A 61,658-nucleotide genomic window follows, 5' to 3' on the forward strand; every position below is an offset into this window, starting at 1 on the left:
TTTTTTTTTTTTTGTTTTTTTTTTTTTTTTTTTTATTATTTCCTTTCGTGGCGCGAATAAGAGCTTGCCATGACTAAATCATGACTAATCAAAAGGAGTGATGAGTCAGCAATGAATAATATACCTGAGTAAGAGATGACTAAGCGAAACTATATATGAAAACGGAAGCAAGAGAAAGAAAGACGGGAAGAAAGAAAGGAGAAGAAGAAGAAGCAAAAAGGGGGCGAAAGCAGGGAGGTCAGTTGATAGTCGCTGCTCATGGCTTGAGGAGGTGTGTGCGGTGCAGGAAGTGCTTTCTGGCTTCATCTATTATTGGCTGATGCTACAGCAATGAGACGGAGTAACCCCTGGCCCTATAGATTGGTGAGGTAGGGGGCGTTTTGTCTCTTGGGCACATACTATGGGCTACGACTATGATTGATAATGGAGAAGACGAAGCATAAGGTCTATACACGGTGATGCCGACTACTAAATACATCTCTCCCCAGACGTCTCAACACCCCAGGCTCCAGTAAATGCAGTTCCAGGTCCGCTGCCACTGACATCATGGCAGGAGGTACACCGAGGATGATAGAGTATTATCAAAATAATTAACTAAGGTCAAAGCCGGCGCCCGAGTTCACTGCATACATCAGCTTTTCTCGGAGTGTATTTGCATTGGTATACCGGGGTAGTTTCAGCAGATTGGCACAGGTACTCGCACTGGGCAGTCGTTCTTCATCAGAACTCGAGTCCCGAATGCTGAACCGGGGGTTCAAATGGCTGAAGCCCAATAGCGGAGCCCGCGGCGTTGAGGTCACGAACTTGAGCACCTTCTGTCTGTCTTTGTTTGGCATTGCTTCGAGGACTTCCCAGAAGAGCTTGATTGTTGGGTGGTCCTGTTGGTCATCGCCCAGGACATAGATGCCGCTGTACACCGTGTTGCGGCGGAGATCGTTGACGTCAATCTCGATTGCGTCTCCGCCGACAAGGCGCTGTAGCTCGCCTTGGTTGAACATAGATAGCCATGACGGCTGGATGATTTGACCTAGACCCTGGAGGAAGGCATTCGTTTGCAGGTAGGGTTGCAGTTGGAGTCGATGGCGTGCAATGTACGATATGTATACCAGTCTGTTCTGGTTGGTGACGGGGATGTTGGAACCCCCGGGTTTTAGTTCGCGAGTAATGGTTTGCGTCTTCTCTTTGCCTTTCTCATCTGGCACTGACACTGTGTCCGTTACTGTGAAATTCAGAGCAAAGTCTTCCACGTTCCCAGGATAGTTCTTGAGTTGTAGCTATTGCAAGGTTAGCTAATAGGCCATCACGATAAAGGATGAAACTCACCAATCCTTGATACAAGCTCTTATCGAGGTCCTGGACATCGTTTAGATTTGCTCGATAGGCAGACTCCCTCGATGCTGAGCCAGTACCTCCAGTAAGAGCCCATTTCAGCAGAAAGAAGTTGGCGAAACTGACATCCACAAGGATGCCCTCGTAAAGGCATTTCCCTATAATACGCCCCAAGAATTCATACCGCTTCAACAATTCTCGGATATGCTCGTTCCACTCCGGACTCCGTTCAATAATCCCGGCTTCACGCAGCTGTGCCTTTTGTTGTTCAACAGAGGTTGGGTTTGGATAGAGGAGATGCTCATCGTTCTCTGTAAACATGCTCAGCGTTCCAGAAGGATTGAACGCATCGTTTATAATGCTTGTAAGAAACTCCTTGGTGACACCACCTCCATCGATGCCAGCTTCCACAGTATCAAACTGGTCAATAAACGTAATCTGGATAGGCTCCTTGAATGCCTCCCCGAGTGGGTAAAATTGTTCAAAGGCATCTTCAAAAAGGTTTTCCCTCCGTATGTCCGCATGGTGTTTACTTAGGATATCTCGTGCCATGGCAATTCCTTCTTCTGTAATACCCGAGGCACCCTGAGCAATAGATAGTCTCCACGCGTCTGGGTCCACATACCCTTTCCTTCTTCGCACTTGATCTCGGTATATGAACTCTCGGAATATCTGCACCCTGGTGGTAAATGGTATGGAAAAGGGCATGTTCCGAAGGATCTCTAAGCGAGGTGCCACAGCTTCAAGCTCCTTCCGCCGAGAGGTCTGTTGCTGCCGTCTTCTTAGTATTTCCATTCGACGGATGTTCTGCTCCCTACTGGTTCCCACAAGCCCAAGTGACGAGTGGAGAGCCTCTTCAATATCTTCACCTTCCGGCTCGCTCTCGTCGTCTTCATCTTGAAGCTGGTGTCTTTTCTCCTCCTCTGCAACCACAGTAGGGATAAAACCGGTCATGTCAAACCGGTCAGTCATGAGCCAATGGCCATCGGGGAGGAATCTTCGTCTCGAGCTAGAAGCTCGTTAGCGTATGGCCGTTATTAACCTAATAATGGAGAGGGTAGGCTTACTCTCGCTCGTGTATCATTCGTAATAGCCCTGTTACCAACCCCTTAAAATAATGTAGAGGTATCCCAGTCGCACCGCCGAGGTTTTTACTCTGAAGCTTTCGAGCAACTGTTTGATTCGGCTCATGGGGCCCAGATACGCTGAAGTATTCACGCATTTCAAAGGCCTTTTCGGTGGTCTCGGCAGCACTCAATTCAGATGAATTCCAGTAAAGCGTAAACGCAAGGTTTGTCAGGAAAACTGTCAGCTCTTTAACGTCACCCAGAGCAAGAGAGCTCTCCTTAGTCCAGGAGGTATATTTGTTGTTATTGGCTTCAGAAAAGAATTCGTCATCATCTAAAACCTTGAGAAGGAAGGTGTAAAGCTCCAGAAAGATGAGTATAACGGTCCACTGCTGCTCTTGATCGCTCCATTGTCGCTGGGAGTCTTCATCCTCCCTTATAGTAGGTAGTAGAAGCATCTCTAGGATACCATTGGGGTTATGTGATACATTATGATAAACCCTCGTAGCCCTTGAAGCTTGCCAAAAGAATTTAATGGCAGGTAGTTTGGATGTGCTTGACTGTGAATTCGCATGATCTGATGCTGAGCCAAGATAAAGCCACATACGAATTTCATCCCCCCGTTTAGGAAATATTCTCAGCAGAGTCAAGGCATATGTTGCAAGACTTTTGGCATCATCTTCGCTAGTCTGGTGGACATCATTTTCTGCTGCCTGTTCCTTTCCAGCTATCGATAAGAGGTGTGTAATGCTGTTCTGGTTAACCAACGTCAAAACCTCATTCTTTACAAATGGCGGTAATGGTTTCAGCTCTTGGGAGGACTGGGTATCTCCAAACTCATCCGGATCAAGCCTCTGTGAGATGTATGTTGCTGCAGAGCCTAGAAGCATGGAGACAACCTTGACAAAGAGAACCTCTGGTGTCTGGTTCAAAGCCTGCTCTCCTAGTGCATGTCTGTGAAAGTAGATAAAATATGCCAGAAGCCAGTTTCGGGGCTCAACTTGCTCTGCATGGAGGAAGGACTGAGACGACAGAAGATTGGTACTTATGACCGATGCCAGAAGCTTATAGTTCACCTGAGCTGCTATATCACTGATGGTCCCGAGGTAATCCTGAAGATGTGGAAGTGTAAGGTATGTCCGGGCAAACCACTCGTATACAACCAGTGTTTCTGAGGTGATTGGCTGTAACAAAGCAAGAACGGCTTCCGCTATGTTGTCTCTAGTCAAGCCCACGGCAATTTGGCCTGAAGACGGCTTTAGACGTGTAGTGAGCTTTGCCATGACATCATAGTATTTGCGCGCCTGACGCGCCATCTGCTTCGGTATCAATCTCGTGAGAAACACCAGAAGCTGTAGTAGGTCATCTATTGAGAAGGATATCGAGCTAATACGACTGGAAGCTTTGAGGATATCCAGAGTTGTCACCATCAGACGAGAGAGCATGGTCGTCCATTCTCCCTCTGTTGACAGTGACGTACTCTCAACCGTTCGTTGAAAACATTTGGAAAAGTACACCAACCTCACAGCATCCTCCTGACTTGTAGTCTGGGCAAACTGCAGGAGAAGCTGTAGCTGCTTAGCGCACTCCAAGCTGCTTGAATATGCACTGCCTTGCTGTTCGGCAGCTGTGTGGTATCCGACTCCCCTAGCTTTCTCATGGTTATCCCAATCTTTGCGCCATACACTCCAAGTTGTTTTTCTGCTCTTATAGCCCCGCCATGTCCTCTGAATAGTCCGGCTCGAGGTTAGACGCTCCCGTTCTAGCTGGCGCTGTGCTCTCTCCTGCTGTGCAATGGCGAGTGTTGCCTGGGCCCCGTGGACGGATGGGGGCTGACGCTTCACAGGAGTGCCGGAAAAGGGGTTTGTAGAGCGGGTTGAGAGGTTGACCTGCCGGGGCCGACGAGTATTGCCTGTAAACGAAGGAAACATAGCGGAGAGCGCTTGGTAGATGGCAGTCGAGTATGTTATTGTTCGCCTGTTTACTCCGGTCAGGGAGGAAGCATCATGTGGTGGGACGCCAGCAGTGATGAGCTGCCCAAAGAAACTAGCGTAGCTAGACGACGAGCAAAGTCTCCGAGGTTGGTCGCAAATGTCTGTATAGCGCACGTATCAGTCAAGCCATGGTGACTCCGCACACTCTCTCCCTATCTTCCTTTTTGTCTCCTCGAAGACCCGTGGAGTTGTGCCTGGAAGAGGTAGCTTCCATGGATGTGGATGAATCGGCCTCGCTGATGTTCCGGTTGAAGCGTTGGGGGTCCCGCAAGTTGCCACACCAAGGGACATCTTTGATTATTAACCGCGAGAAGCTGCTTTCGCATATAGTTATCTAGATGATTCCACATGGTAAAAGTGTTCAAAGTATTTTCCAGTAGAAACGACAGAGTTATGTTATAGGGTTGTCATATCAGAATTCTGTCTATATAACCGCACCCACGGCTTTGATCATACAAGCAACAAAAACGCCATGAAAACAGGAAAATCCATAAACTCCAAGTACAGTGCTCCGTCTCTATCCAGCAAGGAGTTATTTGCCGGAAGATATATGTAGTGTACAATCCCCAGGTTTTGCGTAGCTGTGTCGGTCATCCGTGTTCTTAAGGACCAGAGGTCGGAATAGAGTCCTGCGCAAACAAATAGGGCCAGTCGATAATATGTTGAAAAATTATTGTTTCTCGTCCTTGGTCGTTTCTGTTTCGACGGATTGCTGTTCTGCATCTATTTCCTCCTGGCGCAATCTCAACTCGTCGACCTCTGGTTCGTTCTCTTCGCTCCACTCCTTCAAGAAATCTTTGCCAGTGTATGCTCGTGGATACGTTGCCTCTTTGTGGCCGTGGTCAATTGTTTTCGTGTATAATGTCCTCGTCGGCTCCATTCGTTTCGTTACAAAGGGTGAAAGCTGACTTGGATTAGCCTCGGGTTATGTCAATCGATTAGAGGATATATACTGACCTTGAAATCTGCAAGACCCTCAGGTACAACATATGTGCGGACCTTCTCCCACTCTATAATGTATGTTCCTTTCTTGCGACCAAAACGTCCCATTGATCCCGTTCGGTTACCTTTGTAATAGCCAGGACCAACTTGCTTTGTGGTCAATCGCAGGCGAGCCTGCATGCACTGTGTAGGTCTGAACATGGCTAGTCGAGAGGGCCCTTCAATGTGTACAAAGCACTAGAACTCCTGCCCGTCTGTCCTCGCTGGTTGTTGATTATCGAGTCGTGCTATTAATTATCAAAATGAAAGCATTTTTTTTTCCTTTGCGCTGAAAGCTTAAACCAATAAGCGCGCGGCTTTTTTCTACGCCTAATAAAAGTGCCGCGGGACCCACTTTTAAAAAAATATTGATAGAGAAAAAAAAGCGGTTCTTGATAAGTTGAACGGCTTTTGTTGTAGTTGCTGTTGAAGCTCATTCTTCACCGAGCTATTCTCTCTGCAACAATGTCGGGAAGAAAATCGAATATCCTCAAACCTCAGGAGAAGCGGTCGAAATCTGCAACGAAAAGACGGCCGAAGAATAATTTGAATGCGCTTGCTACGGCAGAGAAACAATTTCCCACGAAAACGAAAATCCGCAGACACCGACTTGGTGATGATGAGTTTAGCCAGCCTACCCGAAAGCGCGTTATAAATGATGAAGAAGAAGACGATGATGAAGATGCCGGTCGAGCAAAGCGCGTACGACGAGACCAAGACGGGTCAGATATCGATGGAGGTAGCGATAGTGAAGGCAATGAGTGGAGGATAGGAACTGTCGATAGCGATAATGATAGCGATATCGACAGTGATGAGGCTATGGGCGAGAGTGATGAGGAAAAATTTGAAGGATTTACTTTCCGTGGCAGCTCTGCAATGCAGAAAAAAGACCATAGTATGAAAGCCGCTCAAGCTCAAAAGCGCAAAACCAACACCAACCAATTTGACCGAGATGATGGTGATATACTAAACGAGGAGTTCAATGGCGCATCTGACGAAGAGGCAGAGGAAGAAGACGATGACCTTGGAGAGGATGCGGTCGACCTCGCAACCGCGTGGGACATGAATGAGGAAGACTCCGAGGCCGAGGCATCAAGAAGAAAAGCGTCAAAAGAGAAAAGAAAGCAGGTTGATACAATGTCTGAAGATGAAGACGACAATGGCTCCCTATCTGCTGTATCTGATGACGACGAGGAAGATGACGATGATGGGGAATCTGATACCTCTGAGCTGTCGATATCTGATAATGAAGGAGATACAAAGCAAGGCCTCACCAAGCTCCGAAGATTTGTTACCTCGTTGGGACAAGACTCTGGGTCGGCTACATCTACGAGGCCCAAGACAGCTCTCCCGGGAGGAGACCCTACTGAATTCGGGCTGGCCCCCAGCCGAAAGCTTACTGTAGCTGATTTGATGCCCAGCATATCAGATTCACGCATGAAGGGTGCATTGAAACATATTGAAAATGACCTTTCCACGAAAGGTACCACAGGCATTCCTAGGAAATTAGACGTCCCTCTCCCAAAAAGGCAACAGGATAGGTTAGATCGCGCAGCAGCGTACGATAAAAGCAAAGAAACTCTTGCCAGATGGATAGAGACTGTGAAGGCTAATAGACGGGCTGAACATCTTTCTTTCCCTCTCCCGGAGCCGGATGCCCTACAACCGTCTAAGGTTGTGGACTCCAAGCCTAGAACCAACCTCGAAACTACAATTCAAAATATACTGGTGGAAAGCGGTTTGGCAGACTCAAATAATGGAGATGCGGAGGATAAAATACAAGAATTCGAAGAGCTCCAAGCAAAGAAGATTTCAGTTGAAGAGATTCAAGCTCGCAGGGCAGAACTCCGGAAGCAACGAGACCTACTTTTCCGTGAAGAAATTCGAGCAAAACGAATTAAAAAGATCAAGAGCAAGGCTTACCGCCGTGTTCACCGGAAGGAGAGGGAGAAATTAGAACAGATGGAACATGAAGCACTGGCAGCCGCCGGGATAGACATGGATGAAGAAAATCGGGAGCGCAATGACAGGATACGCGCGGAGGCGAGAATGGGCTCGAAGCACAAGGATAGCAAATGGGCCAAGAGCCTGAAACAGACAGGCCGAACCGCGTGGGATGAAGACGCCAGAACGGAAATGGCTGATTTGGCAAGAAGGGAGGAAGAGCTGCAAAAGCGGATCCAAGGCAAACGTATCGTTGATGAGGATGGCGAATTTCTATCGTCAAGCTCTGAAGACGAGGACGACAGCGATTCGGATATGCCAGGATTCAAACTACGGGAGAAAGTGGACAAGCTTGAAAGGGATGGAACGGACCCCAAGGATTCAGGCCCATACTCAGGGCTTCTGTCCATGAAATTCATGCAGAATGCCGACGCAGCACGAAAGGAAGCGAATGAGCGCGAGCTTCGGGAGGTTAAACGTCAACTCAACAGCGAGGAATCTGGCTCGGAAGAGGAAGATTTGCAGGAGGAGGTTGGCCGCAGAAAGTTTGGCACACAGAGCACAAAGTCATCTAATAAGCCTTCCGTGAACCTATCACAAAAGGAAGACGAAGGAGGTCAAGCCAGGAATGAAGGGGCTGAAAACGCTTCCAGCTCAGATTCCGATATTGATATCCGTGTTACCCCCAAACCTAGGCAGCAATCCAAAGCGGCTCCGAAGAAGACCGCTCGCCATGGCTTCGAAGGGACCAAGCAGCAATCTCCAGAGGACGATGAAAACCCTTGGCTGGCGGAAACTTCCAAGAAGAACCGATCAAAGAAGAAAACAATTGGTACTGCGGCAGATGTCGGCCTAATTGAAAACTCCGGCTCAATTGTTGCCCAGGAGCCCAAGCAGCAACTCTCCAGGCAGGGATATCAGAATGGCTCAGAGAAAGCTGAAGTTGCCAATCGGCCTGTTGATGACGACGAGCGGTCCGACGATGAGGACAAAGCTACCATGCCCGTACTTCTTCAAAACGAAGAGCTGATCAAACGAGCCTTCGCCGGGGACGAAGTGCTGGAGACCTTCCGCAAGGAGAAAAAGAAAACTGTGGAAGAGGAGGACGACAAGGTGGTTGAAGATACGCTGCCTGGATGGGGCAGCTGGGCCGGCGCTGGACTGAGCCGATCAGACAAGAAGCGGGTTAAACGCACGTTCACCACCGTCAAGGGGATCAGCGCAGACAAGCGGAAGGATGCAAAGCTCGACCGGGTTATCATCAACGAGAAGCAGGTGAAAAAGGTAAGAAAAACTGTTGGCTGTTGGCCCCTTTCCGGTCTCTTTTTTCTCCTTCTGCGCAAATATCAGTGTATTCTGACACGTTCTTCTTGCACCAGAACAACAAGTATCTCGCATCCCAGCTGCCGCATCCCTTCGAGTCCAAGCAGCAGTACGAAAGGGCTCTGCGACTGCCTATTGGCCCCGAGTGGACGACTAAGTCAACCTTCCAAACCGCAACCAAGCCTCGCGTGATGATTAAACAGGGGGTTATCAAGCCAATCCAGCGTCCTACATTGTAGATTACCACAGACCTTATCGTGTACTTACTCAGCCTTCCGGGAGCCAGCAAGAGATCTATCGCATCTCGCTGCCGCTCCCTGCCCGTTGTCCGGCGTGTGACAACCCATAGAGAAAAATGAATATCGGCGATGTCCAACCACTCTGTTTTTTGTTTTGTTTTCTCCTGTTGTTAACCATGGCCCTGCACCCTGCAGTATGCAAGCAAGCAAGCAAGCAAGAAAGCATCCACCATCCAGCATCTAGATCCTCCGCGTGGGGGCCCCCATCGTTACGGGAGCAATGGAGAAGCAGCGGAAACGAGAAGCGAGGCGCAAGATCTAAAACTACTCGTAACATCCACCCCCAGAGCTCACGGCAGCCGCAAGGTAAAGTAGTGCCGGAAACATGGAATGCTCGCAACGCCTGCCACCGGGCGTCATCTCCATAGTTAATAATACTCTTTGCTCTCGAGAACAAACATCCGCTGCCCTTCCTCGCATCCAACAGACGCTCGCCTGTGTAACCCTTCCAGCACCTGCAGCGTTGACGGCCGACTTGGTGACTCCATCAGCTGATGGCTGCGGCTTCACAGATGCATCCCACAGATCTGCCATGAGGAAAACCACCCCATCATCATCATCATCATCACCATCATCACCATCACCGTCATCATCACCGTCACCGTCATCATTATCGTCGTCATGAAGAGGTTGCCACACCCCTCGAGATCGAGCATCATCTTGTGGCCAGGCTGATCGGCGTATATTCCCTCTTTCTTTTTGCTTTAGTCGCACTAGCTAACTTACTGCTCCGTAGTTACCGTGGTGACGGAGGCTGTCTGTTCAGGGTCACCAGCCACCAGCTTCCAGGATTCCAAAGTCGACCAGCTTGGGGGCTGGGAATTCCATGGTGATATGTCTGGAAGCACTCGACCGACCCCCAGCCACAGAGCAGGTCAGAGCGGTTGCCATGCCGTATCCAGGGTCAAGCCGACGCTTAGCACGCACGATGCCTATTCTGGCGGATATCGGACGGTGCTCGACCGGCTGTGATTCTGGCTACCAGACAGTCGTTGCTTGTCGTTCGCTAGTTAGCCTCTGCCGAGGTGGGGAGGAGTATCAAAACATGGACGCTAGCCAACAGAAAACATGATTACAATTGCTAGTCACCTAGGGCAACCCACGCATCAGTCAACATATGCATCGAGTGAGATCGAGGGTCCATGCATGCATTGCCAGTAGATTCAGCCGCAGTACTCCGTCGAGTTACATAGCAACAGCAGTGTTGCGGTGTCACAAGGATTGCGTCCAACCAATTTTAGCTCCCGCAGCGCAAGGGAGGCAGGCAGAAGCAAAGTGAAGCACAGGGAGAAGAATCAGATGGAGGGACGGCTCCATTCTCTTATCTAGGAAGATCTAGCAGGCCATCAGTCCCCCTTGCGGCTTCCCGGTTTCCGTTGATCCGCCGCATACTTCGATCAACACGAGAGAGAGAGAGAAGAAGAAGAAGAAGAAAAGTCAGCTGTGGACTCTCATGATATTTACTATTATAGAGGCGTGTTTCCTGAAGGGCATCCTGCTTCTTCTCTATCATTCTCATACCCTTTGATTCCAGTTCGTACATGGAGGTCACACTTTGATATCTGCCTTCGCCACGTTTTTTTACCTCCTATACTAAAATAAGTCTAACGAGTGGGAATAGGTAAGTAAGAAACTCGACTAGCTCACCCGAGCAGTCAGCGCATGTCATGCCTGCCCCATACTTTGCATATAATCGAGCTCATCTGGACCGCTTTCCTCCGCCTCATGCGCCTACTTGCCGCTCCACTCCTTGATGGTTGTTTTTGTCCCTTATCACCAGAACCCTTGGCTTGCTGCCCTGTGTCATTCTTCCCTCTCTATGGTCTCGACACACCACTAATACATACCTCCTTTCTTCCCATTCCTCCGCCTGACACTATTCTCTAATACCTGATACCCTTTCCCTCTATCCATCCGTTCCAATGAGGCTCCAGGAGAACTTCCTGCCACAATGTCTGCATTGCTCGTGTGCCTTGCTCTTCCCACATGCGGTCTACATATGCGCTTGTGGGGAGGTCATCTAGGAGCTTGTATATTCCCGTTCTTGACCAGATGAACGGATTACTCCATTTCTCCACCTGCAGCAGACTTGTTTATTGCGACTTAGATGGGGTTCGCTCTTGGAACTTCTTCGAGATGCAACCATATATCAAGGAGCCGGACTACGCTATCTTGATCTATCCTTTCGTGCTTGTGGCTGCATCCATCGTCCCCTTTGATATTTAAACCCCCCTTACTCGGTGTCTCAGGCACCGTTGCAACTTGTATTTTGCATTGCGAAAGTGTTCTTTTTATTTTATTTTTTCTATCATTTCTACCCCCAAGCCCCTTATTCCAACGCACGATGAAACCATACACTACACTGCCAGGAGTGGCAGTGCTAGTGTCTCTGTTAACTCAGAGTGCACATGCGGCCCCTTTCCCTTCCAGAGCTGATGCGGGTGAACAGGAAAGTGCTGCAAGGCCACAGCCCATCGTATATAAGCACGAGCGAGGGGTGAACAACGAGGTACGCTGTCACCAGAATTTTAAAGATCACTCAATCTTCCTTTTGTCAGAAACACTAAGATAATTTGACCGTCAGATTCCATACTTACCGCCTGATCCCCAAGGACACCCTACTATCGTCCCATTTCCTACTCATATCTCTTACTTGACCTTCAATTCACGGCCAGGTGCTATTCACCCTCCATATCCTCATCTAGATATTAGTGAGGCTGGCATCAAGGCAGAAGATTCTACTTGCTGGTACCGCAACAAGCCCTGTGAAGGTGTACCACATATCCCCATTGTGAAAGGATTTGACTCCATAGAGAAGAGGTCTCCAGCACCACAACGACATCCCCCAGCGCCTACCAAAGCGACAGCTGGGTATCAGTTCGCCAACTGTACGAGTACTTCCAGCCCTGGGCCAACAGCAACATCTCCATCTTCAGGGATTCCAAGCCAACCCAGCGCACCTCCAGCAACAATGGCGGGCCAGGATATCTTCCAACCAATTGCGAAGGACCCTATTCCTGCCAACATCAAGTCAAGGGATGACCATCCAGTTGAGGCTAACCACATTGTAAGTTGCCTATATAATGCGAGTATTTGTGTTTTTCTGTCATTAACTAACCAACAACCTTTAAGGAAAATCCCACTGGTCCAATCTCAACCAACAAATTTTACGCAAATTTCTTCCTTGGTAACCAGACCTCTACTACTTTTACTCATCCATACACTATGATTTGGGCAAAAGGAGACAAGAACGCATCTAGCTTCGGCATGGCCATATCCCATGTTGAACCGTCTCAAAGGGCTAATGGGGAGCCTAACAATAAACTCCCGGGAAATCCCGTCAGGTATTACATCAACCCTGTTGGTATCAAGTCTATCGTTCTCTCAGCGTCTGAGCTCAAGGAATCAACCACCATGTCTGTGGCCAAGCCTCAAGCTTTCTCTGCACAGGCCATCCTTCGTCCAACGGGAGGAGCCAGTGAAAGTATCACCTTCCCGTTGGTCCAGGGTATGGGTTTCATCACTGCCATCTACAATAACTTGCAGCCTGCAATTCAGTCAGCTGTCCTTTTCCGAAAAGTTGAACCAGCTGGATCTCCCCAGGGCGGTATCTTCAAGTACAAGATTACTTTGGAAGACGACAAGAACTGGCTCCTTTACGTTACTCCCGAAAACGGCGCTGACCCCAAGATGAAGCTTGAGAACAACAAGCTCATCAGTGGACCTACTGGCTTCAAGGGTGTTATCCAGGTAGCTAAGAACCCCTCTGCTGAAGAAGGCGAGGGTATCTACGACAAATCCGCAGGATCTTATCCTACTGATATCAAAATTTCCGGCTCCGTCGGCACTGATGGAACAGGTACCTATAAGTTTTCTTTTGAAAAGGCAGGAAAGGGTGCTCCTCTTGTTATGTACGCTCTTCCACACCATGTTGAGTCTTTTGACGATGCGACCAAGAACACCAAGAAAAACATGAAGCTTAGCACTACCACCAAGGGTATGGCCACAGCTTGTGTTGGAGATTCATGGACGATGGTAGAGGGTAACCTTCCTCTGTCGATGGACTTTGCACCATGGAAGCCCGGCTCAGCCTCACAAGTTACCCTTTCTGAGGGTGCAAAGAACGCTATCAAAGCTGTTGCTGGAAACGAGTTGTCGCAAGACATGGAACCGCAGACAAACCTAAACAGCATGTACTTCAGCGGTAAGGGATTGAACAAGTTCGCCGGCGCCATCTACACCGTTCAGGAGCTTGTGGGAGACAAGGCTGCTGCTTCAGGCCCTCTAAACAGCTTGAAGGAGTCCTTTAAGCGTTTTGTTGACAATAAGCAGCAAATTCCCCTTGTCTATGATAACGTTTGGAAGGGTGTTGTCTCCTCTGGTACCTATGAGAAGGGTGATACAGGTCTTGACTTTGGAAACACCCTCTACAACGACCACCACTTCCACTACGGTTACTTCATTCTTACTGCTGCTATCCTTGGAAAACTGGATCCTGCTTGGCTGGATGCTAACAAGGTATACGTTAACATGCTCGTCCGAGACTCTGGAAATTCTGTCGACAATGATGAGCATTTCCCCTTCTCTCGTGCCTTCGACTGGTACCACGGCCACTCTTGGGCTAAGGGTCTCTTCGAGTCCTCCGACGGTAAAGACCAGGAATCCACTTCCGAAGATACCATGTACGCATACGCCATCAAGATGTGGGGAAAGACCAGCGGTGACAAGAGCATGGAGGCTCGAGGAAACTTGATGCTTGGAATCCTTGCCAGGACCTTGAACAACTACTTCTTAATGAAGAACGACAACGTCAACCAGCCTAAAAATTTTATTGGCAACAAGGTTACCGGAATCGTAAGTCGTCACTCCTATCTCAACAGAGTATTGAACTGCCCCTATTAACCCCAACTTCTTCTCTAGTTGTTTGAGAACAAGATTGATCACACCACTTACTTCGGTGCCAATCTCGAATACATTCAAGGGTAAGCCACCGGCCCATGCTCCTGTTAGACGATATCATAATTACTGACCTTTATAACAGCATTCATATGCTTCCACTTCTGCCAAACTCTGCCTATACTCGAAGCGCAGAATTCGTCAAAGAAGAGTGGGAAGCCATGTTTGCTTCTGGCGCAGCCGCTCCCGCCGAAAAAGTCACTGGTGGTTGGAAGGGTGTCCTCTATGCCAACTTGGCTATCATAGACCCCGAAGCCTCCTGGAAATACTTTTCCCAGCCCAGCTTGGATCTCTCCTCGATTGACGGTGGTGCCAGCCGTATCTGGTACCTTGCATATGCTGCCGGTGAGTATTCTACCTACGTTGCTTTATGATGCAAGTTCTAACCATGTAATCTACTACAGGCCTCGGAGGCGGACCAAAGTGAACACCGCATTGAACTTACCTTTTTCGATCACTATTGTACAAGTAACAATTCTTGTTACCAGGCAATTTCCGTATTAGAGTTACGAAGTTAGAGCTGCACTCCGGTTTCCGTGTACCTCTATATGCATATACCCATAGTATATTTTGGCTTTCTGCTTTATTTCTGAGGCAAGATGTATAACTACCTCAAGTTCCTTTCTTTCTTGCACGCTTTGTTCTCATACTTTCGTTGAAAAGAACATATCACATGATGACAGTATGACGGAAATGACATGACATATAACTTTCACTTGAATATATATTTTGATATTCTAAACTACGCATTACTTTCGGCATTACAACCAGGAGACCCACCACCCACTAGATAGGATGTAATACTACACTGTTATAAAAGAAACTAAGTTTCGCTGCATAGCCCCGGGTGACTAGAGCATGTGAGCCGAGGAGAGAAAGGCAATCTTATGAAGAGACGGCTTAATACAAGCCAGGCTATCCATATCACCTGCTACTGCTATAAAACGCGGCCACGAAGCGCATTTCACAGTTTAGAAAGGATACGGCCATAAAATTGTGGGCCCTGCCATAGCTGCATATCTTCATTTCTAGTAGTTGTAATTGGAACAAATCTGCATGCACTTCATAGTTGGGGGTTGTACACTTCTAACATGCAAGCCTCAAACAGTGTGTGCCGGTATTGGTGAGAAAGGAAAAGTATTTACAAGTTGGGGGTCATGGCAAGCTCGCCCATAAATCCAACAACAACCTTAGCATGCTCCAGCATGTGGTTGAAGTCCAAGTTGGCAATAACATCATCAGCAGTGTGGAGGTATGGGTTGGTGTTACGGAAGTTAGTCTCAGCAATAAAGGATGATGGGAAGCCGTTTCGGTGGGCGGAAGCATGGTCAGAGCAGGCGTAGCCACATTTGGCCTCGACGATTTTAAGAGCAGCATACTAACTAGAGTTAATATATGTGGATATCAAATGGGAAAAGTCGTAAGAGATAACTTACCTTCGCAACAATAGTCTTGCAGAACTCGTTCAATTCGGCGTTGGTGTTGTCAGTAATAAGACCAAACTGCTCCGGGTTGCCCTTCTTGGTAAATCCAGTGAGATCCTGGTTAAGCATAGCCTTCACCTTCCTTCCGTCGGCCTTGTACTTCTTAAAGATGTTGTTGGAACCGAGCAAACCACCCTCCTCACCGGCATACCAGTGGAATTCCAAGGTATTGGTAGCGTTAGCAGCCTGAATAGCCTTGGACTTCAGGACATTGCGGAAGGCTTCGAGGACAACAACAGTCCCACTTCCATTATCGTCAGCACCAGGAGCGCGTCCCTTCATAGGGTCCTTCTGGTTGATACTATCCTGGTGGGCTCCAACAATAACAGTATTCTTAGAGGCCCCGGGAATAGTAGCAATGACGTTAAATTGCTTAAACTTGTTGGTAAATTTCTCAACTTTGGCTCCCTTAACCCCAGAGGCTTGGATAATCTTCTGGACTTCGTTAAAGACCCATGTAGCGGATTCAACGCCAGTGGGTGACTCGTAGTAGCGGTTGTTGAATTTCACTAGGGTGTTAAGATCGCGCATAAGGTTCTCCTTAGACAGACCAGCGATCATAGGGTTTACGACGGCCGCATGAAGAGCAGACTTTGGGTAGTTTGCAGGAACAACCTCAGCCGTAGTAAAGTCGGTGCCAAACTCATCTGTAATATCAACGAAGCCTTGTCCAGCCTTGTAAATGGAGTTAATATACTAAATAAAATTTCATTTCATATATTAGTGTATGAAGGACATACTGCTCTCATCTCATGCTTCTGTTGCTTGGTAACCCATTGAGTCTCTCCAGGGCCGAGCTCAATCAGAAACTTGTCGTTTCCAACACCGTCGGGGCGAATTGGGCCAGCAATTGCTGTAGCCGCAAAGGCAGAAACCACAGCAAGGGTAGCAATTTTCATTTTGACTGCACGAGCAAGGAGGTATGGCTATAACGAGAGAGGTTGGCTTGACAGTCTGCTCAAAAGAAAGAGAAACAGAAGTAAAATGCTAGCGACTGAGGAAGGTAGGCAGTCTTATATATCGTCTCCATTGCAGGTAAGATTAAGGTCCAGCTGGAGACATCCTGCCCTCGGTGTAGGATGATGCATGGTACCCTTAGGACCCATCGTTATCATCCATGCAGAAGATCAATGTCCGCTAGTAGCCACGGGGAAGGGAGATGCTGGGTGGAAACACGAGGATTACTCGCCAGGGACTTAACCGGGGTAACAAATGGCAGATCACTGAGTTTATTTACTTAAATATAGCGAAATAGTCAAGTAAATAATACCTCATCGATCTATGGGACTGTTTCGTACGTAGTATGAAAGGCGATACTCCGGATTAACAGGGCACCAATTCAAAAGGGCCACATATATGGATAACTGATTAGACTTGTACTGGACATGGCAGGCGCCGGGACAGGAAGCACATCCGCCCTTGGAATTAAACCACAAGGGGCCGAAGCATTTTCAAAGTCTTCCATTTGTTCGCTCATGATGCTGGAAAGGTTGGGGTTCCTGGCATGAAACCGCAGCGGAAAACTCGCGTTTCTCCATATCCGACCCTGGCCACGAATGTCTACTAGGTACCATGCCCAGCAGGCTGAATCCACCCCCACAGAAGGCCGAACTCCATCCCGAAGCGGGGTACACGGGGATGCCTCATCCAGCTCTAAGCAGTCAGTGTGACGAAGAGAAGCAAATATATGGCTAGCGAGCCTTCCGAATGGACACATATATATATAGATCCATGATGCTCACCAGGTGCCACGGCTGAGAGCGTCCGACGAGGTTTGACAACCACACCATCCTCGCTTTGGCATATTTGGATACTAAGCCATCCAGTGGAGGCGGGAGAATGAGAAGGGGTTTATCGGGTAGGCGGGGTGGGGGTAACGACAGAGTTCGAAATCACTCTACCAAATACTGGGCAGCAGGACAAAATATCGGGTACAGCCAGCGCTTAACATCATTTCCTTAACTCACAGAGTAAGAATCACAGCTTTCGAGGAGTATTCTAAGCATGGTATACTTACAGATCCTCCGTTCAGTGCCTGCAAAAGGACGCTGAGGTTAACTCAAATAGAGTGTTCGGATAAGCTTCAAGATAGACTTCAGACTCAAGTAGCCAGTTAAAATGAAGCTTGGCAATGATTATATAAGCTCAGCCTCTGGCTGATATTTCAGCGTCGTTTTGAGTCCAGCAACTTCCATGACACGGATCGTCATTCGGCAGCTCGATCTTGCTGAGCATCTCCCGAAGATGACCGATCTCCTGTTTATCTCACCCACAGTCTAGAATGGTACCTTATCTATCCCAGCTCGTCAGCCAGATTTTCGACGATCCAGAACCATGCACCTGGGATCAGCTCCTCTACAGCCTCTATCTGTTGATAGCGTGTTATACTTGGATATCTATCAACCATTTCCCGTAGCGGTTTGGTTGAACCTTTGAACGTACTTCTCGAGATGATCTAAAAGAATGAGATAACTTAATATATATAAAATCATTCGAAATAGCGTACTAATTGTAACCGAGGGTTTTAGAAACTGTAATTTTGAGCTATGTAGCATTGACGAGTTTAAAACCCCCTTCAAGACAGCTTTATGAGATGATAGAGCTCTATCGCGATGTTAGTATTTCTAGCTTGTTGAGGTGATTTAATATCCAGGCAGAATATGAAGATACGGCAGGTGTTACCTGCAAGGGGCAGAGGAAGTGACAATGGGTGGTGCCATTACGTAGAAGGAGCTATGGGGGATAGAACAGTCATACATAACGAGATAAAACGCCCTCGGGCATTCATCTTCTCACGAGACTCTCAGCTACACAAACCGATATACTAAGGCTATAATAGTATATTTTGAATTCGAGAAACATCCTATGATACACGCCATCCTCCCGACTATTAGACCCCTACGCTGTGTCGCTTAACTTACAGGAGGGCAAAACGATTAACACCGCAGAACGACGAGTAGACAATAATGAGCGTCGATATACCACAGATCACCGCGCCGCCGCCGGCTTTCGAATCAGATATCCATAAGCATACCCATCCTTCAAGCCCCAAAAGGCGAGACCGACATCACTACAGTTCAAGTGAACATCACCATAGAAATTCAGGAGACGGGCATAATACCGCCACGATGAATACTGTCGATATCGAGCCACCTGTTTATGCTAGGATTTCTCCATCAGCCGAGAAAGAGAAGGTCGAACAAAGGCCGAGAGGATGGGCAAGCCGGAGGTATCCGTCCCGCGATCTGGAAAGTGGAACAAGTGGCAGTGAGACTATGGTATCTTCCGGCGCAAGACATTATTCCGCCCGGTCAATGCCAGTATTTGACGATGAGTACTTCTATAACTACGGTAAACAGCCTCGAATGAGCCGCTGGCAGAAGTCAGAGATGAAATACCGACGTTGGTTGGACACTATGACACAACGACGCAGAACAAAGCTGGTTTTCCAGGTCATGTTGGCAGGGATGATAGTGGGTATACTTTTGGGGCTGGCATTTGGCATTTCAGATGAATAGATCAGGCCCTTTTGAGTGCATCCAGGTGATCTCTATCTGTTGATGAAGTTATGAATCCTTGTTACGAGGTTGGAGGGTTTTTTCGGATTATTCAGGCAGGAATGCAGGAGAGGGAACCATGTCTTTTCACCGAGGAGTTTCAGCGATGGTTATTCTTATGTAGTCCTCGATGGGCATTCATACTTAACCACGACACCGCGTCAGTAGCTATCAAATTAATGGATCGGGAATGTTTTCTCTCTGTCTCGTTTCTGACAAGTTCGGGCATGCTGAAATGATTAGGTAATAGAGCAGTTCCTTTCACGTGACAAGACTTGCTAGCGGACTTGGTATAAATATTTTGGCCCACCACGAAAATTCTTTCACTTTTTCTTCCTCTTCTTCTCTCCAGATCAAAAATGCTAACAGAACCAGCCACGACCGTCATTTACAAAATACAACCCCAAAGTGATGTGTTGCCATAGAATCTAGTTTACTAGTTTCTTACGGTTCTGGAGAATATTGTTCCTAGACAGGAAGTTCCTCTCCCGTTGAGTCCTTTTAAATAAGGGCGATGGGAATGGAATGTCGAAGACGGGATACATTTCTTTAACCAGCTAGTTACCACATCATTATACGCGTATATCAGCTGTTTCTCAGGGCCGATGGGGTAGTGCAATTGTACTCTGTAAATAATCTGCAAGAGATGCTCCTAGCGTAAATTCCTAAATTCGTTGATATGCACTTTCGCAGTCCGGAGCGAATTCAAATGTAAAAGCAATCATGCGTCAGGCTGGAATATTCCTCCATCGCTATAGCGAATTGATCACTTGGCACTGTATATTTTGATGAGAGATAAACATATAACTACTGAGCCTGTCCACCTTAGAATGCACGGACATCTCATACCATATCAATAACACCCCCAGTACTAAAAACTCGCCAAAGTTGGGGCGTGGCCCCCAAATCTAGGCATGCAATGCACGGAATAATCCTACGAATTGCCTATAATGGCAGATACCCAGCCCAAAAAAGGATCCCTTGGGCCCTCAAAGTAGTTAGAGTGAGGATGTGGTTGGGGTCAATAATCAACTCTAGTCCTTGCGGCAGCAGATCACAACTATCTGGTCGAAGCAGATACAATGGTTAAATTAGGCGAAGGCTTATAATGAACCGCGTACCTGTACATGGTAAACCTTTTGCATGGGGTTCTGCCTAAATTGGAAATGTACCCGTTCAATATCTAGGCTCGACAAATAGATGCATGTGATATTGAGTCCTGTTGGACGGACAGAATGTACTCGGCCTTCATCCCATGAAGCTCTAGCCAAAAGAAGAAATCGCTGGCTAATCCTGGGCCACCAGGAATGACTACCTATGACAATTTCTGGTAAAAATATGCTTGCCCACCTTGCATATCGGATCCTTCGTGAAGTAAACTGGCCCACGACAGCCGTAACGGTTAATAGGGTGGTGCAATTTGATGTAGACTACACGACGCATGTTGTGGTTATCCCATTCTTCCCTTTTAGCAAAGGGTGAGAGCACCCAGCTTGCTAACACCAATAAACAAACGTATATCATTATAAATACGGCAATGAGGTAGTTCAATCCTGCAACATGTACTCGGCTAGACATGAAGTATGAGATCGAATCAACATATCATCACCATATGACAGCACAAAGAGACACGCTTGGATAGACGAAACTGATGTCGGTCTCATATTCCAGCAGTTGGTGTTATAAGTGGGTATCTATCCGGCCGCACGAGATATAGTGAGTTAGTAGGAGGTCTGACGTGGACAAATGGGAGGCGAAGGGCGGCCGGTGATATCTTTGTGTCTACTGGGATGATGTTTACCCTTGTTAACCGCTTGAAATTTTTGTTGTTGGAGCCTGAGCCGTGTTCAAGCCAAGTAGTTTCGTAAATGCCCTGACTGGAATAAGCTGAAGGTACCGGACAGGAGAGTCAAAAGTATAACCAGCGGTAACATGAAAGGCATCCACTTTGTCCAAATATGGCATACATCTGAGCGCTCAATGCAGGACAACAGGTTTTCAAAGCAATATGTTGGCTTTGCCCCGGCAACAATAACAGTCTGCTATCTGTTACTTCACATGAGACCTAATCGGGAAGTCTATGAGTGATCTGTAAGATCTGGTCAATATTTTAAGGTCCAAAATAGACTAGTACCCATTAAGGCTCACTGAACTGATCTAGCAGGTTGTGAAGTCAAAAAGCGAGGTACTTGCAACCGCACACCATAACTCGAAGTAATCACTCGGTAAACAAAAACAAAGCTCTGTGCGCGCGTTTCGTCAACCGGGATTTGGATTCTGGTCCCGTCAGACAGGGGATATATTGCTTCGACATATTGCGTGCTACCCAATGGGAGGTACCACAATCCCCCGCCATCCGGGGTTGCTAGCATAGACGCTTCAGGAGATACTTTGTGATCAAAATATCTCTTTGAGCATTGCTATTCCGGCCAGTTTTACCGCTGAAGAATCGAACTATTAAGCGTAGAGGCCCATAAGCAATTAAACACAGGAGTTCAATGCATGTCCTGTTAGGTTTCGAGAATGGTCCGGTTTGATATAAACGAACAGGCCATACCACATGGCGGTAGCTTAAATATTGTGAAGAATTCCTAATCAGGAAAAGACGGGTGGCAAGCTGGCCAATCCGAGAGTAATGATTTGTCGCCGTGATGGAACTATTACCTGCACATACCCGCCTAAGAATGACATGCGTCTCACTGCACCTGAACCATGATAGAGAGCCAGGCGGTTACCGCCGTCAGAGGGATCGAAGTGGCTGGGGGGCGAGTCACCGTTGCTGCAGTGACGCTGGATTGCCGCTGGGGTGGAACTGCCCCCGTTGTCGCGCGCGAAGGCGTCAGGGTATCGAATACCAACCAGCAGCAATGCTGAAAGAAGACCTGCAACATACGCGCTCTCGACGGAGAGAGACTGGGGGATGATTGGATGACAGCCCTGGAGACCATAATTGGCATTAACATTTTGATATTGTACACCTTCGGCGGGAACAGAAACACTTGACTCCTGGGCGCTTGTCTCTAGCAAGTGGCCTGGAAAGGCACATAGGCATGAAGAAATTTTCTCTTTCTTCACAGACAAGGCGTGTAAATGCGAGTATACCTGTCCATCGAGTTTTCAGTCAGACCGAAAGATAAATAGGAGCCAGTAGACCGGAATGTTGGTTCTTTTCACCAACCCACGATTCCAGCTTCTTTCATCCTCAGCACAGCCCAGCTGCCTATCCTCATAACAAACTTCACCACAAAGCGCTCTCCTCATCCTCTCCCGCTATCACCTGTCTTAACCAAGACTCGACTAGACCCGAGTTTATTCAGTCATTAATTATAAGAGATCATCCATCTCAAGTCAGGTACGGAATAACATAGTGCCGTCAGATATGGTGACCTTGGACTGACATAACAACAGAGCAGGCCGTCCTGTTGAACGGGGCGTCAACTTAACACTCTCCACTTCTCTGCACTGATCCCAGCCTGCTCAGCCCATCACACCGACTCATCACGCATCCCTCGCAAAGCCAACACCTGCATATCACCATCGCTGTCGCTCTCTGCAAAACGCTGCATCAACTTGCATCTTGCGCCCCTTTCTCAGGGTTGTGACTTGTGACGAACCAGCCAATCACAGCGTCCAACGCGCCCTGAGCCCTAACTTTGGCCCCAATTCGGGCTTGCATTTAAGGTTCACGACGCTGTGACCCGCTCTGCCTTATTAGGCCTAGCTTAGTTTCTAATCCTGGAACCGCTCCTATTCCCCTTACGGCCAACCTACCCCACCATTTGCGCTCTGATTCGTCAGATTTAGCCGCCCAACTTTGTGCTTCTGAGTTGCAGAATCAGAAGAAACATTGACCGGGGGACATCGCCCTCTCCTCCCTCTTCCTCCTCTCCCATCACCTTGACATTTCCCATCGTGAAGTTACGCCGGCCGTTCTTCACCTGCATACACACTTCCACTTCGATTTTTCGCAAACAACCCATTGTACATTGTGGCATTGCTCCTTTCTGGAAGGCTATTGGATCTTATAGATCGAACCCCCCCTCCAGCACCGTCCATCGTCTCCTACGCTGCGCGATTACACCCACAAATTTGTAAGTGCCTTTCACAAAGAGGTACTGGCTACATACTCCATTTCTAGGAGGACTTACTTTCGGCCCCTGTCATATTTCCCGGCCATTCATCTTCTTGTTGAAGACCCCGTTAGTTCGACGGCGGCATATCCCATTCTTAAACTTCCCTTTCCCGCCCTTCGAAACAATAGTCCATTCCCTTGCGCTCCCCTCTTTTTCTTTACTGCGCCTGTCTTCTTCCCTTCTCCCTTCCAGCGGCCTTCTCATCAACCGTTCGCAGTCTCAAATATCCGCCTTTCGAGACTCTCTCGTCCATCATGGCGCCAACTGCAAAGCCTACTCTCGCACCTCTGAAGACATCCAAGTCACCCACCTTCCCTTCAGAATTGCACGATAGTCCACTTTTCTCTGGGAAAACCGAGTCCATCAAGCAGGAGGACTTTCTCAGAACCCCTATCACTCCACCTACGGCTTACACGGACTTCCTCAAAACTGTCACTCCAATCGTTGCTTCGCCATCTAGCTCAAAGGACAAGAGCTTCGATCGTCTAGCCGTCTCCATATCTCATCCCTCTACCGCAACTAGCCCCTACTTCTGCAACTGTTCAAATTCTTGCCGCAAGTCACCCACTGTGGCATCGATCACATCTTCACCAGTTGCTCTACATCACCACTACCGCAGCAGTGACGGAGTTCGGAAAACTCCCACTTCTGCAAAACCGCTACGCATCTCTGCTCCATCTCCAAAGCTGACCTCTCCCAGCTTTGATTCTCCCCGCTGTTGCTCTGCCAGATCTCCATTACCTCCTCCAGACTGGATTACTGAGTCCACCACCCGACAGACTGAGACACCACGATGCTCATCTTGTTCGAGGCCTATCAGTGTTCGCCATGTCATCACCAGAACTATTACCTACAAGCGCACAGCTCTCGAGCCAGCCCCTAAGGGAAAGCGGCGAAAGGCCGACGAATAAATCAAGGGCCCATCTTGTTCCTCACCGCCGTCTGCGACAAAAAACACTATGAATCGACTACGTACTCTTGGGCCTCAGACTCGAATATGGCTATGCGCTCATGATTGATGACCGTCACCGACTACAACAATAATCTATCTCTCTCGCTGGGACGCTTAATCTCCTGTTTCATTTCCTGTCATTAATTATCTACCTGGTGGTCTGTTATTGAGCATGGAGTCTCGTTTGTGATGTTTATTTTATCTATATTTTCTTTATACTTGGGGTTTGATATCCCTAAATACTAAGCTAGGCCCAATTGGAGTTTCTTTAATCTCGCTGGCCTTATCGCCTGTATGGGCCTTGACTGGTTCATCGAATTGTAATGCCGTATCCTCTTTTTGTTGAATGATACATACTCTGTACTTAGTCATTCACTAGAGAAATATGTCTTGAGTATGCATCTATCTTCCTCGTGGTTCATTTACCTTATTCCATCCATCGATTACAACCTTTTCGAAGTGAACATTGTAACAAGGTTCAACCCGAACACATGGAAGCAAAGAGTACTACTAAGCACTTAGGGAAATACTCTCTCGTTATTAATAATATCCTTACGTGTTTGCATGTGCTTCGAGAATGATTAAGCACGTTACTATTCCTAGTATACGCGTGGTATCAAAGCTCGTCAGAGTATTTGTGATGATAGCCCCAGGCTTGCAAAGAGGTTCCTGTTTCAGTACTCAGTACCCACGAGGATAGGCGTCTATGCTAACCCTTTTAGAGAATGCTGTCTATAAAACCTGGGACAGCGTACACAGAGACCAGCAATGCGATCTCAATGCTTCATGCATAGAACTTGTTCATCTGGTACCCAAAAATAATACCTCCCGAGTGTCCATTTCTCAGCCATGCATAATATTTTAATAAAAGGTCATAATTTCATGCAGATGGTGTGATATGTTGTTGATGGGGTTGCAAGGAACTGTCCTATCAGGATGCATGACCGGGATGACTTTCTAGGATATTGGGATAATAAATCCAGCGCTTAGACTTCGCCAACATAACAAAAGCCATGTATATTCACAATACATGATATTTGGAGGAATAAATTGGCTGTTAAGCTCAGTGGCGTATCTTCTATGGCCTATAGCTTGTACTCTCAAATTGATTGCCAGATGATCCTAATATGAGGGCCGGGGACGGTGATTGAAATAACGATGAGAATAATAATAATCCAAATAAAGCGGGAAAGAACCAGCGTAGCTCGTTAAGGAGGCACCAAGATGCCGTAGTTGCAAACTCCGTTGGATCCGGGGATGTTATATACACGCACGTTCTGTCACGGCCTTGTTGGCGCCGTCTCCATCGGGATCAGGATCCTCGTCACCTTGATATATGCAGTCCTCCGCTGCGCGCGTTGCGATTCGTCCATCGTCGGTGTCAGAAGGCTTGGCGGCGCTAAGTGAGCCGCATCCAGAAGTTGTCTATTTATAGAACACGTAATTTAGAATTTCCCATAACCACGGCTGGGAGGGGAGGGAGCAGCCTAAAAATAACCGCAACAACATGATAGAGGACAAAAAAACTGAGCGGATGGGACCAGAGGCAACAACATCTGTCCGCATAGTATTTGTTTTTTTGCTATCCGCTCCTTGAGCTAACTAGCTAACTGTCGTCCCTTAAAATTAAATATCAGGAGCTCCTGACTGGGCCATGGCTCGCGAGTTCACCCCGGACAGCGAGTTTGCTGCCCTGGAGACACCGCGCGTCCCCAATAAGCTTCAATCCCTCACTGCATTGGGGCGCTTCGAGTTCGAAGCTGGGAAGGGCAACGAAGGCACCAAGATCTTGATGGTGGAATGGGAGGACGACGACCTTTCTAGATCGAGTACAGGCTCATGGCAGGTTTCGTGGGATGGGAAGCAAACCGTTCTACCAGCCCATGACCAGGCAACCGATCAGATCCGCCGTTGCTACTTCATGCTGCCGCCGCATGCCACCATCCCACCAACGGTCACACTCACCTATGAGCCGCCACCGAGCTCGGCCTCAACAGTGAAGAAAAGCGAGTCCATCCAGATCCATCCATTGCCGGCCATTTACCCTCCAGAGCTTGGAGCTACAGCGCGAACGGCGGGGAAAAAAGGGGTGTTGCATACGATATGGGCTAAAAAACGTCTGCAGGTGTTGGAGAAGGAGATTAAAGAGGAGTCTCAGTATAACGCCGAAGGGATCGCATTGCATATGGCAATAGAGGAGAAAGAGTGGATAGAAGCCAACTTTGGGGTTGTTGTGAAGGGCTTGCCTCCACTAGTGACGACAAATGTTTTATCTAATTTGAATGCGCCGCTCAGTCCCACGACTCCTGTGTCGCCAACGGGCGGGAATCGACTGGCCGAGAAGCTAAAGGGACTGCGACTGGGGACCAGTGAGAAAGATCTAACCCGCAAACCCATGGGTAAGTGCATAAGACGCTTATCACCACCCCATTTCCACTCTCTCAATAAGCGCGAATCCAACGCCTATGTTTCAATAATTGGGCTGATATTCTAATGTAATGCAGGCAACTCGGGTTCTGATCCACAATTGCATCCTCTCTCCCCCGATGAGCCTGACATGGCAATATCCTCTTTCAGCTCATTCCACACTGGCAATACCCCCGTCAATGCGTCTACTCCGTCCCTGCAAACACTGCAACAGTCCCAGCCATCAAATCTATCAAGCCAGCCACAGACCCACCCGATAGGCAGGCAACCGGTAGCCCATGCTCCTCCAGATTTCATTCGTCGGCAGCAAGAGCAGGATTCTGGGTTTGCCTCCTTGAATATGCAGCCTATTGGAGACAATGGCGTATTGAACAACGAGGTCAATACCGCCAGCGCTGCGGATGTTCAGGACGGGTTGTTTGCTAAGGCGCTTAGCCCTCGGTCCCCTGATATCCCCAAAAGCCCTTTCTCGTTCTCTACGGAGGAGACACTGCCCTACGCTAAGCAGCTGAACGCTTGAAAATCCTTACAGTGTAATGTGTCTTGTATGCTCTTTCCATCTCACTTATCCGTATTTGCTTGCACAATTTCCTGGCCATTCTGCCTATCTCCTTTAAATATATACACATATATACATACCTACCATTTGGAAGGCAAAACGATACTACAATTATGATACAAGGAAGCTACGTTATTATTACTATCGAAGATCTCTGGCTCATGATAGTTTTTTTGTGTTATTCATAAGATATCATGACGGTCTTCACAATATTTGCAGTAGTTCTACTTCATGTATTTTCTTATATAAGCTTAGAAGACATCAAGAGAGAGAGAGGATGTAAATTATTGTTTTTTCTTGTTAGCAGCAGAGCTGCTACTTTGCCTCGCAGCTTTGGGGGATGTGTCCTTGTCAGTCCTGTCTTTCTCTGCGCTTTCTTCCTCTTTCTTTCTGATCAGTTCTGCTTCTTGTTGGGATTTCCTATCAGCATACCATTGGCCTGCCTGGAGCACCAAAACACCAATCAAAACCAATGCTAAAATGGTGTTACTTGCTGCGAGGACTTTCATGCTATCCTCACGGCCAAGTACTTGCTGGACGCTACCAACATCATCTTCACTCTCACCTGAAGCTGCTGCGGCCGCGGCGGCAGCGGCAGCATCCGCAGCAGCTGACGCTCCGTAGTCACCCTCTGTAACAATACGGAGTCCCTTGACTATGTTGGCAATGTAGACAGTAATACCGCACATGTAAAGAACCAAACTGGCGCCATCAAAGAGCATGTTGGATTCAGTTGGTTTGTAAAGCTTCATCATCAAACCGAGAAGTCCAACTGCAATGACAATATGGAGAATGCGTGGAATCAATGGCGGAGAGCTATGGAGGAAGCGCAAGTGAGCCTCGAGATAGTCGTAGTGGGATGGTGGGGTTGGCGCGGTGGACCATAACAGCGGATAGTCGTAAGGGAAGAGGGAGAAGATTATCCCAAGAAAAAAACAGGTTGCTATATAGATAGACAAGTTGATCAGTGCAATCCTTTCTTTGGATGGCTGGGCTGAGTTTATGGCCGAAACTTACGGCAGACGATAAGGAACGCGGCGAAGGAACCGCTGAGAGCCATGGTCGCGGAGAATGGTTCTTAATCAAAAAATATGCCGATTGATAAGAAGATACACACTACTGGCGAATAATCTTCGACGGTTGATTCAATCTGTCTAGTGAAGCCATCTCAAATTAGCTGCTGTAGTCTTTATTTGCGCAAATGTCACTGATTAACTACATCCAGAGTGAATGAATGGGTGAACGCGATCGCATATCAAAAGAGCCACTTCTTACCACAGGAGAACGGGTTCAGTGCTTACCCTGGAGCCCGGATCGCAAATCGACGTGCCTTCAAGTGTTCGAGAAGAAGAAAAAACGAAAAATCCTTCCGGAAAACACGAAGGCGATGTTGTTCTCTTCTTCTCCTTAGCCTTCTCTCTTAAAAGGCTTGGAATCGGGCTGCTTTTACCCCAGGATTATGTAATTAACTAAAGAAAAAATGCGACCTCCCATTGGCAGGGAAATGCGGAAGATCTGGCCAATGGCGGAGCTACGGGTGAATAATTGTCCGTCTTTATTTTCAAATTCCGAAACAGGTAATGCTGATCTCCCGTCTTCAATTCTCGAGGTTTCGGGGGTGGTTTATATAGTGATTCATGGGGAGCCACAAATGCATTTGATGGGCATTAATAGTCCAATTTTGCTATACATGACATGGAGATTGAATCTCAAGGCTAGACGGCGATTGTATGCCGCACTTGTACACGACGGAATTCGTGAATTGCATCTTCAGTTTTCGGAGGCCATATTGGCTCCGGCCGTGGAGGGTATATGTCAAAAGGCTTGGAAGATGTGCTCCAGGCCGGCTTTTCCAGATCCACTACGCGCTCATACCACAGCCTACAATTGGGTCCCTGGCTGTGATGAGAATATAAAGTCAGACCCCATCAAATAGAGGGAAGAGATCAAACGGATGAATTGTTATCCTTACCATTGGATTTCGTATCCTGTTGCGCTCTCTTTGCTTTCCAGCTGGCAACCCGGACACCTCAACCCGGATGGAGGTGGCATCCAAAACACCATACTCATGGTCACGCTCCTACCAGGTAAAAAGACCGACTCCCATGGTGCTTTGAAATCTAGCTGGCGCTTTGAGTTGGATTCCTTCATAACATATTCCATATTCTTTACTTTCTTCCATCCGGGAACATGGCGAAATCGAGCTTCCAATACCGCTTGCAAAGCCTCGAAGGAGTTGATGAACTCGACGTGGAAAGGCGTCACTCTCCCATGTGCATCTTCCAGCTCCACGGGGCGTTGTCGTTCTATTTGTGGCGGCAAAGCAGGCGCTTGATAGTCAACATGTGGCTGGGACTGGGACTTTTGTAAATCAAGTGCCATCCTATACACCTTCATGTTCATGTCGAAGGCTTCCATCATGACAGATCGCACATCCCGTATGTTTGGTTGTGTGTTTGAAACTTCCAAAATATTCAGTATTCTGCTGAGCGTGTCTGCTTGTGTCCCGAGCATGTTGTGAGTCTGGCCTATACGATTCTGCGTTTCTTTCATAAGCAAGGCTGACTGTTCCAATGTAGCCTGGCTATAATCCTTAATAGTGCTTGTTTGTAGAGCCGCTGTGGATCTACAGCCTTACGTTAACACTGAAAAAGGAAATAGCACCCAATTATACTGGATACACTCACGATTGCATCGCTATTAAGAGGGTATTTATGGTCGTCGTGTGACCTAGTATCTGGGTCCGCAAGCTATCGACCTCGGATTTCATAAACAATGCCCACTCAACTTTGTGAAAACGGGTCTTGAACTTAGAGGCCGTGTGTTCCTTTCCAAGAGATGCCTTGAATTTGGCATGTTGTAAAAGGAATGTTTCAATGGTTTGTTGACACTGGTCAGCAGCTTCTTGTAGAGCTAGCTTTTGGTATTTTTGTGATTCATCGAACTCCAGACAGCGTATCTCTTCTAACCCGCATAATAGGCCATTCAGATCTGCCACAAACCGCTGGTATGTCGAACTTGCCCCCGTGCCTTCACGGAACGCTAGATATACTGATTTAGCTACCTTGGTACAAGCAATAAAGTCACCGACTGAGAAGCCAAAGCCCGCCGCCATGGTGGACAAAAAACATCCTTGGCGCTCAAAGATATTCACAACATCATTGCAATGATAGGGAGCTCTGGACAACTTAAATAAGAGCTCTGACTTAAACTGTCAAACCCCGCTGCAGTAGCGGCCAGCCGACTCCCTTTGCTTGCGTTTCCCGATTGGCTGGACTAACATCAGCTTCCTTGCACTTGCATGAAGGATCACAACATCACACCTGTGAGAGAGGGGCACAAGAAAAGGTTCAGCACAGCCTGAGGATCAGTTAGCCAAAAACCTTACTCTTTTACGGGGTTAACTAATAATATGATCGATCAGCAATCCGATCTACCTGAGCTCGCCCAAGCTCCAACATATCACGAGCTGACTGATTCTCTCTGGAACTTTGTATATATGTGTGTATGCTTTTCGCTATCCAAGCAAGCACTTGAATATTGCCAGGCCCGTATCTCCCGAGTAAGCTTCGTGCTTTCAGTTGACATGGGGAGCTACTTCAAAGCCGAACCGGTTTTTTACGGTATCTGATTCAGCTCTGCTCGGTTTGACAGCATACCGTGGCCTATTAACTACCCCTGCAGGCGCAAAGCCCCAGCCACAAAAGGAACGTTTCTAGGCCTGCTATTCTATGATCCTCCTACCCCCTCCTCCCTTCCCGGGCGGAACGTATGAATTGCAACTACATCTCCGATGCACGGTAGTGATTATCCTCTCAATCTGCTATGGACCACTACTGTTAGACTATTCATAACTTTAGGAGACTGTGACCGTATATCAAGCACAGAGAACTGGCAATATGGTACAAATCCAAGAGTTACAAATACCAACCCCAACCTTTGGAGGCGTTTATTCAGATAGTTAGTCGGTGCGCACGAACCACCTCTTACATTAATAAATCACCCCTATTTTATGTATATTCTACTCTATTATTGTGGCTCTAGTTTTCGTCCTGAGTAAGATCAAGGCTCAGGCGGGACCCGGGCTTAACCTTCGCCCTGATGCCCAATCAACCAAGCACATTAACTATATTTCGGCTGCCGACCGCGACGTTCATGTGGCAAAGGTATTAGTTATATACATAACATTAGCTTCTGCCTCCTTAACGTATTTATTGGACAACTAGATGCGTTAAAGGTACTAGGTATCCTATACCTATTAAAAAGCACATTGTTTGACCATTTTGTGTCTTGGAAGTGGCGTAGCTGATTTACAATTGATTGCCATACCACCATGGCCCATCCAATTTACTCTTTGAACATCGTTGAAACAATAGCTATATTTACTCAGCTACTATCATGCTATTCCCTAATCAACAGTTTTTGGTTAGAGGCATACAATGTAGCAAAGTAAATAATTGATTATAGAGGCACAGCTAACTTGGCAGTCAAAGAATTAGCAAGACTATCCACAGGGCACAATCGAGGATTCGTTCAACCCCAAGACGGTAGACGATACAGTTATGCCCCTTGAAAGCCCTTTCTTCGAGGCTGAATTGTTAATCCGGCAGCCATTCGAGCAACATCGGAGCTAGTTCTTGTATTCGTCCTCAAAAACGCTGCGATTGGTAAGACATCCTAGATCAACTGTGTTCTAGGAGCACTAGCCTAGAGAGCATTGTATTTTTTCTCCGTATCTATGAACATGAGGCTCGGGTTCCGACATTGCTCAGTTCAAATAGTAGGTTGCAGGGTGTTTACCATGCTCAAATGAACTTTCTAGAGACACACCAACATGTTTTACATAGTTTGGTCATTAACGACTTCACCACAGGACGCAAAGGTGGTGTTTGTCGGTTCAAATGGTTGCGAATGAACGGGGGATGAAAAATCTTCCACCGATGAGCCTTCGAGTGGCATTGGGCTCTTAATCCGCAAATTCCTAGCTGATTCCTCAAGTTTCGATATTTGGACCAAGCGTTTTGATCAGAACGAAGGGTAAAATGGGTGACTAAATTGACCTATTAGCAAAAAGAAAGTCAAATACCCGTCGACATAACCAAGCAAAACCTACATATGTAGATACTTATAGAGAGGTATTTGGTAAGAGAGTATTGGAGAAGGCTGTTGGCTCTGGGAACGGCTAGAAAAGGCCCAGGATATGGGCTGTCGTACCATTAACATGAAAAGTTAGAGAACTGCTTTTGGATTCAAGAGGACAATTCAGTCGAGAACGCTGGTCCAATACAGTCCAATACTTGGTGCAACGAACTATTTATCTTCAGCCGTGAGAAGCTGTAGCAAGCTATCATTGATGTGGCACTCAGGGAAGGAAATATCTAGGAGGTGCAGGAAGGCCATGCAACATGGAAGGCCACTGGACAGGCAGCATGAGAATTTAAACTGCAAAGCAAGGGGCCATATAGCTCTTCACGGGTATGCTGCCATGTATAATCCATCGTTTTTCAGAGAATTAGGGTATTGACAATGTTTTCAAGGACGCATAATATCAGAAACTTCACTATAATAATTGATACAGGCGCCTTTACCCCTGTGTAAAGCCGCAAAACGTACAGAGGCCCGTTTTAAGTGCATTTCTTCTGCAAGTCATTGCAGCGCGCGCGAATCCGTGTTGAAGCGGGTCTAAACCACCAGAGGCGAGAAAGAGATGCTGCCTTTGTAGAGATCTCCTTATCTGCAGGCTACAGCTTCCATTAACTCATCAATGGCTCTGTATTGGGACAAAAGAGCCAAACAACAGGGCCATATATGCCTTGAGTGCTGCGCTGATACGAGGCGGTTTAAGCCAAGAGGACCAAAGTACTCAACTTCAGCATCTCCCTTCCAATTGACAGAAGTTTCCTCTCCTTCGCTGAAAAATATTGATGGAATCGAATCATGCATCGTGGATTCGGTTCTTTTGCATTTATTGAAGTTTCTGTGCTTTATGCGACGGCCAGCCAAGTAAAAAGGGTTGCTAAACACATTATGTGAAGCTCATGCATGCCAAAACGCATGAAACACATGATGCTTGGTACTGGAGATGCATTGCATGACACATATTCTTGTCCATTAGTCAACCCTTGATTACAGCAAGCGGATTTGGCCGTTGGCTAGGGTCCATTCAAGGATCGGTTGCGATCTCAACGCGATGAAAAGGAGCCCCGGCGCCATCAAGATCACCCCTTTTCACATGGAGCGGGATATCCAGCCTCTTCCCTGTAGTAGCATGTCTGAGATGCTAGCTTTTTATCGATCATGCAAGTTCTTCGGATGCTGGTAGAGACTTATATTATTTGGATTGATAAAATAACCGGAGAGCAAAAATGACACCGTTTGTGGTTCCCCCTCGGCGGTGGTGGGTAAGGATGCATGGTATATAATATAATACTATAAGCTATTGTTGGGCTAATCATTGAGTTAACAGGAGCTGCCGTTAGGATATTCGTGGTATTATAGATGAATGAAATGCACCGGTCGATGCCTCAGATATTTTTAAAAGTGAGCCCGCTATTAAAAAGGAAGTATGGCTAGAAGAATGGAATGGTAGAAACGACAAAGTGTGAAGGAAAGGAAATAAATTCCGTGTATAAAAAACAAAGGAGAACTCCGTATGTTGAACGCCGTCCAGTCCTGGTCATTGCATAGCCACATTCTCCGTCTATCGTTGGTATCTGGGAAGGGATTCCCCTGTCGCTATTGGTTGTCCTATGATGTCGTCTTCTGTAAGGACAGGGGCAGAGGGTAGGGGTTGATGGCGGATATCGCCGTTTTCAGAAGCCGGAGCGGTGGCCTGGCTGGGCCCACCGGTGGCTGACTCTGGTGCGTCCGAGCCCGGCGGAGCGCTTCTCTCGTTGAGGAGTCGTTGCTTTTCTAGCTCTTGCTTGTCGTCTGAAGGGAGGGAAGTTGAGTGGGGCTGGTGGTAGTTGGGATGGGACGAGCTTTCAGCAGCGCTCTCAGGCAGAAGATACGCGCCAGGATGTTGAAGGGCGGGAGATGATTCGTGGGCAGAGTAAGGGGTGATTGTATCGGGTGAAGGGGCGGAAGGAGGGTGAGAGTGCATATAAGCAGAGGCAGAGTAGGTAGGAGTAGGGGTCTCGAAATACGAGAGGTCGCGGTGCTCTGAGAGGGCCGGTGCTGAAGCCAGAGCAAGTGTAGAGTTCGACGGGCCAGCTTCATCAGATGCTGGTGGCGCACTGGGTAGGAGCATTGCCTCCGCTCGGCGTAGCCGCGTTTTCTCATCAATGTCCTCTTCCAGTTGAGCCAGCGGAGGGTCTATAACGTACTGGTCCGGAGGCCGGGCATGCCATGGCTCTCGGTCTTCAGATCCAGCGCTATAACCATTATCCAAACTCCGGTTGCCTCGAGACCTGTCTGCAGAGTGAATCTGTGGTGCCTGAGATTGCTGCTGTTGCTCACGAACGGTTTCCGGGGTAGTCGGTTGAGTATGTTGATCGATATTTGAAGCTGGGTAGTCTTGACGAACACTTCCATCGCTGGACGTCTGCTGCTGCTGGCCTCTACCGCTATCCTTTGACCCAACAACAACCTCGAAGACGCAGACAATGACACTCTTGTCCCTTCGCACTTGGTCGGTGTCCAGTATGTTCCCCGTACAGCTGGAAGTAGTAGACGTCCCTCCTCTCGATGTCTCCACGGTGTTAAACCCACGGGGGGCAGCGCAATAATTGTAACTATTGGAGGATGAGTTCATTATATTTAACCGTGGGAGGAAGCGGTCCTGGCCAGCCAGCTTTCCTCGTATATCCATAACCACTTCAACATAGTAGCGAAAACTGATCATTGCGCCGGGGACGCGCGTTATCGTAGGAAAGCAGTCCTCAGGAATTCGAATTGATGTCTTTATATCTGCGGTCATGGTGTTGGGATCTACTATCAGCGGACAGAATATCTGCGACATGTCCTTTCGAAAGACACTGCAAGTTCTAGTCGCACCAAAGGAGAGACCTCCCAACCCTGTTCGTGATTTAGGATAGTAGTCTTCGTAAACCGGCCTTTTACCCTTGGCTGGAGTACCGATGGGAATAGCCGGGTACATGTCAATCCTTCCCTGACGATACAGCGTGACAATGATTCCATGAGGGCTTCGAATTGGTTTGGTATGATTGATCATAATTCTGAGTGGAAGAACATCGCCCGGCAAGCCTCCGCCGCGAAGAAGCTTGGTCGTGGCTGTTATGGTATCTGAATCTCTGGCGGTATTTGACTCGCTGATAACCTGGAAGCTCTGTGTGCTATTGCTGAGGTAGCTCGAAGTGCTCTGTTCACTCGGTACGGGACTCAACGGGGGCTTCTGCTCGGACGTTTGCGAAGACGATGGCTCAAGAGATGCCGGGCCTGCAGCACCGTTGAACCCTCGCTCACCAGAAGTAGATTTCTTTCTTGGTTTGGACTTCGACCTTGCGGATATGGGTTCAAGAGTGATAACACGAGCTTTGGGAGCCGGGAGGGGAGCAATGTCGATTCTCTCGATGAGGATAAGTCGCTTATCGCAGGACATTGAAGGGGTGATGGTCGTCGGTCTTGTGAGAGTTGATGTGATCATATACGATATCGTCCCGCGCTCGAACTACAAAAAACAGCGTTAGAAACTGGCACTGTAAGCAAAATAAGGAAAGGACGGGGAGAATTGGTCAAGACAGACGTTGATACTGCTGGGCAACGAATATGGAGGGAAGCAGAGCTCGAACCGAAACTTATAGATGCCCTCCTTCAGCCTTCCATCGCCGCACAAGACTACCTCGTCCTCGAACAGCGAGGTAAAGCCGTTGCCCAGATATTCGCCGTCTCTGCGCCCGCGTCCCGGCCCCAGGTAGCCCGACTCCTCTGCATGGTCACCAGGGCCGACCGTGTTCTTGAAGACCTTCGCGTAACCATGTAGACAGACAACCAGATGCGTTATCCGGACAGGCTTCACAACGGTCAACACTACCGCGCCCTTGACGATCTCCCCAGGGTGGTACGACTTCCACGGGTCATCTGGCTGCACGTAGAACTCCGAGATGTTGCGATTGCGGTTTCCAAAGCGGCTGGTCAGTTTCGACAGTATAGACCGGTGTCTTGTTGGCGGGACAGTCGAGGAGTCGATGGCATTTGTATCGAGGGCCATGACAAGCCTCGACGCCCGCTCCAGAGAAGGGGAAGCGGGCCTACAGTCGTCGTCGTTCTAATTATTTTTATCTCTCTCTCTCTCTCTCTCTGTTTTTATATCCGTTTTTTTCCTGGGCTTTTCCTTGCCCTCACAGAGGGGAGAGAGGATGAAGTGTTGGTCGCTCAGGTCGCTCAGGTCGTTCAAGTCGTTCCCTCCATAGGCCTGCCTGCTGAGGTTGCGCGAGTTCGGCTCGAAGGATGACGATCCGGCTTCTCTTCCTGCTGAGCCCGACGCTCTGATTATCTCTTCTCCTTTTTCCTTCCGTCCTTTATATACGGCTGTTCCCCCTTTTTGAGATACCTTGGTATTCCCGATGGGCACGCGAGACGGCGACGGTTCGGGATGGGGGGGGTGCGAGTCGAGGGCGGGAGACGAGGAAAACTTGGGGAGGTTTTATTCAGACGACGGACAGTCAAGTGTAGTTATTTAGGGGTGGCGTGGAGTCGCCGGTGGCTAGATGCTGGCTTCGAGGCGGTTAGACAGGAGGATGCCTGGTCTTATAGTTCCCGGGATGCGGATTTTTCTTTTGGCGTGTTCTAAACTACTGCAGAAGAAGCGACGGCAAGGGAGGCGAAGCTTCTTTTACTCCGTACTCGTGTCGGTGTTTCTGATGTAGCACTTTCGAGGTGTAACGGAGTAAGGGGAAGGGAGCTGGCGTTCAGCCTTCGTGCAGGGAGCTGAGAGATAAACTAGAGGATGAAGATCAAGGTGATAGAGAAGACGGTCAAGAGGAAGAAGAGGGAGGGAGAGGGAGAGGGGCAATCAGAGAGAGAGAGTGAGAGAGAAAGAGAGACAGCTGGCAGTAGGACGAGGCCGCAGCAGACTACTTAGCATCCGCTCTTATTAATTAAAAAGGGACATGCATCAAAAAGCTTGACATCTGCGAAGATTACTTGGACCCCTTCTTCTCCATCAAAGGAGGAGAAACTCTGGCCGGCTCGTATTAGTAATTCCACTCATTCCTCGAAGGTAGCTGTTTTACTCCTGAGCGGACGAACAAGTCCTCGGATTAGTCGGGGGCTTCGGGGGCTTCGGGGGCTCGTCTGAATGGCTCCAAGGCCTGGCCGATAACTAGCTAGGCAGCAGCAGAAGCGGGACAGCCAGACCACCAGATAGCAGGATCCAGTGAGGAGAATATACCGCAAGGGAGCAGTGTAAACACGACCGGCTAATAATGCGGTCAGGGCATCTCTGCTGAATGCGGATGCGACTCTGGACCAAGACGCAATGGCGGGTCAAGGCGAGGTGATAAGACGGCGTTCAACCGCTAAACCGGGTTGGAAAAATGCTTCGAAAAAGCTTGCCTACTTCCGCCCAATGAGCGGAGGAGCAAGATGGGGTTCATGTGCATGAGATGACATCTTGGAGGCCGTCCTGTGTGATGCCTCAGTTTCTTTCTCAACCGCCCTGCAACGTCCCGTTCTCAGGTGTAAACAGCTCGTTCCTTGCGGTGCATGTAATTTGACAACTTATTCCCAGCCTGGTCGACAGCCAGCGTTTCACCCTTGCAGCATAGCATGACGCTTTCTCCACCTCCCTCTTGCTTTTTGCCCACACACCACATGCACCGAGATCCAACTACACTGTTGAGAGGTGTGAGTACAGAGTGTGTGTGTGTGCCAGAACTATACCATGTTGCGCAGGCCTGCCCGAGCAAGAATGCCTCCACACAACAGGGGGAGCGCAAACCCATGCCCCGCGACCACTCCGTACTCGACTAGTTATTGGATCGCTTAACACGAGATCACATTTGCTGTAGAAGTCTGTTTGTTGGCCCAAAAGGTCGCTGCGTTTTTTGTTTTGTTTTTCCTTGTATCTGGCTTCCATCCGTCCCTAGACCAAAGCCTAAAACGGAGGAATTACTTAGCGGCCTTCGCCTGTGGCCAGCAAACCACAGCACCCTGACTGCCCACCCGGCCGCTTGTTATGTACCTAGGTCTGCCCACTCGCGTCTTCCCAGGGTTCAGCATGAGGTGACTTTGTGAGTCAGTGAGCACCACTCCATACAACTAGCAAGGCAACTAGTCAGATAGCTTGTCTGCTGGCTGGCTGGCTGGCCTGTCTATCTGCCCGCGCGGTACCTGGTCAAACGCGGGTCAAGTGCCATCCTGCCCGTTTGGCGCTGGTCTCGCATGCACCCACTTGTCAGCTCACCCCGTCCAGGGGCCTGTCTACATAGAGCACTCACCGGCATTCTACCGGCTCATTCTCTGGCAGCCTGCACCCGCTCGCTGCCTGTTGCCTGCTTGCCGTCGAACGCGAGGTTGAAGCGAGGTTGGAACGACGTTGAGATTGACGTTGCGAAGCCGACGTCGAAGTAGCCGAGAAAAAAGGCTTGCTCACGTGCCAAGAGTTGCTTGTTTTGGCGATGGATCTCTCCACACGAGCTTGTCTCCCGCTTCCTGATATCAAGATGGACCGTCCGGACGGCGGGCGAGGTGCAGCGGACAGGCGAGAGAGGCTCTGGGGGGATCGATCGTCCGCCGGGGAGCTTGTTGGTGTGGATAGGCGCTGGGATGGCTCGGCTGTGTGTCACGGTGGCGTGAGACGAGGACAGCAGCAGGCCTGGGAGCAGCCAGAGCCAACGGAGCTCGAGGCGGCCATGCTCTCAGATTGGCCATGCACGGTGCCAGAGGAAAAGGGTTTTCTCGGTAAGGTAAGGCGTGCGAGTGGCAAGGTGTAAGCATCTTTAGCGAAGCTACCAGGCAGGCTAACCAGGCGCCAACCAGGCTACCAAAGACCGAGGACTGCAGGTGCCAGGCAACCACTACACACCTCTCACCAGCCTGGACTCTGGCCGATTCACTCTCGCGAGACAGAATGCCGTCACAGCCTGGCTCTGGTCGTTGTGCTTATCTAGCTTCGTCTTCAAGCCAAACTTTGGGCCAGGCTGCTGGTTTCAACACAGCTTTCTTTGTCCCGCCCAGGCCAGGGGAGTATCAAGAAAACTGCGGATACCTCCGTCCTGCCTCTTGCACCCACATGCTACTACGGAGTAATTGGGATAACAATCCCACACCGCACCGTAAACTTAGTATGCTTATTCCCCGGTCAACTACTTGTCCAGCATGCTGGCGGAGAATTCTAAACACTACTCTACCTCACGCCGGGGCCCAAAAGCCAGGGCAGCAAGAGCTACTTTTCTTTCTACGTCTCAGATGCCCAGTCACCTCAGGTATCGTGGCATATAAGTAGAGTTCATATCCGAGTGTTCAGTATTGGTACTCATATATTTTCGCCATATTGATTGAAAGACCCATACGGAAGATTCCCGCAGCACGGTGATTTAGCCTAATTATCCCTGCAATGCGATCATCTAATCCACAGTTCCTCCAACACCTGGTGATAACGCTTCACACCATTGTTGTCTCCAGCAGGCCATCCCCTGTCGTTGCCTCCTCTCTTAAGCCCAGTCACATCATATACGTTTTTCCTGGGCAATATCCCGTGCACATATGGATGGATAGCGGTTTGCCCTCTTGTCTCTACCCGAAACGGTGTTGAAGGAGGATATCAGGACTCATTTCCTGATGGTCCTCTATCGGAATGAAAATCTGTAAATAGTCGCCGTATGTCAGTCCGTTGTCAGCATCGCACAGTATACTTGGCTACAAGAATCCCAGTCATCACTTTTGCCAATTGCCCCACGGCCGGATGCGGTTGTGTTCTGTGGAAACGCAGGTTAAACACCTGAAATGCCTCAGTCTTGCAAGGGGTTTCCACTTCCATGGCATGCATACAACTTGTCAACTTGCCACTCCTTGGCCGAGAATACACAAGAGTAAGGCTTCATGGATAAGATATGTGCCATGTTAAACCCGAGGGTTGAACATCGTCTATCACTTCCTCCCCCTGAGCCAGCCAGAGCCATTCTGGACACCTCAGCATTACCCATATCGACACCATAACGCAGCTACCCAAGATGCAAACAGCGAACAGCGCATCTCTGGCCTCCATGATACGGTTCCCCAGCCACTCACCCATCAAATCAGGAAATGACCCGTTCACGGCGAGTCATTTAACATAAAACCTTCGGCTATGCTATCGGAACTTGAAGATACGTCCAACTGAAAATGCCCTTTCGGGCACTAAGCATGGTGCCCCTATCCTTTATAATTCCTCTACGCCGGCTGCTTTTGCCTAGGTGCCTGTTACCTAGCGAGGGGCACTGCCCTTTGTCACACGACCGCCAATCCTTATTCCCGCCTGGCCGCATACCCCTGGGCCGGCTTCCTGGAGTAACACCGATAGGACTTGGGATATATATGCAACTCCCGCCGCCTATATACTTCTATGCTCGTGAAGGGAGCATCCATTTCTTGGCTGCTAGGTCATCTCGTTTGCCTAGGTAGTACATGATTACTTGTGGCCCTTTCTACCTTGAATGTGTTTGAGGGACTGAGTATTATCTTGGGATATAAAATATGCCAATACCCGTCGCAGCACAGAAGTGGCCGCATGACAAGGCATACATATATTTTGTACAGTGTTTCGCTCCACCCATGTACTCATTTGAGAGTACCTTACACAGTCTCCTGTTCTTCTCTTCTATCGCCACCCTTTTCCCGAATTCCCAGGCAAGCTACTCCGTACAGGTACAACTAAAAGCTGTTTTATTCATTGCTCAATGGAGAATTCAATATGCAGCTGCCCCGCCTAGTTGAAGTTCATGCTTTCTTGCATAAAAAATTAGACCGTTTGGGTTCACAACGGCTGTCGATGCCGCGAATATGCATCGCGCCATCGTCTCTCAGCGAATAGATGAGCTTGAAACATGCGACTGAAATCTCATGATTTTCCTCATTGTAATATATAATGTGCGATACAACATAGTGAATACTCGATACAATAGCTAAATGAGTTTAGCTCCGTTTTCTGTTTGTGTGTCACCCAGGCTCACGGTTCCCATGTCTCCAGGTGAATATTCCCGGCCTCCTACTCGACAGGATAGAGCGTTTACCGGCATAGATGGGCCAGAATACACAGGCTCCTTTTCGGTCATGTCTACGGCGGTTACCCGTTTGAATCATCGTATGGAATACTACATGGCCTCGTTTGAGGTCCAAAGTTCTATAGTAGATCAAGGATATGTACACTTATGTATCTTACCACCTGCATTATACAATTGTCGGGTTACAAATTGGCAAACTTTCAGATGAGTCGCGTCACTTGGTGACATCAAATATCTAATCTTGTTGGTTACGGTAAGACAGGAAACGGCATAGTTCCCTTGCTCAGATCTCTCCGCCATTTTACCTATATATTATAGAAGATAATTATATATCCGGAACCGAAATTATCAACCTTCATACTCTACTGAGAAGAAAAATATACCCCAACCATTCCTTTATCCCATTCACAGCACGTCATCAACTCAATTTCCGGTTAAACTACTATTGAACAGTTATGAAGCTCGAAGAAGCGTCCAAGATTCCGAAGAATGGCCAGGCCCAGGTGCATGAGTCAACAGTATCCTTCGAGGATCGTGAGGGAAGCTTAGAAGCGGTTTTGGGTACTCCCAATGGAGGACGCAATGCCTGGATGCAGGTTATGGGTGCCTGTGTTCTTACACAAAATACATGGTAAAGCAACATTCTTCTGTATAACTAGACTATTTCATTGTCTGGAAACAATTAGCTGATGCTCATTATCCAGGGGTCTTGTAATGGCTCATGGAGCCTTCCAAGCAAGCTATTCTCAAACTCTCCTGCCTACTACATCACAATCAGCCCTTTCATGGATTGGCTCGGTTCAAGCATTTTTTATCTTGTTTGTTGGAATATTCTCCAGCAAGGCAGTCGGCTCCAGTCACTTCCATCATGTTACAGGGACTGGATTGATAATACAACTTCTAGGGCTTGTTATGACCTCCATTAGCACGAAGTACTACCAGTTCTTCCTGTCTGAAGGAGTGTGTGTAGGTATTGGGTCTGGTTTGCTGTTTGCTCCTGGGATTACCATTGCAGCCTCCTACTTTTCAACAAAACGTCCGTTGGCTATTGCAGTTGCCACTTCTGGAGCGGCTATAGGTGTGTCAATTCTACCCTTTGGTATATACAACTCCACTAAACAACAATGCTAACTTTAAACTTAGGTGGAATTGTTTTCCCAATAGTAAGCTATTGGCTTATTGTTGCTGTCGGCTTTCCATGGGCAGTGCGGATAATCACATCCCTTGTGCTCCTGGCATCGGGCTCGACTCTATATACTCTCCAACCATATCATCCTTCAATTCCTCAAAAAAGAGGACCATTCATTAGCCTTGGTGGGTTCAAAGATGCCAGTTACTGTACCTTTGTGATTGGAGCCATTCTGGGGCTCGTTGGTGGTTTTGTTCCATTCTTCTACATTCCGGTATATGGCCTTTCGCTGGGGTTGAGGACCGAGCTGGCCAGCTACTTTGTAAGTGCAATGAATATGGCAGCTTTGATAGGAGGCTTCAGCCTAACTATTTTAGCTTCAAGGTCAGTATAGTATGTGCATATCTAAATAACAGATTTACTGATGTCAATAGGCTTGGAAATCTGAACACGGCCGTCTTGTTCACAAACGTCTGTGGGATAGTCTTGATTTCTCTAATACTCGCGGTAGATCCAGTGGGAGTCATTATAGGGTCATTATTCTATGCCCTGGTAGCTGGTTATCAGCTAGTACTCCTATTCACCGCCATGGCATCTATAACTATCGACGCCAGCCCAAGATGTAGCCAGGGCCGGGCCGCCCTTATCCTTGGTTCCCTTGGCGCCTTGCTCGGTACTCCAGTCGCCGGCGGCATTTTATTCAAGCAGGACAGCAATGTGCATTCCATGAACCCTAGGGACTGGAACTTTACCTTGGCCTTACTCTTTTCCGCGGCGCTTATTTTCCTTTGTGGTGTGTTCATGACTGTCACCCGTGTTCTCAAAAGTGGCTTCCGGTGGGAGAAAATTTGAGGAGTATAATACAGACCAAGTAGTGTGTTTTGATTTTTGTGAGATATAAACCAATGGGGATCTGTATCAATCCTCCGCTTCGATATTGCCATCTATCCCTTTTCCCCCTTATTGCCTCCGGCATACTCATGAGTTCCAAGATTGTTGCGTGGTTAAGCATTGATCATGATGATATCCCATTTATCGTTTTCTCTCAAGTGAGACTTGGAAACAAGCCGTTTGCCTATGATGAAAGATTACCTATTTCAATTAGAGTATCCTTTCCTTTTGCCAGATGTACGTAACCCAGGTCATTTCGGGAAAGCAAAAAAGCTTCTGTTCCTGAGTAAACGGAACTTCTCCGCACTTGTCCCAGCAATCCAGTGTATTCGTACGGTCGATTTAAGCTATTTTTAGCACGAGCCAATCTATGGTCCTAAGCAATATGGAACCTGGTTGAATCAGGGTTTCTGTAACCACGAGGCATCTGTCATCCAGGAAACGGATTGCGTGTATTTACACTACATAGTTTCCACTGATTAAGGCTTCGGGGAGGGGTATTGTTGGCATTTGTCTGGTGATCTGGCGGATTTAACTGTGTATAAATCATGGTATCAGCGGCTGCCCCTGAGCAGGCGAAAGTGAGCCATCAATAGTCATTCCAATATACAAATCAAGCAATGGAAGCCCCCCCCCCCCCCCAAAGAAAAAAAGCTTAAAGGGATATCTCCAGCCGTCAACTAGCCGGCCAGCACCGAGATAGCCCTCCTCGGAGTGGTAGACGTCTTCGAGTAATCCGTGAGCGCAGGCCGCATGCTCGTCGTCCCTTATGCACGTGACCTATGTGGCGGTGCAGGCCGCTGGGTGTGGCGTCGGATTACTAACAGCCCGGCCGCGGTTGGTTTTCCGAGATCTTCCGCTGGAAAAGTCACCCCACAGGTTCAGCATCATCCATCGTCGTCACTATCACAACATCCATGACCGATGCTCTTCTCTTTGCCGCGAGACAGGCCAGCCTACAATTCAATATCGACAAACAGACCAAAGTGCTGCAGGCGCCTTTTGGATTGTGGTACATGCATGAGCTAGACGCGACGATCTTTGCTCTCTTTTCCTTGTGATCCAGCAACTCCCTACAGAAAAATTTATATCACATACGCCACACGAGCAGAGTGACTGAATACAGCATCGCCAATAGAACAACTCGGTTGTCGATATCAGGCCGAAAGATAGTTGTACACGCGTGTTCGCAGCCATGACGACCAACAGGCCCTTTTTAGCCAACTTCCTCGCTGCTTTCAGGGCGCAAACCGCATATAAGACAGCGCCTTCGAAACCCCCTTCCCCAGGCCCGTCGTCATCACACATCGGTTCTTCGTACTCTCCGCCATCCTCCTCTTCAAATACCACCGGAACTCGAACAATAGCAAGCAAAGCTACGGCAAATCCAGCTCCTTCGAATCCACAACAACCGAATACCAACTCTATTGCTACCGCAGCGGCCGCATCGTCAACATCAAACCACTTCTCCTCCCATCACCACTCCCATCATCATCACCATACCCATGCTCATGCCCATACTCATTCGCATACTTCATCCCCTTCATCCCGAGCCCCAATAAGCTCTACCAGCCATACTAGTTCCTCGGCAGCTGCTCAAACACCCGCGGTTTCCAATTCCACGACGTCTCCGATACCGGTTCCAACACCTTCATCTTCAACCTCTGCAGTCCCGTTTTCGTCATATGATAGGAATAGACGAGGAAGCGATAGCAGTAGTGGTAGTGGAGGGTTTAGGGATGCTCTAGGTCCAGAGAAGTGGTATATTGGGGGTCGAACAACAAGTGGAGAGGAACGACTATATCAACTCGGAATGGTGACCAAGGGTGGCGGTAGGCTAGGAGGTGGAATGCGTGTGGGCAGCGTTGACCAACTAAGCCTTTGACATAAGCCGGCGAGGTACAGAACAGATTGGCCTTGATTCAACCAAAGTTGACGGCCCAAAGTTTTGTTTCCACTGCCGTGAACCAGTTTTTGTTCTTTTTATGAAGCTTGGGCGTTGTACGTTCCTGGTGTTTTTATCTTTGTGTTTTACATTAACGAACTATCATTGTAAAAACATTATTGGCGGGCATTCTTGGGTGCGGTATAGAATTTGATACTTCAGCTTTTCAATCTCATTCTCTCAGCATGTACAAAGTTAGCATAAAATGCTCAAGTTTGTGTGTAACTATATACCCTTCGTTGAATTTCTATGACATTACTATCTATCAATCTCCTAGGCTAACAGCTCTAAATAACCATATGGCGTCTAGTCATAACCCAGGGTGTCCTTTCATCCATGCATCCAGACTACAATATTTAGCCATCCATCAGCATATGCTGCACACCGTGCCATTTCTTCCAGGGGTGCACTCATTGGTACTGCGGCTCCATGTAATATTGGTGTGGCCATACTTGTGTCCTTAACGTCTGGGAACAAGCTAGGAACTACAGAATGAAGAGCAGTTCCAATAGTTTGAATTTGCTTCTCAGCTCCCGCCAACGCTGTAGAGATAATTGGTGGAAACTGGGATTGAACGACCTTAATAGATGGCTTCTCGGACCCTGGTGCAACGGGCAAATATATTCGCAGTGGTACGTTGCGGAATGGAGTCGATATGTTCGGTAAGAGTGTGTTATTAACTCGGTGAAAGGTTTGAAAGGAGTCTTGAACGTGTTAGACATTTATCATGTTGAGACACCATAAATAGGCAGGTGGTATACATACGTTCTTGTATGGACGTCCAAAGTTTATTTGAGTCTTCTCGTGAAAGTGTCATAATGCTCTTCCCTGTACCGTTGCGAACAAAATCTGCCTCCTTGACACTATTCATAAAGAAGTCATGCATAACCCTCCCCTGCTCGTCGAGACCGACGAGTTCCTGATCAGGCCAGTCTTGAAAATGTAATGTTAGTTTCCAAGGAAGGGTTTCCCGACATGGATACCTTATATCCTTATCATCACCTTGCTCTGGTGCTGGCTCTGTGCTGGCGTATAGATCGTATAGCAAACCAACGGGGTAATGCCATTTCAGCGGAAGCCCTTCAAATGAGAACCAGCCTTGATATGGGTATACGGGATCAGAGCCAATAAGGTAAGGTTTAAAGAAGTCGAGTAGCCTGGGTAATAGAAATGGTAGGTATGAAAGACGAGGAAATGATATCTATATTTCTTGTCAGTGTGAAGAAACATTATCAGAGGGTATATCAGGTGTGATATATGATTTACAAAGTAAGGATCTGCCTTGTCGAACACTCTGCATTCCGACTTTGACAGGTTTATCTGTAGTGGCAGGCAGCCTTCCCAGATCTGTTGCTTGATAGTTTGTGAGGCTGCAGCCATGACTTGGTTCAAGATCTATACTGCCCCTCTACAAGAGGTGCAGTCAGTTAAGTTGTATGCTCTCAGGGTGTAGGATACAGCACGTTGTAAAGCAAATAACGGTCGTGAGGGTCATAGTCTATTAGTAAAAGTCACTGCCGAGATGTAAATGTCGGTTTCAAACTGATGCAGTGCTTGATATATTTGTTTGCTCAAGGTTCCAGATACATCATGGCACGTGACCAGTATCAGACGGGACGGGAGCCCTGCGTTGTTCTCAGCAAGATACCAGTAACAATGACAGCATAAAGTACAGCATGTAGACTGTTAAACGAAGTATCGATAGCCAGTTTATCTCCATATTATAGATGCCTGGGCGTATGTTTACTGCCGAGTCAAGTATAGAAACGTCAACGTCAGTACCAACCAATAGCAAGCCGTTCATTAGTTATCATTTCAGAGAATGATTGTGAACATGGAATAGATGAATAACGGAATACAATTCTATACACCTCAACATCAATAAGACCCGTCTTTTAAAACTAAGAGACTGTAAATATACAAAATCGCCCCAGCTCTAGCTCTAGTTTCCACTCAACCACGCATGACACAAGACGCTTAGAATGGCTATTGGAACATCAAATCGTCAGCATCAAATAAGAATAATGTGAAAGTTAAAATTAATAACGGCCAGGGGATAGGAAAGAGACGTACGTTGTCCTCGGGGGCAATCGATCTATCCCAGTAGCTTCCAATGACAGGAATGTTCATGAGGATATCTTCTCGGATTCGTGGAACATCTCCAAGGAAGAAGATGGCGAAGATGCCGGCTGCGGCGCCCATGGTAGTTGCCATTGGCATCCTATGGATTGGGGTAGATATGTTAGCGGATCCAAGTCCAATGGCCGCAGCGGCTTCTGTTCTCCCACCATCTGCCTCAAGACAGTAGCGCGCCTCCATTCACACCTAGAGATACTCGACTTACATTCTCATGACCTGGGTAGTGGTGAATCCAGCAATTTTGGTTGGGACGGTGTATCTATATGACGAAACCGGGATAATCAGCCCTCCTGCTCTTTCGTTTTGGTGTCCAATTTTGTGATTAATGGCTATCGTCTAACGACTCACTTGGGCGCAAATGGGGATCGGTAGGAGCCAAATGGCCCAGAACGAGGTGCTTGGGATGCCTATTTGATCGCGTTAGTGAGACGGGATCAGTGAAAATGACTCGATAGTTGGCGGTGCCAAAAAGGGTAGAGGGATGTTGAGAGGGAGACTGGGTATGAATTGCCTAACAGCCAACAGTTCGGCAGAGCAGATTCAAGATAAGGGCGAATCGTAAGGCTGAATGGATCATAATTGACCGACTTACCATTGTATGTGGATAGGGAATGTCTGCGACGTGGATAGAGACAGCAATTCAATCGAATCGACGTTCGTCTCTCTAACTTCCGTTTTCTTCCATGGTAGGCGGTTTCGCATGCTGAGTAATCGTTTAATCACGTGTGTATGCTTAGTCATTATGGACTTGTGAAGTTGAGATATAGTTATCGTTAGAGATAGCCAAAAGATAAGAACTAAATTTTAACTAACGGTTCCGAGTATAAAGAGAGTTGAGAGAAAGATAGTTTCATTCAAAACAGTCTATACAGTGAATAGGGCTTACAAATTGGGTTCCCGAAGTCATCAAAGCCTAGTTTCAAGGAATGGCTGAACAAAGATGCAGGGGCAAACAACAGATAAGAAAAGACATACAATTTCGTAACTGCAGTCGCATTGCATCATAAGACCGGAAGCAAACGCAAACGAACACATAGCCGAAGATTCGCAACCAGGAGAGGCAAAAATATGTACGAAGTGGCTGCAGCGAGAAGTGTGAGAGAGCTAATTAGTCTCCGCCCACTTACTCGCTGACAATCTTTCCTTATGTAAAAGACGTGCGAGGCATGCCAGGACCCATTTCAAATTCATCTCCCGCTCCATCCCATCATTCCGTCTAGCGCCGAGTAAGTGTGGGCAAAAGCCGAAAGTGTCGCTAAATGTTGGGTATCGAATAGCCGTCTATTGTCGGATCGCCTCAGGGTATGGAAACCACACGCAGGCAAGGGTATAGTCATAGAACGCAGCATGCAGGTAGCAAACAGTATTGTCAACAGTTTATCAAGGGGCAAAACATTTAGCGCGAGGAGAGCATTTAACAAGGAAGCGTAGTAGGCAAGGCGGTCAAGTCCAGGAACGGAAAAAAAGCATTGCAGACAAACAGGCCAGCCAGCAACGAGCGTCTTGAGAGAGGATAAATTGAACAAATTATGATATAACAGTGATGATTTTCTTTTCTTTTCTCTCCTCCAGGAACCAAAAAACAAAGCCCAAATGTAATATATCAATCGCGAGCCGCCCACCGTGTATGTAAAGAGTGAATGAAAGCAAGACAATAAACAAACAACAAGTACGACTCGCATTATCCCCAAAACGAAAGGAAAGTCTTTCGTTTCTATGCCAAACAGTGCTTTCCACCGATGAAATGAGCTTTTTTTTTTTTTTTTCTCCCTCTCCCACCGATTTTTCTCCAAAAATGAAACTAAGAAAGGGGAAAAAAAAGTACAAATCAGGGGAAGAAAACACGTATTAAGAACATATTTTCCAGACGAAGGAAAATAGGGGAATAATACAAATAAGCCAAAGGGGAAAGTGTATAAAAAAAAGAAAGAAAACAATAAAAAGGTTTTATAAGGGGGACAACAAATCCTCGTCTAATGATCTCACCGATGTATGCAGCAGGTAATAACGAAAATAGGGAGAGTGTAAGCAGGAAATGGAAAGGAATGAACGACAAACTCCTTACTTGGACAAGATCGCAAAAGGAAAGACCGTTGCAAAGCAGATATCCCACAGAGAGGAAAAGAGAGAGTAGGAAAGAGAAAAACAAATAAATGCTCCACCCGAGTCTATAATGCTGGTTTCCATTTGCTTCAATTTTGATGGCGATGTATGATTTCCTGTCGAGTATCCGGACCGTGCCCCGCACGGGCGCTCGACCACTGATTGGCTGTATGAGACGGAACGTATTAAGGAGGAAGGTCGAGATCAAAGGGAAACGAAAAATTGTAAGGGATTAATAAGAGAAACTCGTTCACAATTCGGCCGTCACAGAACTCTAGGTAAAGAAGTGGTGTTGATATAGGCTTGGAGTCACTTTCATCGTCCGTTATTGTCTAGCAGGCTGAACAGTTCCTGTTAATGCTGTGTTAGCATGGAATTCCATATTGCCATTTTGGTTGGTAGATGAGTGTACGAAGCGGTACATACCATCACCGCTTAAGCTGGTGGATGCAAGGTAAAGACCGTTCAGCCCACCATTTTCCTGCTGCCCGGCAGTGGTGGCAGGATAGTACTTGCGATCAGCATCGACATGTGCATGCATTCCGTCATTAACTGGTGTCATGGACGTAGGGTAAACTGGCGGGCCGGGCATGTAGTTCTCATGCGAACCCGGCTGAAGGACAGACCAGTCAATGTTCTGCTGCGGCTGCTGAGGATGAGGGTGCTGTGGTGGTGGATGTTGGGGAGGAGCCTGTTTGTTATCGGAAGTATTCTTAGCATCGATCGGAGGAAGAGCAATACTGGTCGACTGGCCAACAGAGTCAGTTCCAGACTGCGTATGGAACGACGAAGAGTTGTGTTTGGGCTCAGCCATCCAGGTTTTCTGATGCTGCTGCTGATGCGGAGGGTACTGGGCAGTAGTAGTGCCGGCGGGAATCTGGTCCAAGGGACTACGGGCCAAACCGCTACTACCACTCTGTACCGCTGGCGCATGAGAAGGCATAGGATAACTGAATGGCTGATGTTCTGCGAAGCGGGGTTGATGGCTAGGAGCCATTGTAACCCCATGCCCGCTCGCGGGCGCTTCCCCAAACGTAGTACCACCAATACCATTGGGAAGTGAGATGGGGTTACTAACATCACCCTGATTCACCGGTTTAGGCACAACCCCCGCTGCCTGAGCCTTCTTGAGATGAGCATGAGGGTGAGACAAGTGACTGATTCCGGTAGGATTGCCTCGTCGGAGAGAACATTTCTGGAAATGGCGCTTGAGGATATCGCTTCGAGAGAACGTGTCTTTGCAGAGAACACACATGTAGGGGCGATCACCAGTGTCTATAAATCAGGTTAGAATTTAAAGCATTTTGCGGTTGTTAGGGGGTAAAAGAGCGTGACCAAAAAAAAAGGAAAAAAAAAAAAAGGAATGGGAATGGAAAGGGAAGAGTCTGGTTATATTTATCAACTTACGGCGCAACAGATGTCGCTTTAGATGCTTTGCATGAAGATATGTTTTATTGCAGTGTGGGCAAGGAAATTTGCCATCAGCATCCTTAGCTGGAATCGCGGTTCCCTTGGCAGTCCCGTTTACACCATTGGTGATGGCTGCACGTCCTGGAACGCTGGGAAGGATACCTCGTCGACCCTGAGAGCCAACAACCTGAGTTCGTGGTGCATCCTTGGGAGGATAGGCGGCGGCTGAAGCGGACATTCCATCGGGTGCCGCCCACATTGGGCCTTTACCCTCAGCTCCGGTGAAAGGAGCACCGGGCATACCATACTCGTGCGGTCTATCTCGTGGTGGAGCAGGTGCAATTGGCTGGGGATATGCTTGGGCGCCAGTTGTTGGTGGCAAGAGGCCATGTGAAGGGAACTGCTGCTGCTGCTGCTGCTGGTGGTGCTGGCCCAAGAACGAGGCCGGTGGTAGACTGTTCACGGGAGCGTGTGTCGCCATTGGCGCAGTTGAGGCAGCATAGACGTCATGAGTAGAAGTGACAGGATACCTGGGCATATCACTTCGAAATGGTTGCCCCAGATATGACGGCATTGGAGAGTGAGACTGGGGATGTTGGAGAGGAGGGAGCGTGTGCGGCTGCGGAATCTGATAAGGTGAGTGAGCCTGGTACTGGTGAAGATGTGACAGTATCGGAGGCCCCTGGGGAGGAATCGAGGCTGACGCCGGCCGCGAAGCCTGCGTTCGAATATTCTGATCCATGACAAGCGTGGATGGGTTGTGGGCAGATGGTCAATGGCCGTTATAAGCAGTAGTAACAGATTTTACGCTATCTCCCAGCAATCATTGATTGATTTCTCCTCTGAGCGCGAGAGAGGAAAAGGCGGTGTCAATATCGACCGGCAGAATTGGAAATCCTGAAGATGAAGAGAGACCCCTGAAGCGCGCGTTAGCCGAATTGTTCTTCGTTCTTTCTTTCGTCCTTTCTTTTTTTTTTTTTCCTTTTTTTTTCTTTCTTGCTATTCTTCAGCGACTCCTTCAGCCTTGACTAACCTGTAAGGACAGTGATGATAGATTGGGTTGTTGTCACAGAAAGTCGAGGTTTGGTGGTGATGAGAGATAGTGGAGTGTAGAGCTATGAAGAAGATCGATGGTGAGCGCCGTGTTGCAGATGCGAGGTTCTGTATCCACAACGGAAAACGAGAGAGAGAGCGAGGTGAGTGTGTGTAAGAAGAGATGGTCAAGGGACAGTTTGGTCTTTTCTCGAAGGAATGAAAAGAAACGAAGAAAAGAAGAAAGTCAGGAATGGAGACCAACGAAGAGGGTCCAGGAGGGGTAGAAGTAAGTAAGGGCGTTCAGGAACAAAAGGGAAAAAACTGGAGAGGTCGTAAGTTTAGCCTTGAAGAAAAATTTAAGAGGAGCAAGAGAAGAAGAAGAAACAGAGGTTAGAGTGACGATGATGCTATAATGCCGGATAGGTGGGCATCAGTAATCTCTCTCGCTTCTTTTTTTTTTTTTTTTTTTCCCTTTCCGGGATAACTTCCTGGGACGACTTTTTTAGCCTTCTCCAAGTCTCTTTTTTTTCTCTTTCTTTTCTTTTTCTCTCTTTTTTGCTCCTCTTCCTTTTTTTCCCTTTAACATGACTTCCCAAGAGCGTGGAAAGATGATGCTCCGTATCCACCAGGCAGGCAAGGGTGGGTCTTCCTCCATCCAGAGAGATATCAGAGATATATATGTTTTTTTATTGTTGTTGTTTTTTTTTTTTCCATATATTCTGGCACTCATAGGAGAGGGAGTCGACCTAGGTGTAAAAGAGAAGAGATGAGAGAGAAAGAGAGGGATTGTAAGGATAGTAATAGACAGGGCTGAGGCGAAGGCCGGACGGCGAAAACATGACGATACCCAGACGCCTCCGAAAGAGGTTCCCTGGTTCGAGGGTTGCTTTTTCTGCGCGTGGCAAAGGGTACAGATCGGGGTCAAGGGAAGAAAAACAATGGTTGGTGGTAGGTTACGTATGGCATGAAGGTGCTATCCTGTCCTCGCTCCTCTGCCTCTTCATCTTGTCTCTTTTTGGTTTTCTGGGGTTGTAGGGCAGAAAGGCAAGGAAATCTGGTTGCTGGTTGCTGGTAACGACAGGGGAGCCAGCAGCTTATGGATCCGCCACATACGTCGAACCGTTGGAAGTGGCTTGCAGCAGTCTCGACAAAGGGAAACAGCTATAAAAAAGTAGACTTACCAAGGCAGCAAAGTAGATGGCCAAAGATTCGTGATGTCAACGGAGGCTTGGGGCCCTGGGGACGAAGCGAGTTCCCGAGGTCTTAGGGGGTGGAGGGGGGGGTTCCTGGTCGAGGACTGGAGCAGGCAACGCTGCGCTGGAGCCGAAACAACACCGCAATTGCGACTGGTGAACGCGGACAGCGAGCGGCAGAGCAGGCAGCGAGACGTCTAAAGCTGAGAGAGAGCGACACGCAGGCGGACCGCAGTTGCTGAGAGATGCTGAGAGTTGCTGAGCAGAGACGAAGGGTGAAGTCGTCGGGGTTGGAGGTGAAGAAAAGTCGACGCGTTGAAAATAACAACAGCAGAAAGAGGAAAAAAAAGAAAAGTAAAAATAAAAAGGGCGGAAGAAGTCCCGAGGCGGGCGTGGGCTTAAAGCGGCGGTGCGTGTGTGGCAGTGGTACTTCCGTTTTAGCGGTGAGACCCGTGCCGCCCTAAGTACCTCGTCTCCTGTCTTTGATATCGTTGACCTCTATTTGTTATTATTGTTATTTTTTTTGCGCGTACGGAGTATATCACGGACAATAATAAACAGTTGTAGCAGCAGCAGGCATGACGATAGCAGAGGCATGCCCAGCAAGTTGACTGATATACCCGACGATGAAACGGGGGCCTGGGAGGGAAGCTGCCCAGGCTCCAGACAGCCGCCCAGCACAACCTCGACTGCCAGCTACACGGAAAGACATGACGAGCAAGGAGCACAAGGAGCACAAGGAGGTGCTGTCATGTACCGCCCGGATTGTCCGATAAGGCGAACAACAGCTAGCTCGTTGTAACCCAAAGCAGAGGGGGGGAAACAAAGGGGGGGAAGAGGGAGAGCCCCCCTGCGAGAGGCCAAAAAGAAAAAAAGAAAAACAGGGAGGAAGAAGAAACGAAAAGACCTCAGAGATCCCTGACCCCGGCTTGGATCTGCGAATGGGATTGCTGCCTGCAACCGCCAGAAACAGCTCACACCCTCACGAGTCACCACATGGCCGAGTTATGCTGTCAGGTTCTCCTTACGTGTTGCCAGAGACTTGCTCAAGAAACTCGCTTTTTTTTCTTTCTTTTTCTGGTTTTTGATACCCGATTATTGTCGAGAGCACTTTCTTCGGTTTTCTCCTTTTGGCTTTACACCCTTTCGCCCGGGCGTGGTCACTAGGGAAATGATAATATGCGTGTTGCGTGCTTGACCGTCTGTGTCGTCAAGAGGACATATTCATCTTTCATACCTGCACTAATCTCGGAGCTTGCAGAACAAGTGGCCTTTCAAGGTCTCGTTTCTGCTTGAAAACCCCCGAAACGTGCATTTGATGTGAACCCTGCATGAGATTGCTATAGTGAACGACTATTTTGGGGTGCCATGGGCGGAAGGGGTATTATGGCTTGCACCGTCACATACCGTGGAAGGGTCGATTGCTACCTTCCATCGTATTGTCGTGAACGTGCTCTCCTCGATGACTGATGAGCAGCCAACCGCGATCTCCATGGAAATCAATTAAACAGGTATTGCTGGGCTTTTAATAATATTATTGTTGTTATTACAAACAACTCTTACGATGTAATAGAAAACTGGCCAGGAATGATTACTTATTCTGGCCCATCCCTGGTAATTGAGAAAGCAGCTGTAACGAAACATGTTGACTGATGGCCCGAATGACTAGGTCAGGGCATGGTCCTGCACAGCATACAGGGGCCGCAGAGCTTCGGAGACCGCCTTCAGCAATTGATCAATTGGGGAGGGATTATTTGTATGTCATCGAGTTGTCATGGCAGGAGAAGCAGATAGGCAGGTGTTTTATTATTGTTGAAAGTCATAGGTGGAGAGAGACGCGGTTAACGCTCCTGGCTGTTTGGTTCGGATAACGCTTCCCTTGCGGAGAACTACGGAGTCACATCCCCATTCCATGCATCCAGGATCAGGCCATAAGGAACATGCAAAAACAGGGTCACCAAAAAAAAAAAAAAAAAAAANNNAAAGCAAGAAAGCAAGACATACACGGGAGAAAAAAAAAAAAGAACGAAAGGAAGAAAAGGAATTCCCTCCAACGAATTGAAATATGACTTCACACACTATAGGAACCGTGCTAACAAATAGAATGAAGCGTCGACAAGTGAAGCAGCAGCACAGCATAGCAACTATTTAGTGCAGACACTCCTTATCCACAAGCGGAAACCCGGAAAAAGCAATGGAGCAGACCACGGACCCTTGCTAGAGCTGGTGGCCATCGAAGCCTCATGGAAGGAGCATCGAATCACACTAACCACTCCTGCTAAGATCCTGAGCGAAGAATTCGTGGTTTTCTGCCGGGCTGTCTGATCTAGCAGCGGCATGATAGCTCAGATGGCAATGGCGCCATCAATATATTTTCCATTATTATCAATCCTATTTTTTCGTCCTCGGTTAGACGGCACAAGGCGAATTAATTGAGTTCGTTTCTGCTCAGAAACGAGGAAACGGGACAGCCATTCGGATAGTAAAGTCGGCATCTACGCATCCATCCATCCATTCAACTTTGGAATTACCAACTCTCTTCGTAAACAAAAGCGATAAGAAGTCGTTGGTATCTCTTTCAGGACAAGTGTCAGCTATCAAAGACACATGGGCTCCTATACAACACGTACAAACTGCTTATCTTTTTGTATATCTCTCGCTGTGCTCGGTACCCAGCAAACAACGTTAGGTGCATCCCCACTGATTCCCAACGTTGCGGAAACCATCTTAAGCTTAAACAGACGCTGGTGGATGGGTGGAGGGAGGGTACATAGACGTACATTATTGCGACATACTTACACAGAGCGGGATGAACGGTCATCGCCCTTTTTGGGCCTTTTCTGCAAACAAGATGAACATGCTGATGGAGTCTGGAGGATGTGGACTCAAAAAAGAAGAATGGAGCTGCGGTTTAAGCAATCGCCGCCTCTTGGGTTCGACTTCTTGTACGTGCGTCTGTGGGCTCTGCGCCTCCGGAACCTAAAGAACGTGCGCTCATCGAACTCACCAAGCAGTCAAGCTGGGTTCGATATCAACAGAAGCGTAAATACGAAGCATCATCCGTCCGTCAAACCTGAGCGACACACTACTCGACCGAATAACAACTATAACACCGATGACGAGCGAAAGAGTAACTATGCCAGATATGTAAGTAAGTACCCTGTGAGTGACATTTGCCATAAAGCCAAAATAGATTAATGGTCCTGCTGGACGTGAAAAGTTGCAGACTGCTATTTCTGTCCCAACCTGAAACGAAAAGGAGATACGAGAACGAAGGAACACCATGCTTCATGGTTCCTTCTTCTCACCCTTCACGAAAATCGATAGTTCAGATCGTGATAGCATTCCGAACCACTCAGCTCAAAGATTCACCCATTCATCCACCTTCCCTTCCCTTCACCCGCTCTCGTATGCGTTGGATGAACGATATTCCGGGGTTGTCGTTTAAGGGGGTGGACACTAGCAAGCCTAAAAGAATCACTTCCGTCTCTCCGGCCCTCCTTTCTCAGCATCACTTTCGTCCTGCAGCTTCTCAACTGAGTTTTCCTGCACAGACACCAACTAGACGATTACGCCAGTTCTCATCATACAGGATAAGCAATTAAATCATAATTAAAACCCGACGAAATAAGAGCGTCTCGAAACGAAAAAAAGCCGAAAATTCACCCAAGAAAAACGCTGCCAAGACCTGACGTTCTGAAGGTGGGCTTACATAAACCACGCTAGTGCTCGTTTCGGCTGCATACCTCGGTGAACTTTCCTGATTTGGCAGTCTTCGCACGCTGGTTGCAAAAATTCATATCAAGTTTGAAAAGGCCAGCAGCTGGCGAATAACTACCCACGATGTACGATGATGTGATGAGATGGCGCAGCTGGCGACCCGATGTTACTCCGTGACCTTACTTGTGTGGTGTTCTCCTGCCGCTGTATCATGATGAGCCGTGCTTATCTGGCATAATCTGGCATGCTAGCTCGCTCTTTTCCTTTCCCACCTCCCGTGCGAGAAAGCCGATACCAGATCTACGTGCTGCCAATCCAGGAGAGACATAGTATATTACTCCTCAAGTTTATCATGTGCTGAAGGAGTCTATTATGACAGGCGTGGCCCCCCGGGTTAGCCAAATAAGAAGCCGGAAGTTTCAAGGACTGGCTCAATGGTTTGCAAAGCCCTCCCTGGTTGAAGTCAGGAACACTCCATACCACTTACATGTGGTGGCGCCACGAGCACTATATGGCTTGCTAACGAAAGAGCTGGGGAAAAGGCGAAAGGGAAAAAGGAATGACGATAAAGCCCGCCAACTTCTCTCCTAGTACTAGTTCGTTCGGGGTACTACGGACAGTCCGAACACAGGCTTTATGGTACTCCGTACAGAGCAGCATATAGCTGGTGGTAGGAGAGATAAAAGGATGTGCTGCCAAAGGGCGTCACGTTGTCTAATTAATTTTTCAGACTAAAAAAGCTTCAAACCATCATGTTGCTCCGCTCAATCTCCGAAAACAAAAAGCACTTTCTGGACGGGGAATATTAAACGCCAGCCAACCTAAATTTGCTCATGCCTGGTTCACCTTCTTTTCCCAAGACGATCAAAGCGTAGGGTTCATATTCCACCCAACTCGAGTTTGACTTTTTCTTTCTTATCAATCTTGCTGGTCGAGGGAGAATCGAACGAGTTGGCCAGGAGCGAATGAAAATCCGAGAAATTCCCCTTGACAGGCCCGGGGTTTTAGCAGATCGAGCCGAAACTGCTAAGAGACATCCCCCCCCTCTCCAAGGGTGAGCTGCTGGTGACGTATTTATTCACAACTCCAGAAACACTTCTCTGGCTTGGTTTATGCTCCTCGGCCTTGCTCCGGGAGGCTTTTGCGAAGTCTCCTTCGACATGCATAAAATGTACACGTGATTGGGAGAGAGCCCATGCTTCGTCTCTCAATCAACAGATACGGTGATTATTGCCACACAAAAGAAGCCTTTATTTTTTTTTTAAACTAATGGATCAGCACGATGCTGATAAAACGATAACAAAATCAATGATGCCCTTCTTCCGCCATCATTCAACCACGATGGCTTCTTGTGGCTTGAGAAGGAGAGGGAGACGAAGAGATAGGTCGAATGATGTTTCGACCTTGAACAACTAGTGAATTGGGCGATACTTGAGTCAGTCAGTTCGTCTGAGCGGATTTTCGAAAAGCCAAAAACGACAGTTTGGTCGGCGATCAAATTGATCAAGATCTCAAGAGAATGATGATGTGGCTTCTCCCCAACTGAAATCTTATTTTATTGTTTTTCTTCTTTTTCTCTTCAATACCTGGGCTTCCTCGGTAAATCTTCCCTTCATGCTATCACTCCAATCTTGACTCCTGGTCATTGCCACTATGTCGGTGTGAGGTTGTACAAAGTGCATGCTTCACTGTTTTGTACGTTCTCATTTCCTGCTTTATTGAATTTTCCTTGTTCACCACCCAAGTCGCGGCGTCTAACGGAATCTCCAGTTTTAACTCTTGTATGGGCTTAGAGGCAAACCACCCACCCTTCAAAAAGCACAAGAACGAAAAAGATTTTAAAATAAAAATGACAATACGAGTGGCCAGCAAGGAAGCGCATGCATGCTGCGTGTCATAACTACCTCATCCGTCCTAGCATGCATGGCCCCACCAGGACTCCTCTTGAGCTTGAGGTTCAGCATGCCGGATCCGCCTTCCGCTGGTCCTCCCTGGTACCAAGCATGGGCATGGGCAGTTCGGAGAACGGAACGATGTTCATCAACTACTGATCTGCCCCAGCGTCTCCTTTCTATATTCATCACCTCTAAGGGGTAACCAAGATATTGGCAGGCTGCTTCTGGGTTTTTTGGTTCCCAGCATAAGGTCCCGTTAAGGGGTGACGCGGTAATACATTTCGGTCCTCCCCTTTATTTCCATTGACCAGAAGACGAAGACGCAGAAGACGAAGACGCGAATGAAATTGCCAGGGAGAAATTGAATAAATAGGAAAACAAGCTTCCCAGGTTCCACCTGATTCCACACAGAGGTGCCCACCTCCTGACTGGGAACTTCGACAATTCGGCCGGTTTGAATTCTCTCTGGCTGACCTTAAAATTTTCCTTGAACAATTATTCGACGGCCAGCGCGTTTTGGCGTCTTTTCCACATGAATTTCTCCTGTGGACCGAGGTCCAAGATCTCCAGTTTCTTAATTTTTTTTCCCTTTCTCGCCTGGGAAGACGATATTCGTCCAACGGCAAACTTTGAATTCCCACTTGACAGGCCCGGTTGGCTCCAGTTCTTCTAGAATTTTTTTACCCTTCTTTCCAATTTGGTGTGCCCTTTGCTTTTTCGGTTCACGTCTCGGACGTCTCACCCTTTTGATATGACGATGAGCTTCAGATTTGTAGGGCGTCTCTTCCTCTTGGGATGAGCTCCCTACCCTCTAGCCAAATCCTCCAATCATGCGGCAACATCTCCTTTAAACTTGCGCTCATCGGCCCCGAGAGAGAATGTCAAACGGCCTGCTGAGCGAACAGGGATGGCTTCTCTCCTGTGTTAAAGTTGCGCCATTTACGCAAGCCAAGCCTACTATTTTATCTATTTTTTTATCAATTTTTTCTTTTCTTTTGTATCTGCTTGATACTGGGATTATTATTCCTTTTTCGCCTTCCTGAAATGGTGTTCCCGTGACCCCTGTGTGCCTTCGGCGTAACTCGGAGGTCGACCTTTTTCCGAGTGCGTGGTAATTACCTTAAATTTTTTATTTTTTATTTTTTTATTTTTTTTTTTTTGCAACCACTACCACATACCACCGCCGGCCACCAACTACCCAAAGGAGCCCAGCCAGAGCGGAATTACTTTAATTTTTTTTTTTCAAGTTCATGATGAACATGCGATGTCGCCCGATAGACGTCGATTTAGACCTTTTCCCGTAACAAAGAAGGCCTATGCGATGAGGCAAAGACACATGTCATGGCGTTTGCAGCGCGAGCGCGATTTCAGACACGGAGTCTCTTTCTCCTTTCTTCACTTCGGGCATCACGCACACCGCTAATCCTGAGACGAAGGGTGGAAGGGGAAAATGAATTATCATCACCATTATCACGCCATCTGCCGTGGCTCACTATCTTTGCAGACTCTGACTCAGGGGGTGACTTTGCCTCGCTATTCCAACTATCTATGGAAGCAAGCACATGGGTTTTTAATTTCCCACCACCGGCTTGTCGCTCCCGAGACGCGATTCTTGAATGTTTACGTGGGTGGGCGCAGCTAAAATACCCTCGCTGATTTTCAGGATCATCAAAATAAAAAGGGCTGAGACATAGTTATTTTCTGCTATAGAGCACTATTATATCTCGCAGGATATTATTATCCGCAGCCGCGTGGTCTTCTACCCACTCGCCATGCCCTATGGGCTCCACACTTCAAGGAGACCCATCGTTCTGCACCAGATGTGGGTTGACGACCAGGCAAGGGGGAAAGGGGCACAACAGCTCGCTTGGGCTAGATGGGATGGACATGTGTGCATGTCGCAAGTCACTCAATTTCCACCGGTCCTTACCTAAGCAACAACGTCCTTTCTCTCTGGGGTACTCCGCTATTTTCTCCAGGTAAGTACCCATACATCAAATCGCGATGTTGATGGACGGAGTTGCATACGGAGTACTCCATACACCGTTGGGATTCCATGATCGGGCCGCTCGTTGGAGATGCGGTCAGTGGGCCATACTAAACAGATAGCTTCACGGCTCCGTCACTTACGGGACATGGAGCATTTGCACTTGCGTTGAAATCCGGAGAAAGCAAGCCTATCGGGCGCCCTTTTTTTTAAACTCCCTCTGGGGTATTGATACCAGTTAATCCTAGGAAGCTTCTTGGCCGGGACATCTTGAAGAAATAATTTTAACAGCGTCCCTACCCTAGTCAGCCAGCCTAATAATTAAAGCCCCGTAGTTTTATGTACTCCGGGAGTTTTGCATTCTTATTCTCCACCACCAAATCGTCTAGGATTGAAGAGGTTTTTCGTGGTCATGGTCGTTACCCGGCCAGATATTCACAATATTGGGATCACCAGTTTTCAAAAGATCATTTATTATCCCTCACTCCACCTCATGGGAATACCCCGAACAGAAGAGGGTTTTTATCTCGTCATCTCAGACATAGGAATGTTTATCCTTCATCCTATATGGAGTTCTTATCGTTGATATGGCGATGTAATTATCAGTAGTCCATGACTCCAAGAGACCATTCTACCTGGCAGACATGCAACATGTACCTCCCAGCATAACATTTATGCTATTTTATTTCTCCTATAATACACATAGCTAGACCATACTCCTTGGCTAGTCTCAAGAATGCTGCTCGTGAGGAACAATGGATCTGGTAACCTGCAATCAGAGGATGAAGAGACAAACATCATGCAGTGGCTATATGCGTGTGAAGATGCCTGGTCATATAGGTGATCAATTGGTTGATACGCTATTTTACTTATTGAGTCTAGATACCATAGCAAAGTCTGCTTTAATTGGACTAAATGCCACAATTCCATATAACCTCGGTGTTATTGAATCCAGTCGTCGCTTGATCCAACAGGGATATGTTGTTTGGCTAGTTATCCGCACATAAAAAGCCGTTGACAGGTGTGTATCACTTACTGATAGTG

The 61,658-nt window shown here is 47.9% G+C and overlaps 18 protein-coding genes across 18 annotated transcripts; 8 read left to right on the top strand and 10 right to left on the bottom strand.

The window, feature by feature from the left end:
- Positions 1-590: 590 nt before the first annotated feature.
- TRV_05281 (uncharacterized protein) lies at positions 591-4,984 on the bottom strand (the record flags this gene model as incomplete). Its single annotated transcript, XM_003020558.1, has 5 exons — positions 591-1,274; positions 1,324-2,338; positions 2,397-4,451; positions 4,534-4,724; positions 4,847-4,984. The coding sequence occupies 5 exons, from the start codon at positions 4,982-4,984 to the stop codon at positions 591-593; spliced, it is 4,083 nt and encodes a 1,360-aa protein (XP_003020604.1).
- Positions 4,985-5,060: 76 nt separating this feature from the next.
- TRV_05282 (uncharacterized protein) lies at positions 5,061-5,270 on the bottom strand (the record flags this gene model as incomplete). Its single annotated transcript, XM_003020559.1, has 1 exon — positions 5,061-5,270. One exon carries the CDS (start codon positions 5,268-5,270, stop codon positions 5,061-5,063), a length of 210 nt encoding a protein of 69 aa, XP_003020605.1.
- Positions 5,271-5,836: 566 nt separating this feature from the next.
- On the top strand, positions 5,837-8,877 carry TRV_05283 (small nucleolar ribonucleoprotein complex subunit Utp14, putative; the record flags this gene model as incomplete). Its single annotated transcript, XM_003020560.1, has 2 exons — positions 5,837-8,599; positions 8,695-8,877. 2 exons carry the CDS (start codon positions 5,837-5,839, stop codon positions 8,875-8,877), a joined length of 2,946 nt encoding a protein of 981 aa, XP_003020606.1.
- A 324-nt stretch (positions 8,878-9,201) lies between these two features.
- TRV_05284 (uncharacterized protein) lies at positions 9,202-9,828 on the bottom strand (the record flags this gene model as incomplete). The annotated part of the gene is made up of 2 exons (XM_003020561.1): positions 9,202-9,650; positions 9,717-9,828. 2 exons carry the CDS (start codon positions 9,826-9,828, stop codon positions 9,202-9,204), a joined length of 561 nt encoding a protein of 186 aa, XP_003020607.1.
- A 1,453-nt stretch (positions 9,829-11,281) lies between these two features.
- Positions 11,282-14,267, top strand: TRV_05285 (uncharacterized protein; the record flags this gene model as incomplete). The annotated part of the gene is made up of 5 exons (XM_003020562.1): positions 11,282-11,446; positions 11,522-12,004; positions 12,070-13,791; positions 13,858-13,919; positions 13,979-14,267. 5 exons carry the CDS (start codon positions 11,282-11,284, stop codon positions 14,265-14,267), a joined length of 2,721 nt encoding a protein of 906 aa, XP_003020608.1.
- A 767-nt stretch (positions 14,268-15,034) lies between these two features.
- On the bottom strand, positions 15,035-16,276 carry TRV_05286 (uncharacterized protein; the record flags this gene model as incomplete). Its single annotated transcript, XM_003020563.1, has 3 exons — positions 15,035-15,271; positions 15,330-16,073; positions 16,118-16,276. 3 exons carry the CDS (start codon positions 16,274-16,276, stop codon positions 15,035-15,037), a joined length of 1,140 nt encoding a protein of 379 aa, XP_003020609.1.
- Positions 16,277-18,505: 2,229 nt separating this feature from the next.
- TRV_05287 (uncharacterized protein) lies at positions 18,506-18,895 on the top strand (the record flags this gene model as incomplete). The annotated part of the gene is made up of 1 exon (XM_003020564.1): positions 18,506-18,895. One exon carries the CDS (start codon positions 18,506-18,508, stop codon positions 18,893-18,895), a length of 390 nt encoding a protein of 129 aa, XP_003020610.1.
- Positions 18,896-23,321: 4,426 nt separating this feature from the next.
- Positions 23,322-23,978, top strand: TRV_05288 (uncharacterized protein; the record flags this gene model as incomplete). The annotated part of the gene is made up of 1 exon (XM_003020565.1): positions 23,322-23,978. The coding sequence occupies one exon, from the start codon at positions 23,322-23,324 to the stop codon at positions 23,976-23,978; it is 657 nt and encodes a 218-aa protein (XP_003020611.1).
- Positions 23,979-25,673: 1,695 nt separating this feature from the next.
- TRV_05289 (uncharacterized protein) lies at positions 25,674-26,966 on the top strand (the record flags this gene model as incomplete). The annotated part of the gene is made up of 2 exons (XM_003020566.1): positions 25,674-26,418; positions 26,524-26,966. The coding sequence occupies 2 exons, from the start codon at positions 25,674-25,676 to the stop codon at positions 26,964-26,966; spliced, it is 1,188 nt and encodes a 395-aa protein (XP_003020612.1).
- A 323-nt stretch (positions 26,967-27,289) lies between these two features.
- TRV_05290 (uncharacterized protein) lies at positions 27,290-28,065 on the bottom strand (the record flags this gene model as incomplete). The annotated part of the gene is made up of 2 exons (XM_003020567.1): positions 27,290-27,948; positions 28,023-28,065. The coding sequence occupies 2 exons, from the start codon at positions 28,063-28,065 to the stop codon at positions 27,290-27,292; spliced, it is 702 nt and encodes a 233-aa protein (XP_003020613.1).
- A 908-nt stretch (positions 28,066-28,973) lies between these two features.
- Positions 28,974-30,120, bottom strand: TRV_05291 (uncharacterized protein; the record flags this gene model as incomplete). The annotated part of the gene is made up of 2 exons (XM_003020568.1): positions 28,974-29,589; positions 29,789-30,120. The coding sequence occupies 2 exons, from the start codon at positions 30,118-30,120 to the stop codon at positions 28,974-28,976; spliced, it is 948 nt and encodes a 315-aa protein (XP_003020614.1).
- A 3,585-nt stretch (positions 30,121-33,705) lies between these two features.
- TRV_05292 (uncharacterized protein) lies at positions 33,706-36,174 on the bottom strand (the record flags this gene model as incomplete). The annotated part of the gene is made up of 2 exons (XM_003020569.1): positions 33,706-35,634; positions 35,710-36,174. 2 exons carry the CDS (start codon positions 36,172-36,174, stop codon positions 33,706-33,708), a joined length of 2,394 nt encoding a protein of 797 aa, XP_003020615.1.
- A 5,707-nt stretch (positions 36,175-41,881) lies between these two features.
- TRV_05293 (uncharacterized protein) lies at positions 41,882-43,148 on the top strand (the record flags this gene model as incomplete). The annotated part of the gene is made up of 3 exons (XM_003020570.1): positions 41,882-42,245; positions 42,311-42,680; positions 42,731-43,148. 3 exons carry the CDS (start codon positions 41,882-41,884, stop codon positions 43,146-43,148), a joined length of 1,152 nt encoding a protein of 383 aa, XP_003020616.1.
- Positions 43,149-44,382: 1,234 nt separating this feature from the next.
- Positions 44,383-45,072, top strand: TRV_05294 (uncharacterized protein; the record flags this gene model as incomplete). The annotated part of the gene is made up of 1 exon (XM_003020571.1): positions 44,383-45,072. One exon carries the CDS (start codon positions 44,383-44,385, stop codon positions 45,070-45,072), a length of 690 nt encoding a protein of 229 aa, XP_003020617.1.
- Positions 45,073-45,462: 390 nt separating this feature from the next.
- On the bottom strand, positions 45,463-46,512 carry TRV_05295 (autophagy protein Apg5, putative; the record flags this gene model as incomplete). Its single annotated transcript, XM_003020572.1, has 3 exons — positions 45,463-45,734; positions 45,898-46,333; positions 46,399-46,512. The coding sequence occupies 3 exons, from the start codon at positions 46,510-46,512 to the stop codon at positions 45,463-45,465; spliced, it is 822 nt and encodes a 273-aa protein (XP_003020618.1).
- A 606-nt stretch (positions 46,513-47,118) lies between these two features.
- TRV_05296 (uncharacterized protein) lies at positions 47,119-47,451 on the bottom strand (the record flags this gene model as incomplete). The annotated part of the gene is made up of 1 exon (XM_003020573.1): positions 47,119-47,451. One exon carries the CDS (start codon positions 47,449-47,451, stop codon positions 47,119-47,121), a length of 333 nt encoding a protein of 110 aa, XP_003020619.1.
- Positions 47,452-49,699: 2,248 nt separating this feature from the next.
- Positions 49,700-51,358, bottom strand: TRV_05297 (uncharacterized protein; the record flags this gene model as incomplete). Its single annotated transcript, XM_003020574.1, has 2 exons — positions 49,700-50,649; positions 50,782-51,358. The coding sequence occupies 2 exons, from the start codon at positions 51,356-51,358 to the stop codon at positions 49,700-49,702; spliced, it is 1,527 nt and encodes a 508-aa protein (XP_003020620.1).
- Positions 51,359-51,901: 543 nt separating this feature from the next.
- On the top strand, positions 51,902-52,589 carry TRV_05298 (uncharacterized protein; the record flags this gene model as incomplete). The annotated part of the gene is made up of 3 exons (XM_003020575.1): positions 51,902-51,980; positions 52,162-52,208; positions 52,326-52,589. The coding sequence occupies 3 exons, from the start codon at positions 51,902-51,904 to the stop codon at positions 52,587-52,589; spliced, it is 390 nt and encodes a 129-aa protein (XP_003020621.1).
- Between the last annotated feature and the right edge of the window lie 9,069 nt (positions 52,590-61,658).

This window comes from Trichophyton verrucosum (genome assembly GCF_000151505.1).
Source record: "Trichophyton verrucosum HKI 0517 chromosome Unknown contig00399_43.r1.exp, whole genome shotgun sequence".
In the NCBI taxonomy this organism is placed as follows: Eukaryota; Fungi; Ascomycota; class Eurotiomycetes; order Onygenales; family Arthrodermataceae; genus Trichophyton; species Trichophyton verrucosum.